Below are 71,752 nucleotides of genomic sequence, written 5' to 3'. Positions count from 1 at the left end.
AATGACGGGGTGGTCAACGACGTCCGAGCTGACCAGGTATCTTCTCCTTGACTTGCCTACATACACAGCATGAAGCTCCTTGGAGCCCTTGCTGACATGATCTGATTGGTCATCACTTGCGGCTGCAGCAATAGAGCTTGTGGTGCGAGTGAGCTTGGTGAACGAAGGCCATCTCTTTATTGCTGACTTGAGCTTCCTTAGCTTCCCGGCTTTTGCCATAATATTTTCTGAAACACTTAAGTCTAGATGAGAAAGAGAGGTTTGTGAAAAATTGAGTGCTGCGAGGAAAGTGTGACGGAACGTTCATATATAAAACTGTGGAGTACAGAGGGAGAGAGAAACTAGAGAGAGAGAACCCTACTTGCATGGCCCACTGTTTGATTCCAGCTAAGAATGAGATATTTGGGTGCAAAACCAGTTGCGCCTTGTTTGGCAATTGGCGTGCCTTACACTTAGCTTGACTTGACAGATGACCTTTCTTTGCTTATGGATTTTCTGTTTTATTTATTATGTTTAATTTTCTGCATATTTCCATTGTGGGGATATATAATACATAATTACCTTTTGCCAACCAGTTATTAATTTTTACAGGGTAGCAAGCTTGAAACTCAATGTTGAAAAATATTTATTTATTTGGTTTTTTAAATGGGCCATGGCAGGTGCATAAATAATTTCATTTTAGTTGTTAGACTTATATTTAATTTGCAAGCTAATCCAGCTTTAATAAATAAGAATTTGCATGGACCCTTTCTTGTTTCTGTAGAAATATTGTATGAAACAATCTTAGTTTAACAGCATTCATATTTTTTTTTTTTTTTTTGGATTATTTAGTATCTATTGAAAAATTCTCAACCACTTTGGTGTTAGAGTATTAGGAATGAATGGCCGTGTTATTTTTATTTTTATTTTTATTTTTTTAAATATGTAGCAGAATATATTAGCAAGCAAGACAACGTACTCGATTCAATTGTATAACTTGCCTAGTAATTAACCAAGTTATAATTAATGGCATAGGGCTCCATCTAATTAGCACCAAGTATATATGCATGCAAGAGTAATTATATATATACAGTGCGTATATTATTTTGATTAAGCTTTAAGATTACGAGGGTAATCATGTAACAAGATGCATTGGTAGCTAGCTCGGTTAACGTTGTTGGTTGTTGTTCTTGTTCATGATATTTAATAATTACCAACAACAACAATTTAAGCTGTTTGTTGGTAAGCAGCCTGCTATTTTCCAAACCGTGGGTGTTTGTGTTTCCGGAAAAGAAAGGATAAAAACAAGAAGAGATAGCAAGGCATCTTTTCTATTTCATCGTTTTTTCCTAACCACTAGTACCTACTTTTGTCTTAACATATATTCTTGCATGCGTTATACTACCAGCTTTTTGTACCAACAAACCTCCGCGCGCAAGATGTCATTCATGCATGGAATCATGAACTGTAAAGAAGCCTCTGATGAGCGCTCGCGTATGGACCTTGATGAAATTGTCCAACAGTTCAACTTGTACCAACCTCCTTCCCTTTATCCACTATTAGATTCCATATTAATTTGGATATAAAATTAAAAAATACTAAGGTTTGCTATATATTATATATACTCATCCTCCATGCTCATTCAAACGCTAAAATGGATTGATGCGGGAGGCAGACCTTGAAGAAAACAATTTGAAGACCACTAGTATGCATTGGAATAATAGGCTATGTATTTTAATGACATAGGAACTTGTTAAGTCATTTTTAGATAGTTTCTTAGGAAGTTGTAGTATATTTATGTTCCTTTATCTTGAGTTCCTTTAAATATTGATGTATCAAAGGCCCTTGGGCTAGACTTGAATGAATTAAAATTGTATTTGCCTTGTGCATTTGAAGAGAGTGATTTCTCTTTCTAAAATCAAGCATTTGTCTTGGTCGTGTGAGTGAATCCACGATTAGCGACATGAGCCAGCTCCGTTGCCCCTGGTTGAGCGAATCCCAGATTATCTATTCCCCTCTCCTCGATACTCTTGGTTCTGTCCTGCATCAATGGATAGTCTTTAAAATCACCACTAAAAAAAACATTATATATCTACGATTAATCATTCAATTGCATTTCTAAGTTCATTTTACGATTACGCATGTCGATATTTTTTACCATACTTAAAATGGCGCTTATTAGAAGATTAATGACATGTAATTTAAACTGTGAGTGTTTCATAGGTTGACAATTACAATGTCCAGTGATTGAGTGGCCAAAAAATAGGTACAATATAATTGAGCTTGTACACGGGGAGAAAGGAAGCAAACAAAAAAACCAAAATAAAGTTTGATTGGGTACATTAATTAATTGTTTGTTTGTGGTCCAATATGGTATACAAGGGGCGCCATAACAAGAGACAAGGCAAAAGGGCCAGTATTCTAAACCACTTGTTATGTCTCAATCTTGTTAGGCGGAGCTAATCCAGTTGTATACCAACTCTATTTGTCCCTCTTAGAATATTGAATAAGAATCATAATTAGTGAATTCGGGTATATTGGATAAGAACCTTAGTAAATTTGTATATAATATACAGATAAATACGTATGTATATACTTTTCAAAATATTTCTATTTCTCGTACAAGTTTTAATGATTCGTTAAATTGCATATTTTTTAAAACTCCAAGTACCATACACATATTATATTTGTACATACGTACTTTTCAAGTTAATACACATTATTTTCATACATTTTCAATAACACATAAAATTCACATTTTCTATACATAATTTTGAGGTAAATTATATTTTAGTACTTCAACTTTGGTTCATATAACAAAGTCATACCTCATCTTTTAAACATTGCAATGTTATACATCAACTTACTAATTCATTGCAATGTTAGACCTAAGTTAGTCTATCTGTCAAATTTACCGTTAAGTCATAATGTGGCAAATGTAGTGCCCATATTTTTACTGACATGGCAGTCAACTTGTGCCGCATGGTAAAAAAAAAAAATTAATAATAATAATTAATTACTAAAATTATTTCAATTCATTTAGTATCTTATTTATTTAAATAATTAACCCACATTTTTAAATTGTACATACGTATTTTCCTATTAAAATAAAACATTATCTGAATTTTTCAATGTATTTTTTAAGCAAAGTTGTCGAATAATACACGTACTTATTTTTTATGTATATATCTATTTCATATTTTACTCACTATGATAAGGGCTAAGAAGTATATCCTATTAAATTAATATATACTAAGTAATAGCTTTATTATTTGTATAAAACGTATGCCTAATAGTGCACACATTAAGATAGATGTAAGTTTGATTATTAGTTTTGTTATAACATTGTTGCTACGGTGATGTGAGTTTGCTACAATAGTGTGAGTTTGATAGATGAGTCTTACCTATTAATTGGGGGACCTATCAAATTTTTCTCATTTTATAATTAGTTATCATTCTCTCTCTCTCTCTCTCTCTCTCTCTCTCTCTCTCTCTCTCTCTCTCTCTCTCTCTCACAAATAGCTGGTAATTTATTGTAATCAAACTCATGAGTTTCTTATATTGAACTTAAAATTGGAACCTCTCCCATAAAACTCAAATTTTTCTGTATATTGAAAGTATTTGATTTCTAAAATTGAAATCACACTCACATTTCTGACGCACCTTTAAAAGCCTAATAATTGCTAATATTAGTTAAAAACATTTCACTACAAAAATTGTGGGCACTATGCACAAAAAGTTATACGTGCCTATAAGGCCTAAGGGCACCAACATATGTGCCTTTAGAACAATAGCAACAATTAGCAACTAAAATCTTATGTGTGCCCTCTATACGTGTCACATTCCGGCCCGGGCGGCACCACTTCCCAGGCCCGCTCCACCACCATAGCACGATATTGTCCGCTTTGGGCCCCGACCACGCCCTCACGGTTTTGTTTTTGGGAACTCACACGAGAACTTCCCGATGGGTCACCCATCCTGGGAATGTTCTCGCACGCTACTCGCATAACTTCGGAGTTCCCATGGAACCCGAAGCCAGTGAGCTCCCAAAAGGCCTCGTGCTAGGTAAGGATAGGAATATACATTTAAGGATCACTCCCCTGGGCGATGTGGGATGTCACAATACGCGTGCCCTTTGATCAAAGGGCACAATACTATGTTTAGTGCCCAATGATGTCAGCACAAATAAAGGGTTTTTTGCGCCTCCGTTCTGATAAGTTGTTAGATTAATTTCCCATCCATGTTAACACAATTTTTATTATTGTGCCCAATACGAAAATTTCAAGAGTATTTGAAGCTTACCTTCACTGGAAATGGCGAGTTCGAAAGTGTAGGAGACAAGGTGCCAAGGGGCAAGAGATGAGAGGAGAGTTTAGGTGTGGGCCTCATGGGCCACAAAAATCTCACCAAATAAAATATTAAATAATAATATAATAATTATGAGAAATATATAAAATAGTGTTGCAATCCTATCGGATTAGGAATGTGATTGTGTAAATCCTAGTATATCTAGGGTATCTTGTAGTTACCTATTAGGAGTTGATTACCTATTAAGAGATGTAATCCTAAAAGAGTAAGGATTCTACCATTCCTACTACTATAAATAAAGGCATAAGGGGGTGATACAACACACACACCTTAGAATTAAATCTCTCTCTTCTCTTTTGTTGCCACCGGCCCCTTTCCCTCTCTGTACTTATACAGTTCAGTCAAATAGGCTTACAACACATTATCAGCACGCTTTTACCAGAAGCTAAGGAACTAAAGGATCGTAGGAGGAGGCTATCTTCGACAAATTCAAAGGCTTTCAATCATTTTTTGCCAATCAGGTTCTTTTAAAATAAATTAAGATATTTGAAAAAAAAACCTTGAAGCATGAAAACATTCCCCATGATGCATGAAACCCCTATATTTATATTTTCCTTCCAATTATATATATCATATATATGTTCATATATTTTGTCAATATATATAATTCTTCATGCATTACGAATTTATGCTATGTTGAATTGTGAGTCAAAGAATCGAAATTAATTTAGAAGCAATTAGGGTTTTAACCCAAAAATTTAAAAAAAAAAAAAAAAACAAACAAACAAACAAAAATTAAGATTTTTGCAACATCGCCACAGCACCACGGTGCTGGCCTGAAGCCCTAGTCCAAACCCGACCCAAGCCGCATGCCAGAAGCATGCTAGGCATGTCCCTAACACGAGCCTGAAGCCCCGACCCGTCTACAGCATCCTTCCAGGCTTGTTAGACCAGTTCCCTATCTCGGCCAACGCCAGTAGCTTGCTGTTGGGCTCTGCCTTAAGCCACAGCTTGCAATCAAATAGCCAGCCCAAACGGCTGGGCTTATTTCCCTAGGCACAAATCTGAAACCAGCGTATTGCTGGGTTTTCGCGTGCACACCAACACGTCATTTCGGTTTGCCATGTGCATTTAACTTGGCCCAACATTGCGCCTTTACGGCTGGGCTTACCCCAAATCGGACCAGTGGCCTACAACCATGATTTGGGCTGCTCCTAGTAGACACCCAAGCCCAATAAACCCTATAGGGCATTTTCCTACTCATGGCACCCATGCCCACTGTGTTTGGGCTACGGTTTTTCTAATCTAAATTTTTGGCATTCTCAATCATTTTAAACCACTTGTTATAATTATTTTAGCTTCATCAATCGACCCTAAATGGTCTCAATCTATTGAATTAATTAAAGTGACCAGCAGTCCACTAATCAAACAATTAATCCAAAATTATTGGCCCGAAGCTCATTTTTTGGCAATTAACGATTCAATAAAGTATTTCGTCTCTTTGAACCATTGACTATCTTTTGTAGTTCCGAAGCACTCACACTTGGGTTCCTAAAGCAATCCACAAATCCACTACACTTTATTGTATATTGTATTTTGTGTTCTTGCATGTACCCCTATATATGAACTAAAAGTTCATAACTAAATCGAACCTGTAGTTTCGAATTTAGTGCCTTTGAAACCCAAAGTTTTCATTCAAAACTTACCACATGAAACCTGTAGCTTTCATGCATAAATTAAACCAATACATGTTTAAAGAACCCAAATGTTCTACGATGTATGTCTATGGCTTTCTATATGACTAACCACATTTTGTTGTACCTTATGTTTAGGGACATGTCAAACTTGAACAAGCTCGATTTTACCACTTTGGAAGTCTCCGGAAGAAACTACCTAAAGTGGGTTCAAGATGTGAAGCTCCACCTTACTACAAAGAGTCTTAGAGCTACCATCGAGGAACCAACCGATGATGCACCCGTCGACAAAGCTCAGAAAGCTACTACTATCACATCCATGATGCACTACAGACCGAGTACCTCACGGAGGAAGATCCCCATACCCTCTGGCTTACTCTGGCGAATCGCTTTGATCACCAGAAAGACATTTTCTTGTCTGAAAGAAGACACGACTGGTAGCATTTATGCTTCCAAGTCTTTAAGTCTGTGAATGAGTACAACTTTGAAGTTTGTAGAATCTGATCACTACTTAAGTTCTGTAACAAAGACTTAACCGAACAAGATCTCCTGGAAAAGACCTATTCGACCTTCAATACCACCAATATTGTCATGCAACAACAATATTAGACATAGAAGTTCACCAAATTTTCAGATTTGATAAATGTTCTACTTCTCGATGAAAAGCAAAACCAGCTTTTGATGAGGAATCATCAAGCTTGACCTCTTGACTTGCACGCCTTGCCAGAAGCGCACGCGATAACTTTTAGCAACCATAACCGATGAAGATCATGTCCTAGCCGTGGGAAATGGTGGCAAGCCCCACCACAGGCCCAAGGTCCACCAAACAGAGGCATATCCAAGGGAGGAAACTCGACCCATAAACGCCAATATCTTGCCCCGAAGGCCCCAAACTTCAAGAACAAAGGAAAAACTACCGTTGAATCAAATTCCACTAAAATGGACATGTGCCACCACTGTGGATCAAAAGATCATTAGTCACATGTATGCCGAGCTACCCACGAGGCCATTGCAAAATATCATTCTCGTCATGACACTAACTTTGTGCATGTAGAACTTCCCGAAGATACTACTACATCCATGGAGGTTTTAGATTTTCAGGAGGCATTTGCTCTTATGGAAGAATAAATTTTAGACATGTTTTAGGGTGTTTAACCCCTAGTGGCTTCGGACACTAGGAGTGGCCGAACCTCCCCTAAATTTTCTAGGTTTATGGTTTAATTTCGGACAATTTTTTTTAAGTCTTTGGAATTATTTGTTTGGTTTTGGTTTGTTTTGAACTTTGGATATTATTTCTCGAATTAATTAATTGAATGAATTGAATTATATTTATGCATGTGATCGATTCAATTAATTTATTTCTAGGTATGACCAGTGGGGAAGTTAGTTGTATGGCTAATAGTGCAATTACGCACACCATATTGTGTGAGAAACACTATTTACTAACTTTGTACCTAAGAATGCACCTCTGACAACCCTCTCAGATCCATCCAACATGATAGAAGGATACAGAAAGGTCCGTATAATGTTGTCCAATGGTACTGAATTAACCATTAAAGAGGCACTCTATTTTCCACGTTCTGGAATAAGGTTGCTGAGTTTTAGAAACATTCGAGATAAGTAATATCATGTTGAAACCACTCAAGAGAATGGTTCTGAATTTCTTTGTATCGCTTCTTACGAATATGGCCAAAAGCATATTCATGAGAAGCTGGAACGTTTCCTGAGTGGGTTGTACATAACAACCATTCGAGCCGTCAAGACACACTATGTGGCCGGCCCTAGTCCTGGGTTCCAGGACACTTTGCTAATTTAACATGATCGAATGGGACATCCCGGACGAGATATGATGTGCCATATCCTCAAAGCATATCATAGGCATCACTTGAAATCTTATCCCGGCAATCCTCTTTGCAAAGCATGTTCCTTGGGGAAATAGAACATTCAATCCTCAATTACAAAGATTATTCATGACCCCCCTAAATTTCTTCAGAGGATTCAAGGGGATATTTGTGGACCTATCTAACCAACGTGCGGACCATTTAGATAATTTATGGTGTTGGGACGCATCGATATGATGGTCACATGTATGCTTATTGTCCACACGCAATGTTGCATTTTTGAAACTCCTAGCACAAATTATTAAGCTTAGGGCTAACCACCCTGATTATCCAGTCAAGTCGATTCGACTGGATAATGCTGGAGAGTTTACATCACAAACCCTTGACGATTATTGCATGTCTATTGGGATTGAAGTTGAACATCGTGTACCTCATGTTCACACATAAAACGGCTCGGCAAAAGCTTTCATAAAGCACCTTCAAACGATAGCTCGAACTTTTGTAATAATAACCAATTTTTCGGTATCTACCTGGGGTCACGCAATATTGTACGCATTTATATTAGTCTGCCTGAGGCCCACCGCTACCCAACCTTATTCACTATTACAGTTGGTTACTGGATACGAACTTAACGTCTCGCATTTACGTGTGTTTAGGTGCGTAGTCTTTGTGCCAATAGCGATGCCACTATGTACCAAAATAGGTCCTCAGAGAAAATTGGGAATCTAGGTCCTCAAAGAAAAATGGGAATCTATGTCGGTTATGATTCGTCATCAATTATCCGCCACTTAGAACCCTTGATAGGAGATCTCTTTACCGCACGTTTTGCAGATTGTCACTTCGATGAGACAGTCTTCCCGTCGTTAGGAGGAGATAAGATCACTAACATTCATGTAGAACGCCCTGAATTTTCATGGATTACTCCCACTATGTCTTATTTAGATCCCCACAACGCATTCTAGATCTTCAGAGCATTACTCAAAGCATGCTAGATGCTTTACTAATCTAGCAAAGATGATGAGATTATATATACTCACTGCAAATGCACCTGTAAGGATGGACGTACTGATCGTATGCCGTAACATCACTGTGGAAGGCCGAACCTTCTCCGAGGTAGGGCAACCACACCTTCCACATGGCAAAGTACAATGACAACTAACCAATCACCTACTCCTACCCTGAAGCATGGCAAGCCTCCTGGTTCAAAGGATTCACAAACCTGGAAGAGGAAAACGGCACAAACTAGTAAACCTAAGTTGAATCCGACCATTGCTTACCCATCTGTTCCAGTGCATGAGGTTATTCTAAATTACGGTGATGTTTTAGATGAGACATACCGACCTTCTGAGAATCGTGAGATTCCGATCGATTACGTAGTTTTGGATGAGATTTGGAATTGGAGTAAGATGCTAGTCTATGATGCATTCACGTATACTGTTGCTTCTGATATCATGTTTATCGATGACATTAAACCACGCTTCATTGATGAATGTCGACGTAGAATGGATTGGTCAAACTGGAAACAAGCAATCCAGGTCGAACTCGATTCGCTTGCGAAATGTAAGGTGTTTGGGCCTGCAGCTCATACTTCACCATATCTGAAGCCCGTGGGCTACAAGTGGGTTTTCATGAGGAAGCGTAATGAGAAGAATGAAATAGTGCGGTACAAAGCATGCCTCATAGCACAAGGCTTCTCTCAACACCTTGGGATTGATTACAAGGAGACGTATTCCCCCGTAATGGACGTCATAACGTTTCACTACCTTATCAGTTTAGTAGTTTTCCAAAAAAACTGAATATGCATCTTATGGACGTGGTAACCAAGTATCTTTATGGGGATCTAAATACAGAAATGTACATGAAAGTTCCAGAAGGACTTCCATTGACTGGTTCAAATAGTTATAGATGACGGAACACACTCTCTCAATTAGGTTGAGGAGGTCACTCTATGGATTGAAACAATCTAGGCGGATATGGTATAATCGTTTGAGTGAATTTTTACAAGTCAGAGTTATGTGAATAACGAACTATGTCTATACGTGTTCATTAAGAAGTCACATTTCGGATTTGTAATCATTGCAGTTTATGTCAACGACATTAACCTCATTAGAACTCTTACAGAGCTTGAGGAAATTGCATCGCATTTGAAATTGGAATTTGAGATGAAAAATCTTGGGAAAACTAGATATTGTCTCAGCCTGGAGATCGAGCATTGTTCGGATGGAATCCTAGTACATCAATCAAACTACACCTAGAAGGTGTTGCGACATTTTAATGAGGATAAAGCGAAGCCTTTGAGTGCTCCTATGGTCGTTTGGACTTTAGATGCTAAACGAGATCCTTTCCATCCAAAGGAGAAGGAGGATGGGGAAGAGATTTTAGAGCCTGAAGTTCCATACCTAAGTGCAATTAGTGCTTTGTTGCACTTGGCTTAATGCACTAAACCTGACATCTCCTTCGCTGTTAATCTTTTGCCTAGATATAGCAACACGCCTACATGCAGACACTGGAATGGTGTTAAAGACATTTTTCACAACCTCAAGGGTACGACAGATTTGGGCTTATTCTACACCCACAAATCCTCAAGAAGAGCCGCCGCCCTTTTGGGTCCTCGAATTGATTTTCGCCTTGTTGGTTATGTAGATGTTGGTTATCTATCTTATCCACATAGGGCATGTTCTCATTACATTTGGAGACACCGTTATATCTTGGAGGTCTACTAAGCAAACACGTTGCGACTTCTTCGAACCATGCTGAAATTCTCACCCTGCATGAAGTTTCTCGAGAGTTCTTTTGGTAGAGAATAGTTATGGAACATATTTGAAGCACTAGTGGTCTTTCTTCCAACATTGACTTTCCTACGACGATCTTTGATGACCATTCAATATGTATCAAGCAGTTAAATAAGGGATACATCAAAGGAGACAACACCAAGCACATAACACCAAAATTCTTTTACTCTCACCAATAATAAGAACATCAGAACATTGAAGTTAAGCAAATCCATTCCCAGGACAACCTGGCCAACCTCTTCACGAAGTCACTGCCCAAGTCTACTTATCAGAAGCTCGTCCAAGGAATCGGTATGCGTAAATTATCTGAATTGAATCGCTTGTAGTCTTATGTGTAAGTTATGTCTAACTTAGAGGGAGTATCCAGAAGCATACTCACTTGATCTTAATGTACTATATTTCCTACGATTAGGAGCATTTCTCCCACTGAGTTTTTGCTACCTAACGAGGTTTTAACGAGGCACCCATCCTAGGATGATCATACTTCGTTGAGTTCATTATTTTTCGTCCTGTTTAACTTTTGTTTTAGACATTATGAATACTTCTCACTTTTCTCCTTAGTCTATGGGTTTTCCCCATGCCTTAGGTTTCACCATAGAGAGGTTTTGTCAGTTTTAGTATCAATGTATACTTATTCTACTTGTGTTTGAGACTCACATTCACCCTTTATGTCGACGACTTCATCAATGTTCTACCTCATATGTTGAAGATCTGATGCGACATTTTGTTTGAGTATTTACACACTCAAGGGGGAGTGTTGCAGTCCTATCGGATTAGGAATGTGATTGTGTAAATCCTAGTATATCTAGGAGTATCTTGTAGTTATTAGGAGTTGATTACCTATTAAGAGATGTAATCATAAAAGGGTAAGGATTCTACCCTCTCTACTACTATAAATAAAGACATAAGGGGGTGATACAACACACACCTCAAAATTAAATCTCTTTCTTCTCTCTTGTTGCCGCCGGTCTCCTCTCCCTCTCTGTCCTTATACAGTTCAATCAAATAGGCCTACAACAAATAGTAATTTTTACAAAACTATTTTTCAGATTCATAGTTCCGTAAAACCTCTATCGTAACTCCGATTTCGATTATGCTTGCACCTACACATTCATACAGTCGAGTACATTGAGAATACAACAAAATAATAGCTCATACGTGTCACGAAATAACGGTCAACAAAAGTCAACAATCTCGCCTCTAGGGGCATTTTTATTAATTCAATCTTTTAAAATTATCAAAATCGTAAGATTAGAGACGGGTTGTTACAATCCCTATCATGGGTAATAAAGATTCTAAAAATATTGACGCAACCAGATATATGAAGTCAAATCGAACAATAATTCTTCACTAGAAAACAATTAACAAATCCTACAAGTCACTAGCTAGGAAGAAAGATAGAAAACTCATGATTATTGAATAATAAGAAAGAGTACAAATTTAAAGCCAAGATGACCTATTTGTAATGTTCTTAACCCTAGAAACCCTAGTTATCTAAACGAGAAAGGAAATAGACAAATAAACACATTATTAAAACATCCTAAAATATTAAAATCCGAATTAACTATAGTAAACGACCTATGTCGTTCATATTCCGTATGAACTCATTGTTCCATCTTGTATATCTTGTCGTTCTCCTCAAACCTATACTTTAGGAGCTCAAAACAAACATACCAAACCATAGTTGTGTCAATGCTAACATCACGAAAAGTCCAAAACATTCATTTTTGAGATATAGCATCAACAAATAACCTATAACACGTAAACTACCAATTTTCCAACCGTTTTTTTAATTGCTCTCTGCTTTTTATTTTTATTTTATGTGATAACCTAATTTTTGTCCTACATCAAATCTTGTGATTATAATAAGCTAAGTCATAAGACTCATAAAGTGAGTCTCCAAAGATTAAGACATGTGCTTAAGGAAATCATAAAAGATTTTGAGTCATGTGCTTCAGAAGAAAACGTATTAATTGATTAATGAAGATTTGGAGGATGTGGTGTGGGTACAATATATTCGTCAGATCGAACACTGCTCATCAATTTAATTGAACGGGGAACTGAAACAGGGCAATATGCCGTCTAAGAACTGCTTTGTACTAATTAGCAGACATAATATGAGATTAAGAGATCATGTAGCAAACCAAGAGATCTGCATGATCAATTTTCTCATTGAAGTGCACAATATCACAATAACTTAACACACCTCGTTCTTTATAAATCATAGATATATGGCTCACCATCTGGAGAAATTTTTCAAAGTACCACCTTGAACGAGTTGTAGAACATTGATTTCGGGTTTTTATCTTCCAATTAAATGGGTGTAAAGACAAATTTATATTGAAGTGGGTTTGTGAGTGTAGTTTAGGTAGTAAACTTAGATTTAAAGTGATATTAATAGTTTAGTTAAAAGTAATATGGGCGTTGTTTCAAAAGAAAGGTAATATGGGTGTAGAAAGAGGTTATATGGTTTTGAATAAAATTTCCATTATTTGAAAGTGAAACACATTTGTTGCCCTTTTTGAGCCAAAATAACCATATATCAAAGAGAAAACCCTCTAATACAACCGTTCCCAAAAAAAAATCAAAACGAAGAGCATCTAAAGCAAAAGGAAGAACATGATGCTCCCACAAATGATAACCAGTTATTAGAAGACTCTGACGAGCAATGGCATCAGTAACAAAGTTTGCCTCCCTAAGACCATCTCCAATGGTGACCTAAAACCTAAAAATATTTAGCCCAGAAAATTTAGGTTTTAGCCCAGAAACAGCTTTTCTACTCCAACCCTTCTGGTTTAAAATTTTAGCCCCAGATTATCAAAGAATGAATTAAGGCTATTTTTTTTTAAATTAACTTTAAAAAAAAAATTTATGTAGACTATCCTAAATTAATTTTATGAACATTTTAACCTAAAAATATTTTAATTCCGATAAATTTTGAAAAATCACTAAATCAATACATGAAAATCAAGATAAACCACATAAACTTAATACCAACGACATTTAATAAACCACATAAACTTAAAAAATAAAAAAGACAATTAATAAACCACATAAACTTAAAAAATAAAAATAAAACAATTAATAAACTACATAAACTTAATACAATCGAAAACTCATAGACTACATAAACTTAATAATGATATTCACCATCTTGACTTGGTGATGGACTTGGGTGATAGTCTTGAGATGAATCATCATCTTGAAATATACTCCTTGTGGCATTCCTTCGTAAAATTTCATTTTGCTTACCACGTAAGTATCTCTTCCTCTCTGGAGTGTATTTGTCGAGGTCCTCCATTATCAAATTAGTTTCGTACATTTCTTGCTCCCTATCCCCTTCTTCCTTCATGGCCAAAAGCATTTGGGCCGATTCTTCTTGCCGACGGCACTGGATTTCGTTCATTATTGCCATTTCGCTAGCAAATTGGGCACGTGTCGGATCTTGGAACTTCCCTTTTCTCTTTGCTTCCTTTTGCTTATCTCTACCCGAGGGCCTTGCAAAAGAAGAAGTTGGGGTCATTTGTTCGACACCTTCATTGTCGGCAAAATTCACACCTTCATTAACATCATTTGGGGGTGGAGCTTCACTATGAAATAATCTTCCACATTGTTGGTTCGCATCGGTTCCCCACCTCGGACAATCCTTGAGAATGTTCCAAGCATGATGCAACTTAAAAGCTTGATTTTTTGGTGTAGTTCTTGTCTTGTAAATTGCCATTGCTTTGTCACCCTATGCAACAAATACATAAAAATAATTAGTTGCAAAATACTATTATGTACATGACAACTAAAATATCAACAAATAACTCACAATTTCTGAGGCGCCCCTTCCACTAGGCATGTCAACCGTGGCTCTCTCCAAGCTTCCCTTCCACAAAGTGCACGCTTTGTTGATAATCTTCCACCGATCATAAACACCACCAACTTCCCTTCGACCGGCGTTGGAGTTTTCATGGAACTTATCAACGATTTTACCCCACAAAACCTTTCTATTTTGGTTCGTGCCAACGGCACCATCTTCGTCAACAGAAATTCATGCCAAACATAAAGTAATATCTTCGTCAAAGGTCCAATTACGACCTCTAACATGCTCTTTTGCCATCTTGAAAAATTTGGAAATGAGAAGAAATGGTAGAAAGAAAAATTGGAAGAATTGTAGGAGAAAAGTGAGTTTTGTGTTGATGTTTGAACACATAGATAGGTATTTATAGAGTTTTTGGTTGAATTTTAAGTTAAATAATTGTTTTAAATTATTTTAGCCGTTGGATTTAAATTTGGACCGTTAGATCTTTTTTTTTTTACCGTTAGATTTGATTATATTCGATCTAAGCCGTTGGATTCAATAAATATATAAATATAAAACTAAAAAAAATAATAATTTGAACATGGACCGTTGGATTAACCAACGGCCCATTTAAATCCAGCCGTTGGATAGAAAAAAGTAGCCGTTGGGCTACATAGTCAGCTGACACCCGGGGGACAACCCCACGTGGGTGGGCCCGGCTTGTGTCATTCTCTGGTGCGTGCAGGCATGATCTCTCTGTCTGGGGCGAGTGGAAGCTGGGCAGTGGGCTTCACAGCCCTTGTTTCAGTCTCAGTTGGTGGGGACCCATTTTGCTTTGTGGCCTAAAATTGGGCTGGTATTTGGCCTCAGAATAAGTTTTAGGTTTTAGGTTAATTTTAGGTCATGGGTTGGAGTAGATTTTTTTTTTGGGGGGGGGTTTGGGGGGGGGGGGGGGGTGGGGAAGGGAAATTTTAGATTTTAGGTCATTGTTGGAGATGGTCTAAGATCCACTCCAACCCTAGGCTAAAACCTATAATTCCCCTCCCCACACCCCCTCCCTCAACCCAAAAAACTCAACCCAACCCACCCAACCCATGGCCTAAAACTAACCTAAAACCTAAAACCTAAAACCTAAAACTCATCCCAGGGCCAAATACCAGCCCAAGTTTAAGCCAAAAATTGGAGTGGACCCCAGCCGGTGCCAGTGCACCACGGGATTTGAAGCCCATACGCCAACCCGACTTGCCCCAACGCACCAGACGCCAACCCAGCAAAACCCCACCCATGTAGGCGTGTCCCCTGGCTGTCACATCATGTCGGTAGTCGTTGGGCTACTGTTTTTGATCCAACGGTTGATTTTAAAAGGGTCGTTGGTTAATCCAACAGTCCACATTCAAATTTTTTTTGTTTTATATTTATATAATTATTGAATCCAATGGCTTAAATCGAATATAATCAAATCTAACGGTAAAAATAAAAATTAAAAAAAAAGATCTAACAGTCCAAATTTAAATCCAACAGCTAAAATAATTTTAAAAAAATTATTGAACTCAAAATTCACCAAAAAACTCTATAAATACCTATGTATTTGTTCAAATATCCACCCAAAACTCACTTTTCTCCTACAATTCTTCCAATTTTTCTTTCTACCATTTCTTCTCATTTCTAATTTTTTTAAGATGGCAAAAGAGCATATTGCATAAGCGAGTTTGCAAGTTCAGCTTATGCGTTGATCATTTATGTATCCTCAATGTTAAGGCTTGCTTGGTATTGTGTCATCTGCATTGTCGTGCTATGCCTTCTTCTATCACATATTGATGAGATTTTGAGGACGTTTAGGAAACAAAAACACTTTGAAAGTTGAAAAATTGTGCGATCAACTGATATTCAACCTGTATTTATATAGAGGATGATTGATGAAAGTTGAAAGATTAGTGAAAGTTGAAAGTTTGTTGAAAGTTGAACGATTGGTAAAAGTTGAAAGTTTGGTGAGTTTCATGTGTCAATTTAGTGATTTTTCAATATTTATCGGAATTTAAATATTTTTCGATTAAAATGTTCATAAAATTAAATTAGATAGTCTACATAATTTTGTTAATTTAAGAAAAAAATTAGCCTAAGTTCATTCTTTAATAATCCCAAACTAAAATTTTAGGCCATAAGGGTTAGAGCAGAAAAATTGTTTCTGGGTTAAAACCTAAATTTTCTGGGATAAAAGTTTTAAGTTTTAGACCAATGGTTGGAGATGGTCTAAAGATAATACACGTTTGTTGTTGATGGCTGGTTCTTTTAGCTGAGCCTTATTTTTGGGTGGCCATAATAACAATCTGTGTTTAGTTGTATTTTTTTTTCATGTCAGTTAGTGGTTAATTGGTTATGTTTTAACCTTGTTTATTGGTCTTATTGTAACCTCACATTTGTGCTGGAGAACAGTTGGTTCGGCTCCTCCTTCCTTTCGGGAGTGAACTTCCTTGGTGTATCTGCTTTGCCCTTGGAAAGAAATTTCATTGACCAAAAAAACCATTTCTGCTGGGTAGTCTGGGCGTCGTCATGTACAACCGTTTCACTCTTTGAAGAAAAGTTCCAGAAGACATTACTTGTCACCAGTCTAAACATTTTTTGGTTAATAGAAACAGAAATCAGGTTAAAATACAGTAGAAGTAAGGGAAACAGAAAAAAACTAAGCAAACCTTCAACTATGTATACTGTTTGAGGCATGTCACTTACACAGCGTATTTCTGTCACAAGTTTCGAAACGAAAAGCTGTACAAAAAAAAAAAAAAAAAAAAAACTACATTTTGGTAGACTGCAGACCCTTTTAAATAAACCTAAAATTCTCAAATTAATCCTCATCAAGCATATCACCATTGGGATTAATTATTGGGAGACTTTGGATGCGGTCCCTAACTATGAATATTCTTTGACTGAAACCTTCTTGGTTTTCAATTTTTGATCCAAGTTTCTAAAATTAATGTGGTAATTTATTTCTATGTACATTACTATATTTTTTAAATATAAAATTGAAATTTATAGTTTTTTATATTAATGAGATTTTAAATAAAAAACCATAATTTGTGGGATTAAAAATATTAAAATATAAATATACTATTTTGTGTGTGTGTGTGTGTGTGTGTGTGTGTGTGTGTATAAACATGGGTACATTCATAAAAATTAACCAAAAAATTATTGTATCAAAACATGGGTACATTCTTCAAAATCACACACAAAAAAACAAAAGATATTAGGTGTCACATCCTGGCTCGGGCCCCCACCACATCTCGGGCTCGACTCCACCGTAGCACGATATTATCCGCTTTGTACCCCGACCATGCCCTCACGATTTTGTTTATGGGAACTCACACGAAAACTTCCTAGTGGGTCACCCATCTTGGGATTGCTCTCGCAAGAACTCGCTTAACTTCGGAGTTTCGATGGAACCCAAAGCCAGTGAGCTCCCGAAAGGCGTCATGCTAGGTAGAGATGGGAATATACATATAAGGCTTCCAGGATCCTCACTCCTGAGCAATGTGGGATCTTACAATCCTCACTCCTGGGCGATGTGGGATCTTACAATCCACCCCCTTAAGGGCCCAACGTCCTCTTCGACACACTTACAGCCAAGGATTGACTATGATACCAAATTGTCACATCCCGGCCCGGGCCCCCACCACATCCCAGGCTTGACTCCGCAGTAGCACGATATTGTCCGTTTTGGGTCCTAACCATACCATCACGGTTTTGTTTATGGGAACTCACACGAAAACTTCCCAGTGGGTCACCCATCCTGGGATTGGTCTCGCGCAAACTAGCTTAACTTCGGAGTTCCGATGGAACTCGAAGCTAGTGAGCCCCCAAAAGGCCTCATGTTAGGTAGAGATGGGAATATACATATAAGGCTTACAGGATCCTCACTCTTGAGTGATGTGAGATCTTACTTTAGGCTTAATAAAATTAGTAAATTTCTTCTATTAAACTTAACATGGATACATTCTCAAATCAAAGAAAAAAGAATGTACCCATATAAGTTTAAAAATGGATTAGAAAAAAAAATTGAATAGATTTTATATATACATATAACAAATTGATATATTTAAGAATGAGTACATTTTCAGATTAAAAATTTGAAAAAAAATTACATGAATGGTACATATACTTAGCATGGGTACATTTAGCAAAATTAAAAATGGGTACATATAAATAAAAAAATATGGGTACAAATACAAATAAAACTTTATAAAATATGGGCACAAAAAGAAATTAATATATGGGTACAAATTAAAACTGAAAAGAAAATTGGTACAAATTAAAAAAGGATTGCAAATTAAAAATGGGTACAAACTAAAAATAAAAATATATGATAAAAAATTTAGCCATAAATATAAATATACTAATTGTAACATTTTTAACATTAAATGAATATATTTAGAAATAAAATTTTATTATTGAAATATTTAATGATGTTATTAATACCAAGGACCTTGATCAAAAATTAAAAATGAATAAGGTTTTAATCAATAAAGTAGCAAAATGAATAATAAGAACCTAATTTCTCTTTAATTATTTCTCTCATCGTCTACCTTTTGTTCCGAAAAATGGTGAACCCCGCCCTGATCAGAGCTATTGTTGGCATTATTGGTCAGTAATTCTAATTGGCATTTGGGCTTACTTTCTATTTTATTTTATTATCCCCGTTTTTTCATTAATTCGAGCTTTCTAGCATCTGGTTTTCTTGCCTTTTTTTCTAATGCTTGCGGGTTTTAATACACTATTAGTCATCATCAAATTTCAAAAAAAAAGTACTCGGAATGCAAGTGCATGGAGGAGAGTCTTCTGAAGGGACTGTCATGTGTGACATCAATTCATGCAACAGTCCCTCACAATAAGGGAATTTTTATATGTGGATTTCACTTCCTGTCACATGAGAAAGATTTCCTATTCAAATTCGAACATGTCCTCTTATCGTCCTCTCTCTAGTTATGCATATGGGGAGAACTAAAAAGTTTTGCAACTTCAAAAACATACATAAATACGAGCTATTCGAATGGTTAATGAGATATATATCTAGCTAACCTACATTTTCTCTTGTTCCTTCCTGCACAGGAAATATCATCTCTTTTGGATTATTTATCTCCCCAGTGTAAATCTCTCTCTCTCTCTCTCTCTCTCTCTCTCTCTCTCTCTCTCTCTCTCATGTCCACGTACTTAATTATAAATATAGTTGTGTTAAATGATGAATTCGTTTCTTTACCCTAAATGATGAATGGAAATATTGCAGCCCAACATTTGCGAAAATCATCAAGCAAAAATCAGTTGGTGAATTCAAGCCGGATCCTTGAATAGCAACTTTGCTTAATTGTGCTTTGTGGTCCTTCTATGGCTGCCCAAACGTCCATCCAGACAGCCTTCTTGTCCTCACAATCAATGGCACTGGTTTGGTCATCGAATTAATCGATATTGCTATCTTCTTAGCATACTCTCCTGGGGAAAAAAAGGGGTAAGTAACACCATAAATAATAATGTTAGAGTTGTCAAATTTGATTTATAAATTAATTTACTTAACGTCCACATCTTATTAATTTATTTGTCTTATTTTCTTTCAGCGAAACATTATCATTGCTCTTCTAGTTGAAGCTGCCTTATTTGCCATTGTGGTTTTCGTTACTCTACACTTTCTTGAAGCTCCCTCAAATCCGCTCTATGATAATTGGGATCTTATGTATTGTCTTGAACATCATTATGTATGCCTCATCCTTGACAGTCATGGTACGTACGAATCACCAATTTTCATAAATTATTCCACGTTTTGAGTGTTTAGACAATGTTTGGATGATGAAAAAGATTTCATTACTTTAATTATTTGGTTGGCAGAAAATGGTGATCAAGAGAAAGAGCGTCAAGTACATGCCGTTTTCGCTTTCGTTCGCCAACTTCTGCAATGGAATTGTCTGGTCCATCTATGCAGCATTCCTTAAAGTACTGGATCCATATATTCTGGTAATTAATTAAAACTGTAAACAAGAAGTTTTCAATTTATCCTCAAAGAACTAGAAAATACTTTTTATTTTGATTTCTTGTGATTAATTAACCTTTTTTTTTTTTTTTTTTTCTGAATAATTTGGTAGTTTCCAAATGCTTTGGGATCGCTTTCCGGCGAGGTACAGCTCATCTTGTATGCAACCTACTACAAGACCACTAATTGGGATGAGGATGATGAAAAGCCAAAATCTGATGTTCAAATCTCTAATGTTTAGAGAGAGACATAAAAAATAAAGTGTCTTGTAATATAAAAATCTTCAGTCATGTAATCACATTCAATTTGAACACTTTATAAGCACATATTCCGCAGGAAATGGGGCAGTTTGGGCAAAACAAAAAGAAAAAAACATTTTATGAAGAGACGATTGTTTACCACCATCTTCGGTTTATATACGTACAAAAATACTACTCTTACCATATTTTTATACTACATTTGCACCACCTCTTTAATAGAGATGAGAACCACGTGAGTTGGTGAACCCTACCTTTATTAGAGAAGTGGTACAAATGTGATATGAAACATATAATAAGTGTAACATTACTCATATATGTATGGTACTATTACTAAATATAAAGGTAATGTTTGGGAGACAATCTAATTTGAAGCCTCAATCTAAACCATCTGATGTAGCAGCCGACATATACATGTCACGTCACTTAATTAATAACTTTGCAAATTTTTAATCAAAATTGATGATTCTAGAATGGAAAATAACTTCTAGATTTTTCAGATCTCTATTCTCCGTCTCTCTCTCAGAGGATAGAGATGAGGAATCTGAAAAGGTTAAAATAATTTTTTTTGTTTTTTGTTTTGAAATAATCGATTTTGATTAAAAGAAATGAAAAGTTAATTAATTAAGTGACATGGTATGTATATGTCAGTTACCACATCAGATGGCTTAGAGAAATAGTTCAAATTAGATATTTTCACTGACATTACCCTAATAAAACACTATATGACTCAATAGGTTTTCTTACGAAGTGAGAAAACTAAACCCCTTATACAGAAAACTCAACCATATTAATAGATATGCAAAAAAAAATTTCTATTTCTATTTTCTGTGGTTTCATTTGGAAGAGGGTCTTGAGTGTAGCGTACGGAATGAAGTGGTGGGAGAGGGGATGGAATCTAAATGTGAGGTAGTGGTGGGCCTCAAGTCAGAGAGCAGAGGGCCCATGAGGGATTTTTTGAGTCTAGGCCAAACGAATGAGATGGTCCGAATATCGAATCTAAGATTTTCTCTTCATTTTGGGCCATCATATCGAATCTTTCATAAACAAGGTCCGACGAATATTATCTTTACAAATTAGCATCTTTTTTTATGGTAAAATTTACAAATTAGCATCTTGATAAGTGGTAGTAAACAACTTAAGTAGTTGTAAACATCTTGATTTTCATTTAGGTTAAGCACATACAACTACTGAATCCATTGAAAAATAGTAGTAAATCCTATGAAGCAACGGAGAAGAAACATATGAAAAGATCTCCAATATTGATTGACGTTCATTGGTGGTGATTAGGGGTGGAAAAAATTCCCAAAAATCCCGAACCGAACCGAAAAAATCCCGATCCCAAACCAAAAATTTCCCAAACCGAAATTCCCAAAATTTTCGGGATGCTATCCCGAACCGATCCCAAAATTTCGGTATGGGATTTGGGATTGGCTTCTCGATATTTTGGGAATCCCATACCGAACCGAAAATATATAATATTAATTATTATATATATTATTCTTTTATAATTAATGCTAGTAGTTTCTAATTCATGCTCTGCAACCTGGAATGCCCTACACCTTGCATATTTTTCATGTTTTGTTTGATATTCATGTGGATTTTATTATTGCTGCTGCCATGGCTGATGATTTTAGAAGGCTTGATTCTTTTGTTTCTCAACATATTGCAAAAAGGGTTTAATTAATTTGAATTTTGACTATGATAAAAACAGTCAGGCATGCCAGTGTTCAATTAAATGGTAGTGTGAATGAAATGAAATTCCTAGTTCATGAATGTGTTCTTGAATTATATATTTGAAGAACAATTCATAATTTCATATTTCAATTTGGGATTCCCGATTTGTCCCAAAATACCGAAAATATTTTGGGATTCCCGAAATTTGGAATTCCCGAAAATTTGGTTTGGGATTGGTCTTCAAATTCCCGTCCCGAAAAATTTTGGTTTGGGATTCGGGGTACTAGTTTCGGTATGGTATCCCATACCGAACCACCCCTAGTGGTGATTCATATTTAATAATGCTTATTTGCCGACAATTGCAAGATCATTACTAAGGTTGTGCATAATTTTCCTAGGGATGTGTTTTACAGTAATTCTACAGCTTGCAAGTAAATTGTATTGGCGACCCCTTTTGTTTGCTTTTCCTGTTTGCTACCTAATAAGCAATTTACTCTCTGTTTGCGGATAAACGATCCTATTGGTCCGCTCCTTTTAATGGACATGGTAATTCACATTCTATTAGCCGAGAAGGGCTAAGGGCGAGGAGAGAATCTCAAATGATATGGGGAACCGTTTGTCTCTTGGAGTTCGAGTTACTCTGTTCCTATTTCAAAATTTGGCTAATTGATCAATTAACCAAAATTTTGACCGGATATGAAATAACTAGTGCTCGGTGGAATTGTCCACACCATAGGAGCAGAATGAGAAAAAAAAGCCTATGGTAATCTCATCCTTAGTTGCTGAATCTAATGAGGGTTTCAATCCGATGGATCAACTCATCAAGAACGAGAAAGCCGCCCACCATAACCGACTCTTGTTGCCGAAAACGATTGCTAGAAGATTCGATCACTAAACCCTTGCATAATCATACCGTACAACCTGCTTATCACATCTCTCTTGATCAGCTACTCCTTACTACCTGCCCGCGGTTTTTTTTTTGGGGGGGGGGGGGGGGGGGGGGGGTGAGTGGGGGATGGTTTGGTGTTGGAAGGTTGTTTACTTGCTGACTGATAAGTTAAGTAGCGAAGCCTAACATTAGATGACCTAGATATAGAACAAGAGCCAGCTGAAGGTGAATTCCTGGCCTTATGCCCCGGATTGAAGGGAAAATAGTGTTGTAACCCTCAGGTCCGAGGGGATCCAGTGCCCAACTACAGACCGTTCCTGTATTCTTGCTGAGTTTATGACGACAAAATTGTGGTATTTCTGTGAGTTAAAGAAACACGTGTAAGGTCACGATCCTCCGATTCCCGCGGTCTATATGCTGAAAACCCCGCGATTGTTCAAGACGGTTCGTTGCTCTTCGCTCCATTTCTCTCGAACTTTCCACTCTCTGGTTGTTTATATCCCACAATTTCTCGCCAACCAAACAATCAGAATCAGTCGCTGCAATCTCTCGTTCTATCAAACGCTTTCCCGCGCGAATCAAACAACTCTCTTCATGTAAGAATCTTTTCCATGTCCCTCTTCGAAAACTAAACTTCATTTTTCTTCACTTGGTTCTGTTAATTTCTGCTCCCATTTTCGCCCTTTGCTTTCTCTGTAATTTTCCCAAGAAACAAACAGCTCAAATGCCCGTATTACTAAAAAATTCAAGCATACAAGCTTGTATCTCCAATGGGTCACCAAATCTTTCAACTTCACCCGTATTTCTCCATCAAATCTCTACTTTTGATCGCTTCATTGCTACTGGGTTGCTAAAGTAAACTTTCTCTTGAATATTTCACAGATTGTACTCTGCGGATTCTGAATCGTTGGTGAAAAATGATCCGAGATGCGGATTCGAGTGCGTTCGAAGCGGCGGTGAACCACCTGCTGAATTTCCCAGAGGCCATTGAGAAGTTCATGTTTCCTCGAGCTCACGAGACCGGTAACGAGAACAAAGGTGCGTCCAGCATTCCGGTTGACATTTTGGACGCTCCCAGGGAGTACATATTTTTCTTGGACGTGCCTGGCATGTCCAAATCTGACATTCAGGTAGATTAATTAAATCCAAATGTGCACGCTTAATCGGATGTTTTGGTAAATAATGAATGTCGTGCACTTGTTTTATCGTTTGTGCTGATGCATCTGTGAGTGAACAAATTTGATTTCGCGATTCAGGTGACGGTTGAAGATGACAACACTCTGGTGATCCGAAGCAAGGGGAAGAGAAAGCGCGACGACGGGGAGGAGGAAGGGTGCAAGTATATAAGGCTGGAGAGGAAAGCGGTCCAGAAGCTGCTGAGGAAGTTCAGGTTGCCCGGAAATGCCAATGTAGCAGCAATTACCGCTAAATGTGAGAACGGGGTTCTGACTCTGGTTGTCGAGAAGCTTCCTCCGCCTCCCAAGCCCAAAACAGTTGAAGTCTCCATCTCTTGAAGCAGGTGAAAGGCAGCTGGATTCATGTGCTTTGTGTACATTTAGGCTTCTAGTTCCAGGGTTTAGGGTTTATGTGTTAAGGCAATGGAATTGGAACTTGAGTGGAAGGGCAACAATTTGTCCGGACCTACATCTCTGTCTCTATTGTAATCTTGAATTCTAATTTTTCATAAAAAGTAAAAGCCAACGGCAAAAAATTCTATGGGCAGAATCGGATACGAGTTCGAAACAAAATTTCCTGATGGTTTTTTGGACGAGTCCGACCAAGAGAGGGAGGTTTCAGTCGGACGACTTTCTCTTCTTTCGTGATTTCGGCTTCTTTTTTCTAGTTTCCTTATCAGCAGGAACATCGTCGTTCAACAGATGCTCATATTCTTCAAGACTAGCAAACGGGGATGCTCCAGACTTCCCTCGCTTCCGTTTACTTGTGCTTATAACATTCTTCCCCTCATCCCCGTCAATGCCGTCATCTGCATCACCTATGTCAATGTCGTCGTCGTCTGCATCACCTATGTCAATGTCGTTGTCGTCTGCATCTCCTAAGTCAATGTCGTCGTCGTCTGCATCTCCTATATCGATGTCGTTGTCGTCACTCTGGCCATCGTCCGCAATGGCATCAAAGTCTTCTCCCTCCCCACTGTCTGAGGCCAGGTCCAGCTCAGTATCACTGACATTAGCAACCAAGTCTTCATCATCTTCATTGGCAACTTGGTCCAGATCATCGTAATCATAGTCACCATCTGCTTCAATAGAAACACCAGCGGAATCCAGCATATTGTCAATCTCTTCGTTATCGCTGTCATCACCGCCACCACCATCCACGTCGAACAAATCTGCAGCGCCTTCATCTTCTGTTGCCTTCTTCTTTTTCTTCTTTGGTTTCTTTGAAGAATTCATCTTGTTCGTATAGAACTTGTGGAAGACAAGATCTTCTGGGGCTACATCTTCCTCACCCAATGAGAGAATAGCTGATCCGATTAATTGGTTGGTCATGTCAAGCTGGAACGAGAAAAATCAGTCAGCATTGCAGATTTAAGGGGCCTGTGTTTCGGCACTGACCATAACTATGGTACTCAAATCATTCAAATCATTTAAGGGGCAATTCTACAAGTTCAGGAAACAAGCAGACCTTTTTCGCAGGTTCAATTTGTGAACCACCATGCCATGTGCTTTGCTTTGGTTTCTTCTCCATAAACTTGTCCAGAAAAGCAGTAAGTGATAGGTCATTCAGCGGGTTTCCATTGTAGACAATGTTTGCCCCAGAGAGTAGGGTCTTTGCCATGGTTGAAACCGAAGGGTGCACATGTGAAGCAAGTACTGTCAGCTCCCACCAGCTCACACGATCTGCATTACTGTTTGCTCATATAGAAATGGGAATTTGGAAGTTAATAGAAAATATAGACAAAAATAAAGGGTGCAAAGCATTAGAAATCCTGCAGTGGGTTGTTTGACAAGAAATTTGGTTTGACCTTTACTTTTTCTCTCTTCATTCTTTTTTTACTAACAAAGTATTACATGTTGCACTTATTCAATATTCTGCCACACGAATATGGATGCTAGCCTGTTAAAGACAACTAACCAATAAGAGGGTTCTCGGCGTCGTGGATCATAGTCTCCAGGCAAGCGAGGCTTCTCGGATGATGCTTGTGGTGGTTGCACATTACTAGCAGGGGTTGGTTTGGAATCATTTCGATCTTTTGTCACAAAAAACTCCTCTGCTTCATCAGAACCTTCACCTTCAGAATAGGAGGCGGTGGATTCATTATCATCTTCTGAAGAATCATGGTCAGAATTGGCAGCATCATTGCTGTGTGCAAGCTCAACATCGAGTTCCTGTTTCTCTGGGAGAGGGGTGGGGTTATCATCAGTTTCTTCTCGAACATCTTTAAAATGCTCAAGTTCATCATCAACTGACTCATTCTGGAGCACCATGTTCCTGCGTGGGGATGGCGAATTAGAAACATGTTTAATTGACATGTTGAGTAAAATCTAGGGCACAGATCTCCGAAATAGCACTAGCGTACCATAATGGGGGTCTTGCCTTGAGAACTTCTGAAAGGAGGAAGAGGCATCCACATGCATATTGAGGTGGCTGCTGAAGCGCAACCTGTTCAAATTACATCATCCACATAAGTGCAGCATAACAATCATCGACCTCTATTTCACAATGCATGGTTTCCTCAAAGAAGCTTACACTAAGATCCGAAACTCCAAAAATCTCCAATCATGGTAACACAACAGATGCAAATTCTACTTTGTGGGTTTTATTAATAAGGTAATTAACAGAAATGAGATACATGTAGAGCTGTCTAGGAGGAACTGTGGTACGTGTGGCAAACTCATAAGACCATAACTAAGTACATACCTGCAATACACGCTTTGCGAAAGCAGCTGCACGCTTCAAGTTCAGATCATTTTTCATTGCCCTCAGAATAAGTCCGATAAACATTTCTGCCTAAAAAGAAAGTCATATAAAGACGGTAAGATATATAATTGAATGAAAGGAGTCAAATTTGTTGCATGCTACCCAGCTCCTGCTGAAGCTAATAGTAAAGTGAAATTTATTGATCTAAAAAGAAGCTTCTCAAAGACTATAAGAAAGTGCGAGAGACGAGTCTTAAGAAAGAGCGTAGCAAAAGTACTAAAAAAAGCGTAAACAAATCCAGCTCCACTTACCTTAGAAGTATTCATGGCAGCTGGAAGTAGTAGTTTTGAGTACAAGGCCCTGTAAAACCTATCACTGACGATTTGATTCTTAGATGAGATCTTATCGAGAAGCATCAATGCTTGAACTCCTACATTAAAATTCTTAGAATGAACCTGCACAAGTGTCCAGATTAATTTCCATGCACAGAATCAAAGATATAGCTAATCTTCCAAGTAATGACTAGCAAAGCTTTGAGCTTACCAGCTGGAAAAGCATTGGTGTTTGGACCTCAACAATGTCATCAGCCTCATTGCTAGAGACAAAGGGAAATGCTCTATTGACTCCCTGTAAAAGAGACGCAGAAGTGGTCAGTAAGTTCCTTGGAAAATGTTTTTCTAAGCCTAAATTTATGCCTAGCCTTTTGCACTCTTTCTTGTATTCTTTTTCTCTATGAGTAACTAAAAGCTTGTAAACACACCAAGATGTTCCTATGAGATGGTGAGATGACATAGCTACACTGTTATGAAAGCTGAGGATGCATCCTATATATACTGTAGACCCAACAAGTATTTGTACTAACCACCAGTAGAGCTGACAGAAGGCGTGAATCCAATTCAACATGAGAATCCGATGAACTCTTATCCTCATTAGAACTGAGTGGCTTTTTAGACCATGCTTTCCCTTTTTTATCCATCTTTTCACCAGCAGCAGCCTCATTAATAAGTACCTGAAATTTTACTTTGTGACTGTTCATTTTCTATTTCCATAATTTAGGCCTTGTGTACTCCAACAAAAACATCATGATGCAGGGATGTAGAGAATGTGGATTAGGGGGGCAGAAATCATAAGTGTTATGGATGATAAACATTCAAAAGATAATGTAGTTCATCATTACCTTGAAAAGTGAAAAATAAACATCGATTAAACGTTTTGCCACCTTTGGTCCATCTCCTTTATGAGTTAGACGCATTTGGCTCAGAAAGTTAACCTGCATATGTAAAATTTTTGTTCAACAGTTTGTAAGTTGCACCAATTTAAACTGAATGTAGGTAGTATACATTGACTTTGAGTTCAAATCCATGGCTCCTCAATTACTAAGAATTAAATACAAAAACAAGCAAAGTGGGCATGATCAAGAACAAGAAGAAAATTGCTATTTGCTATATGAAAATTCAGACTAATAGCTCCTCAACATGTAAATATGCGTCAGACAGTATGTCAATGAGCAGAATCATTAAATACTGATGCACTTTGGTCATAGCATAGGATCTCCGACAAAGACATGCATGCTCATATGTAATTATGTTAAGAGGAAACATATCAGTGTCTCATGATCTCATCTAGAGATGTTTCTATGCTTCATGATTTTATTGTCGGAGGAAGCCTATTCCTCTCACTGTCTAATTACTTTGGCAAGACAGCTTCAGCCCTTGCATATAGTTTAAAGATCCACCATCATAAACACTAAAACTTTAATATTTCAATAACATTTATGGGCAAACAATCAAACAAAATGTTATGTGGCAGCTGAAACAAGTAGTAATGATACTAGCTTAGTCCAGATTATGGTAGCGATTAAATTAATAGTAGTGTTTATAATGGGACATACTGCATGATATTTTGCTTGTGGAGTCAAACGTGGGCGAAAGAGAAAAGAGTCCACCTCGTTGATCACCACTGCCTGTTCAAAGGAGTTCTTAGTATAAGATGGGACTGGGAGGACTACTCAGATCCACAAATTAGATTTAGCTAAGCTCAATAGATATACCTTCATGTTTGGATGATCAGACAAAAGGTTTGATAAGTGAAAATCAGCATCAGATGCCCCCTTATTTTTAGGATCTCCCAGCTGTAAGCAACCAAAAGGAAGAAAGCAGACAATGAAGCGAGTTGACAATTGTAAGGGGACAAAAAGGTATATGAAGGTAAGTGAGGCAAAAACCAGGTTAAACTTACTTTGTTAACTAGCGCAGACAGTAATCTACGCTCCTGCTCTGATTTATTCTTTAGCAGCACATATATAGTCTGGAAGCATTTATTTGTATAGGAGAGTATGGATCAAAATTCTCACATCAGCATATTATAGATGTTACAGACAACTTCACGTGCATTATAGCTAAAAAAAAAATGATATTTAAAAAAGATATGAGTTACACCTTGGAAAATCATATGAGTTACATCATGCATTTTTTCAGTTTGTGGTAACTTCAATTTTGAATATTTTTTTCAACAAAAAAAAAAAAAAAAAAAAAACTAAAACAAAGATAGGAAAGTGTGGTTTAATCTTTTCACTTTGTGGTCACTTCAACGTTGTTTTAAGCAAAATGTGAAACTTCAGAAAATCACATGAGTTACACCATGCATTTCCACCCAATGGTTGTTTTTATATCAATAACAATGAGCAAACAGAGAACAGAAAATACTAATCTCTTATGTGTAAATTCTTACAACAATCAACCTACATAACAGTTGTCATCCAAGCCTTAAACTTTACTTACAGCAAATCAATATCTGAAATAGTAACATGCTTACAAATGAAAATCTAAGCGAACTTCTAACAAACATGCTCCTCAAATTCCAATTGGACTGTTGGTTTAAAGAGGAGGCTTGAACTTTATTAAAAAAAAAAAAAAAAAAAACCTGTTTCACTGGAGAAAATGAATATTGGAACTTTGTAGCTTCAGGAACAATCGAAAATTAGTAGTCATAATGGGAGGTTTTAAACAGGCAGCAAATTAACAATAAGAGAAAAATCGAGAGAACCCAACCTTCAATGCCTTGTTTTTAAGTTCAGGTAACATATCTTTTGATGCTTCCTCAAGAGCAAAAACATAGCGTTCATACCTGAGAGAGACATTATATGTGTCGTGTTAAAAATAGATGCACACAATAAGGTTGTGGAGAAAAAGGAACAAAGACTAAAACCAAATACCTTTGTTTCAAGCACTCCTCCCAATACCATAGAAGAAGAAGAGAATAACCATCTTTTGTCTCTGGAACATGATTTAATGGCTGCTGTATGAGGTTCTTAAGCTTGCGATCAGGTAATAAACTGGAAATAGAAACATATATGCAGATCAGAGCAAAGTAAGGAGCAAAAAATCACAAAATATGAAGTCAAAGTTCTAAAACAAACTCAAGTGGACAAACCAATGCCGTCGATCATTATTAATCATAAGGAAAATGGCTTCTTACTAAACCCAACAGGAGCATCAAATTTCTGTAGAAGTGTTAGACCATTCATCATGAAACACGCCAAAATAGAAAACCAACAATTCACTTACTTCATGGAGCAAAGGGCAATAAATTTAGTATATCATAAAACATGATCATTTCTATAATGAGGCATTGGACTATTTTCAATTTTTGCAGCAAGGTCATAGATTGATAGTAGTTTCAGACGGGCTTGTTTAGTATTACAAACTTTTCTTTCTGGTTTGGTGAGATTCATGAGCTTTCTTGTCTTGTTTGTCAGTGGAGTTCTGTCGTTCTTTTAAATAAAAGTAGTTCTGTAGCAGACCTCACACCTTTAATCCCCCATGGCTTGAGTGACCGTGGAGGGATCAAAGACTGGTTAGTCATTTCCAAGGTTTCAGGACTAATAATGTGTGCACACACACATGGATTGAGGGAGGGATAGAGGAGAGAGATAACCTTGTAAGAAACAATTCTCTCAATGCTTCAAAACCTGCAAATGCATATCGCTTTCCCACTTTGGATGTCACCATTCCTACAACAAATACAAGTCCCAACAAAAGCAAGATTCAAAAAAATAAGGCCAATCAAGGTTCAAATAGAAAGATCGAATCCACACCCAGCTTCCAACAGAACCAAAGCCCATGGTCAGATTGATAATTTGATATGAATAATTTCTTTTATCCCAAAAATCTATCAAAGTTCATCAAGAACTGTGTATACACAGCGACATGAATAAAATTTAGACATTCTATATTGATTCTAGTACATTAGCCTCGGATCAAATGGAACATAGGTATAGGTATAAAATAACTTGGAAACATTCATTGAATCATTATTAGCATTTCTTTTCTTGCTGAAACAAACAGTCACGAAACGAACAATCTAAAATTCTAAGATTCAAAAAATATTTTCCGGCATATGTCAACAAAACAATTCAAGTTGGGAGATGCTTGATTTAAAGCAGTCATTAACTTTCACCCTCTTTTTTTCAAACACCTTCTTCTAAATGCAAACTGAAATATTACCTATAAGTGCGTCAAGGGACCTCATGTTGGCAATGGGATTATCCCCAACCAACACCGAAAATGCTGATATCTTATCCGATGCAGTTCCGGACCTCTGTGTGGTAAGCAAAAGCTTAATATCCCCACTCTTCCCTTTCGATGACTCGTAGTCCGCTACGTACTGCGCCATTAACCTCTCTCCAAGCTCTTTCTTCTTTGCCACCACACCCTTCCACTCCTCCGCATTCTTCACCTCCATTTTCTTCCCACCCACAAGCACCTTGCCTTCCAATTCCTCAGCTTCCTCATACCACACCCCCAAGTTGTTCGCCGACATCAATGGCAGCTTCGGGAGGTTCTTGAACTTCTCAAAGTTTCTCGCTTTGTCCTTGCTGCTGTTTTCCTCCAGTGAAGAAAGTGTGAGTTTCGGCTTCTGGTTTTCATTGGGTTTGAAATTCGGCTTGTTTGGCTTCTGGTTTTTGGTGGGGTTTGGGATTGGAGCTGGTTTGGACTTCCTTTGGGGTTTTTTGGGACCGGGATTGCGAAAATCGACATCGTTGAAGCCGGAGGAAGGGAGAGAGGTTGCGAGACCGAGAGAGGAAGCGAAGGAGGCTACGTCGGACCGGAGGTGATCTATGTCTTCTGGGTTGCTAGCGGATTTCTTTGATTTAGAATCCGCCATGACTGGCTGTGGAATGAAGCTTTACCAGAAAATACAGACGAAGGGGCGGGGATGGTTGTAGGGTTTAAGAAAATGGGCTTTTGATTTGGATCCGGGTAAATTTAAAAGTCGACCACAATCTGATGGGCTAGGCCATTGTGGGCCTAGGACTGAGTTTTCTAGCTTCACGGATGCCAGATGCGACTTTTTTAATACGTTGAGTATTTATTTAAAATGTTTAAAAATATTAAGATCAATTTAAAACGATATTGAAAATTTGAGGAGTTTTAGATACTTAGTTATATGTTTGGTGAATTATTGAGGAAGGAAAAGTGAACGATTCTTATTATAGTGCATAAACACGATTATTTTTCATAAATGGTGTAGTCTATTTACAATAATATGTTTTTTTTTTAGTACAGAGATATTTTTACATTAAAAAGAGAGAGCTTAGCTAAGCTGTATAATTGGCAGCCTAATTTGGTATCGAATTTTTCATCCACGATATTCGAACCTAAAACTTCTCACTTCCAGATGAAGAGGAATATCACTAGATCATAGTACTGATTGGTTAATATGTTTCGAAGCATCACCAATTCTTTAAATTAAAAAAAAAAATTGAAAAAAAAACTCTAAACCGGCATATCATTGACTTCTACAAATCTATCTCACTTCCACTTCCAAATGAAAATGAATATCACCGAACTTATGTTTAAAAGCATCACCAATTCTTTAAATTAAATTAAAAATAAAAAATAAAAAAAATAAAAATAAAAAAGTGAAAAACTCTAAACCGGCAGATCATTGACTTCTACAAATCTAGCCGTTGGTGTTATCCAACGGCTGAGATAGTACGGAAGTAGAAATCTTAGTTCTCCTCCTAGGGTTTTTCGCTCGCAGCCTCCCGATAAAGCGAGCAAACCCGCAGCCCCCCACTCTCGCAGCCTCGCCTCACTCTCGCATAGAAAATCGGCCGGAGGCTCATCTTCCCCCTCTATCTGTTGAAGTCTCGACGATGGCTACCACCGCCGCAGCACCGCGTCAGCTCTCTCAGAAGGAGGCTGACATTCAGATGATGTTGGCCGCCGAAGTCCATCTGGGCACCAAAAACTGCGACTTTCAGATGGAAAGATACGTCTTCAAGAGACGCAACGATGGTATGCATCATATCTCCTCCTTAATCTTCCTCATTTTTACTTATATTTATGCTAATTTTTTGGTAATATAATATGAAATTTCAGATTTTTGAATATGTTTTGTTTGTTTTGCGGTGTCAGAAATGGGGGGTATTTTCTAATTTATGCTGAATATGTTTGTGCTAGATCTGGTATATGGGTATTATTATAGCTATGGTGTTATTTGTTCTTGTTGGTATATTTTGTTGCGCTTCTTTTACTTTGAATTAGAATTCATTTTTCCCTATTTAAGCAGCTTCATTGTGTTCACTGTAGTAGTTGATTTTAGAAAATGGCTGTGTATGTTATGTCGATTCGTTGCTGTCAAGGTTATGTTTTTATTTTTCGATTGCACGGGTTTGTTGTCAAGCTGCACGAGCAAGGAACTGTATGATTTGGGTTGTGTGGTCATGATTTAGTTGTGAAGTGCGATGATACGCCATATGTGTTTTTAAGCAGCTGATTGTTATACGAACATAGCGTTTTATTTTCATGATTTAGTTCTCAATCACTTATTTGGTCATTTTCAGGAATCTATATCATTAATCTTGGGAAAACATGGGACAAGCTGCAGCTGGCAGCGAGAGTGATTGTTGCGATTGAAAACCCAAAGGACATCATTGTGCAGTCCGCAAGGCCATACGGTCAGAGGGCTGTACTGAAATTTGCTCAGCACACTGGTGCCAATGCAATTGCTGGCAGGCACACTCCCGGTACTTTTACCAATCAGCTCCAGACATCATTCAATGAACCCCGTCTTCTCATTTTGACCGATCCACGAACTGACAGCCAGGTGATGATCTTCTTTCATTTCTCGTGGTTTTGCGTGTTTTGTATATGTTCATTTGTAGACAGTTGCAACCGTAAATTAGTTTGAATTGTAATTTATTTGTGATCATGTATGTGATACTATGTAGTTCTATTATTCCCCACTTCTGTTCTGCTTTTTTTCTTTCAATGTGTACTAATATTCTCTATGTATCGGCAGCCTATTAAGGAAGCTGCTCTCGGAAACATTCCCACCATTGCTTTCTGTGACACTGATTCTCCTATGCGTTATGTTGATATTGGCATCCCAGCCAATAACAAGGGCAAGCACAGCATAGGATGCCTTTTCTGGCTCCTAGCAAGGATGGTCTTGCAAATGCGTGGTTCACTCCTTCCTGGTCACAAGTGGGATGTTATGGTAAGCATAGAATACTAATGTTGAACAATATTTGAGCATTATTTTGTAATTGAGCATATTTAGAATTGTCTCTAAGCTTCATTTTCGCCCAAACTTCTTTTTGCAGGTTGATCTATTCTTCTATAGAGATCCTGAGGAGGCCAAGGAAAAAGAAGAAGAAACTGCAGCAATTGAGTACGGAAACGATTTCTCTGCCCCTGTTGGCGGTGATTGGTCTGCCCAAATATCTGATGCTCAGTGGCCAACGGATGCATCTGCACCCATCCCTGCAGCTCCTGGCTGGACCGTAGAAGCAGGTTTCACTTCCCAAACCATTTTATTATTAAAAGTTTGTGCTTGAATTGTTGCGCTTGAGTTTGTATTATCTACCCCTGTTTTTGCTGCTTATTTTTTCTAAACTGTTATTGTTTTGCCACGCTCTATGCAAATTATCCATTTGCTGTGGTTAGCTCATTTCCCTGCAGACTTTGCTGGATGTTAGAAATATTTATGCTTGCTACCTGGGATATCCTTGAACTTCTTTGTTCGCCCGTGTACCTATTCTGACTTATCCCGTTTATGTTTTGCAGCACCAGTAGTAGCAGATGGATGGGATTCGGCTGTTCCACCACCACAGGCTCTGGCTACTGCCCCCATTGTTGAAGGTGGAGTTCCCGCTCCAACCGGCTGGGAATAAAGGAAATTTTGGTCACCACAATGTGTCGAATCATTTGTAATCGGCTAGATTTTCTTCCTCTTTGGGTTTCGAAAAGGGATTATGATTCCATTTCTGAAAAATGGATTGGTTTTTAAACTGTTAAGCTGTAGAATTGAGTTTTCTTGGAGATGTTGACAATGTTATCCTTATTAATATATATGCTTTCTTAACCATCTTATATTGTTGCAAATAATAATCAACAGTGCTTTCTGCGCCAACCTTGTTTACGCAGTTTATGTGATTTTTGGACAGTCACTCCCCTGCTATTGCACCACCACTGCACCCACTACTGTCGCCGTTTGCCTGCATAAACGTCTCTATGAAAGTACGCTCAAAACTGTGGATTGTATGACGATGCTCAAAGTTTTTGTCGAGGGCATGAATGCCATGTCGGAAAAACAAAGGACTTTGCATGCATTTTAAGTGTGGATTGATGTTGAACATCTTTGTATTGCCAATCAATTTTATGGTGAAAAACTCTTCATTTGTATTGTTTGATTGATACGAGACTTGGGTAATATTTAGCGATGTGTCAGGTTGCAGGACTTCGTGAATTATTCAATTTTTTTCTTACTACAACGTGTTTATGAGCAGCAATTTGGGTTAGGTTGCAGGACTCTTTTATCTTTTCTTTTCTTTTTTTTTTGGCGTTCCTTTTTTCTCAATTGCAACTCTTCAAGGTAGTGACTTATCATTTTATAACATGTTCAGTTTGTGAAGGTTTCCTTAAAAGTGCTTTTAAAATTACTGAAATAGTTTTTAAAGAAAATATTTTTGAGTTTCAAAAGCACTTCAAGTGTTCATCCAAAATCATTTTCATCAAAAACACTTTTAACCATTTTAATATAATTCCAAACGAGCGCTTAGTTTTGGATGAGCCATCCTTTTTGGATGGATTTAACCCCAATTATCACGATTGTGTTGAATCCATTTATTATCCACCTTGTGATAAAATTGGACAACCCCAAGTTTAACCCAAGTTCACCCACAGGTTGGGTTGAGTTTAACCCGACCCCATATTGTAAATGATGACTAGGGTCGGGTTGACCTTGTAACATGCCCAGCCCGTACGAGTGAACGTAATGCAGCAGGGTCATGAAACGACCATCCCTTTCTAACCACCAAAAAAAAAAAAAAAAAAGAAAAGAAAGAAAGAAAGAAGCACTCTCAAATGTTGCAGACTACTCGGAAATGGGGTTCAACCGGGACACAATCTGCTGGTGTGCCAACTTAGCAAACCAATGCCTTGAACCACACAGCTATACACCTCCAAGTTGTTGGTCGGAATTTGATGCGCGGGAGTAGGTCGACAAAGAGCTATCCAATCCGATCAACGTTTCAGCTTCACCTCGCTTGCTTCGAAACTCTATTTGCTTTTCTTAACATTTCCAACTGATACCCAGTAACTTTACTTGACATTCGCATACAAGCGGAGATGCAGTCCAATAGCATTTTACTTTTCAAGGAGATAAATATTGGAAAATGATTTTCAGACATCCATTTCTCCTTCTACGCACCTTCCTTTTCCGTCGCCTTTAGAATGAATAAATTGAGCGGAATTAAAGAAAGTGTGTAGGGAGAAAATGGGGTGTGTGAAAATCACTTCCCTGACACTACATGATATGAACATCAGCGCTGACGTGCACAGATGGGTAATACAAAGTTTGCTCGATAAATAAACATGAGAAAGAAAATGAAATGAAACAAAATCTGAACCTGCATATTGAATTGAGAGGAGGAAATCTGTTGCTATCTAATAAAATTCACAAGTAAATAATTTTTAGAGATATTAGAACCTCCAAGAAGCGGTGGAGTTGAGAACTATACGGGTTGCTTATTGCTACTTCCCCTATCATGACAATGGACCATATGACAAGGTAAACTGTAAAGTCTACCAAAGAATTAGTTTTCACCTTGAAGAATCAATTTCTCAGCAAATCCCAGTACTATGCTCTTTTGGTTGGTGACATTCTTAACATTTATTTTCTGTACAAGAACCCAAATCCTTCGGACGGGTTGAGTTAAAGTTACGAGGCAAAACCTTTGAGTTAGCTTCAAAGAAACAGCAACTCCCCGTTAGCTACCCAGTCCATGAAGCTCTCTGAATATGTGGGTGTCACATTATCACGACTGACCTCTGATTCGTATTGCTCTTTTCCCTAATAATCACGACAAATAAAAGACGTTAACAATTTGGTTCACTGCTCTAACACATGGAGTACAAAGATGACAAGTCTAACAGGATATGGAAGTCTATAAAACATCTTATGGAGGCAACAGTTCTGCAGCGATAGAAACCAATTAATACTAAAATTTGAATAATACACAACGTCAATGGATAAAGTCCAAGGTCCAACTCTTTTCCTCCAACTTTATTAAGCAAACTAGCCATCACCACTTGGTCACTACTGAAAAAAGGATGCTACGACAGAGTTCTACTTACGTAAGGGCAGTAGAATGGTATAACCAACTAATCTTCCGTCTTTTCATCTGGAAATCTGTTAATCTTTTCTAAATTAATGCAAATGGTACACTTTTTCACTATTTCAATATTTCGTGCCAATCCCAGCAAGATGATGATAATAGTTTACCTTTCTCGTGGATCCAGATTCACTTGCAGAAGTGCTCGTTTCAATCTTTGGTCCATTCACAAGATTCTCCGAGGAAAGGCTGGTCATAGACCTATTGCCAATCAATTGTCAGTCCTCATAACTAGAAAGTTTTCATGATATATTGCCAAGTCTAATCTGCATGCATTTTTTAGAGGGTAGGAATAAGTACCTTCCACATTCTTCTTCACAGGAGTTTCCTGATGTGGACAACCAGTCTGCATCCAGAAAATTTGACAAGTTGCAATCATCATCGTGTTCATCGTAAATGATATGATCACTCTGGTGGCATTCGTGTTCTTGCAACACACCAAAAAGCTGCTTGCAAGGCATTGAGGGGGTAAACCTACAACAGCAATTATTAGACCGGAAGAAAGGAATTATTGTAGGCTTAAAGATAGAACAACCATCAAATTTATTGGCTTAGAAAAACTAGAATGTTTTTGTTTGGCCATTAGAAACCTGATATTGTTACAACAGCTGGTAAACGAGTATATGAATTGCAACGCAAGCATACCTGCTATAGGATATCTCACTTTCGCAAGTTGAGATTGCTGGTGCAGACTCTGAAATTGCTCTGTTACTTCCTTGTGCGATTTCAGACAAAGGTTGATTGTGCCCAACATCTGTGCTTGCCATAGGTGAATCACTTTCACCGAGAATATGGCCCTCAGATAGTGACCTTTTGATAAACGACCTAAATACATAGAAATTCATCTTGAATGTCATATGTAGAGCAAGTCATAGGCTATTTATTCCTCGTGATAATATCAAACAAACAGAAACCGCAATATTGATTTTTTTTTCTTTTTCTTTTTCTTTTCTGCTAATAAGAAACCATAGTATTAATCTACTCATCTTTCTAATAGAGTCATAAGCTGAGAATTATTGTCACCCTAAATATCATCCACCGAGATATCAGATATCTTGAACTTAAAATTGAAAAACGTTTTAGACCCATCATAACCCACCACCAAAATACCAATATTGCCCCAACTAACCACTATCTCCCACCCACGTGGGACACTATTCTCCAACAAAAATAAAAACATTGACATATGGATACGTGTGTGCATATATTTTCTTTTTACAATGGTGGTCTCCCTATTTCGACTGCAAAGAACGAACACATAGCATTGTTATTAGCAAAATTACGGTCATACCTCCCAACATTGTAGTGCTGATCCGAATTCAATTCCCACAGTTGTGGTTTACCCGGTTGTGGTTGAAAGTACCCTAGGAATCTGCAGAATTATACAGTGAAATAGTGCACCTGTTAGCTTACATTACTCAACTTGACACGCCCGGATCCCGATGTCCGAGGGACATCGGGATGGTCACGTGCTAGCCGACACCCAAGGGTGACGCAAGCCATTAAGCGAAATTTATATGCATGTTCACATGTTCTCAGCATTTGCATTAATTAAATGGCTTTTGTCACCCTCGGGTGTCAGCTAGCATGTGGTCATCCAGATGTCCCATGGACATCGGGATCGGGGTGTGTCACAAATGCAGATGGACCAAGTATAAGAGTGGCATCTTTTGACTTACACATTAATAGCATCTTGTTTCACACCATCCACGTAAGCATTACTGTAGAACCGCTGTATAGTTCTAAAGAACTCCTGGGACTGCGTTGCTGCCTTCCACTGGCCTCTAGTCTCAGAGAATATCTGTTTCAGATCAACAAAAAACATAAAAATCAACCGACACAATAAGACCATTTATAGGGCCAAGGTATTGGGAAAAGGCAGAGCAACCTTAAAACCCTGGAACGTGTAACCAGAATATCACAGGGGAGGATCCACCAATAAACAAATATAAGACACATAAATGATTTCAAGGTAACTTAGTTAAAATTACTACTTCCATCTTCCCAGTTTTAATCCATCACGTTACTTTTATTTACCGGATACCAGCAGTGGAAGTTGAGATCTAGAATCATGTATTTTAAGTTACCTTATTATGCGCTGGAGAGCCGCCATATTGTAGTGCAAGTATGTCACCCATTGACTCATAAACTCTCATCAAGTCCTCAGCCAGAGGGTTATCCAGATCAATATCGGGAGATTCTATAAATCCTAAAGCATGCAGCTGATGTCCAAGAGCAACTAGCCCATAAGAATATTGGGCGACATTTGTGCGATCTAAACAGTCTATGCAATTGGTCCTCAGGACTCCTTTCTGAAACATCATGCTTGTGATATTGCAATTCATGCTTGCACCATCACCATCACTACCATTGCTAATTTCTGCTTCTCGGCTATCAGCATCCTCATCTTTACTTGAACAGCTATGGGACAAGCAGTCATCGGCATCATCATTTTTCCTGCATCTCATCAAAATTGTCAGCATTGTAAATAGCTTGCAAGTGCTTTTGTGCACACAATACTTCCAAATGCCTGCTATTGTATATATTGATATATAAAACTACTGGACAACAAAGCATATAACAAGGAATACCAAGCTGAAAAAGCAATATCTTGAGTCTTGATAAGAACTTACTCAAAGCCAGATAATCCCTCAGGCCTAAAAATGGGGTTTACTTGACAATAGAAGATTCCGGTCAATCCCAATGCATATGTAGCAACTTTTCCGAGATGTGCCAATACATTGGTAGCTTTGCTGTAAATGATACAGTTCAATTAATCCCAACCATAATTTTAACTAAAGACGTTCTTTCTACCTATCATAGGAAAAGGGAAAGTCAAATACCTTCTGGCATGTTTGTGCAGATCCCAATGGAGAAACCTCAGGCGACTCTCTTTTGGTAAACTCCTATTGATAAATCTGATGGCATGTGAAAACTCTGCACGGAGAATTGTTTCTCGAGGTTTCTTCTCATTTGTCTGAAAAGAACGATCAATTATAGGAGAAAAGATGAGAAGAGAGTTGGAAGGACGATCAGATTTAGTTTAAAATTTATATACAAGGATAGCAAAACGAGAAGCATTGATGCCTGTAAAATAAACTAGTGCTACCTTAATCAGATTCAAAATAATTATTGGGTCTCCATATCTCTGGACAAGATTTTCAAAATGAAGTCTTGTGGCCTCGTAGTTATGATCCTTCCTTGATACTGGCAAAAGATAAAATATCAGTGGAATGTATGAGAACCACCACAGAAAATAAAACAAGTGGGTTTGCCGGAGTCATACGTATTATGTCAGGTTTGATATTTAGTCGAGAGGTTTCCTGGGACCAGAAAAGGGGAATTGATCCTCGGTGCTGCACAACAGAACTTATTCGTACTGGGTGTCCTTCAGGAGCATCTTCAATAACAAGCTGTTCTGTCTCAACATCATTAGCTACTTTACCTTTCTCATTTACACCTCGCTTTAGATATCTGCACACACGGGAATGCAAATGTATATTTGTAAGGAACTTAGCAGTAACCATTAATTAATACAGAAAACAGGCAGTAGCAGTGTCCAAACCTGGTGCCAGCAAAGTGACGTGAACGTCTGGCAATGAGGGTCAACTTGAAATCCCTGCCAGATACAGAAAGATTCACCTGGATACCAAAGCACGAAGCCATTGAAAATATTACCCAAAAATGTACCAAACAATGCGCACAAAGTTTCTTCAAGAAAAACTTTTAAGGAAGAAATTTTGCATTAATCACTATATATCATAACAGCAACCAAGATTACTTTGAATAATTAGAAAAGACTCATCACATAAAGGAATAATAAGCTTAGAACTAAATGCAAAACAAAATTCCAGGAAGCAATCAATAAATTTCTAGTTTGAAGTAGTGCCAATGATGGATTTGGCGTTCTTACCTGTTTAAAGAATCCATACACTAAAGCAACTGTCCAGAGAGTATTCTTCAGATAATATCGGATTCCATGTGTCAAATACTCATTCCAAACAAACATTGTTTCATAAAGGGATGATCCCGTCTTCCTATCACATATATTCTTTTGAAGACTAGACATAATATTGTATGAATAGCTGAAAAAGAAGTCCTTTGTGAGGTCCAACGTGCATAGGAGCTTCTTGTATCTATTTCAACAAGAAAAGGAAAATGAGGAATAATGTATATCGATAATTAACTTTATAATTAAAAAATAAAAAAATAAAAAATAGAAAGCGACAATATACTGATGAAACAACTATTTGAAGTAAAGATATTAACCAGAAGGGGAAAAAAAGGAGAAAAGGAAAGAAAGTGGTTTTCCCCGTGAAAAACCTGATGATACCTTGCCTCATTACATTTACATCACAATGGCAATGAAGTTTGCCCCTGCATATTTGCAGGATTTGGACTGGAAAGGCAAGTGGCAATAGCCCCTAAAAAGCAGTATTAACAATGAAGGATCTAACAACAAAGATTTCGTATATGCCAAATTAATAGTCCACAAGATTCATTATTTGCCTTATCTTAGCAAAGACATACTAAGGTAGAAGAAGAACAAGAACCAAGTCTGAATTGAGAAGGTCCACATCATTAATATCACATTGAAGGGTGTATTAACTATTAACAATGGAGTACAGAGATTACCTCCACAGTGAAGAACTTTTTACTACTATACTAGCCAAGTTAATTGAAACCTAAATAACATAACACCATGGCACGGTTCTTATAGAAATACAAATTGGCAATTTAAAACTCTGAATACTACTCCCTTAAATCGCTTTAAAAGTACCAAGTACATATTACATTTACATGCAAAATGGACAAAAGACCTGTTCTCATCATTCTTAGAATTGGCCAATTTTGACCGCACGGCAGGATTTGGAACCGGAATCATCTCGCTCTTGGAAATTGCATAGATCGTATGGCCACAAATAGTGCCAATTTTCCTTCTTTTTGTAATAATTATCATGTAATAAGGTCCCAGAAATTTCACGAACCCTAAAATCAGAAGAAAATATCTTCAGATTTAAATTAAGACCAAAAGATGTGCAAAGGTATAAAACCATGCAAAGAAGTCCTACCAACAATTCCATAACAATTGGTGATAAGTTTAAGTCCACCCATTGACTTGTTTCCTTCATCTATCCGTTTCAGGAGGTCGTAGCACTCATTATCCGAGTATGTTGCAGGATCTTCAAGAATGTCTAACTCAGATGGATCCAATCTGTTAATCTTTAGAACCCTCCAAAAGGTTCTGCATTTGTCTCTTCCTATCAAATAAAAATTCTGTTGCATACAAAATGTCATTAATAATCGGTAGTCTCAACAATTGGCACAACAAAGAGGTGAAACAAAGAAACGAAGCAACGAATTTACACTATTTTTTCTATATTCCTAAAATGAGAGCAACAAAACAGACAGCTTTCAACAACCAAACCCATCAACATCCAGTTTCTATCCGAAAGATTTGAAAATACATGAGATTTCCAAATCAAACAGGAATGGAAAGATATCATAGCAATATATTCAAGCTTCAATGCCGGAATTTTCAATAACGAATCAAATTAAATTGACAGCGGGTCAAGTTTTGCAAAGACTCCTGAAGCAGCACAAAAAAAGATTCAATACCAAAACATCAAGAAATCCGCATCAACAAAATTCAATGTATACGAACTCAAACTAAATAATACTCAAAAACTCAAATCATAAAGTTGACTAAAATTAAGTTCTGAACAATCAAAATCAAAACTTGAAAACTGTTCACATCTCACATATTTGTCCTTCAAGTCAAATCCAGCTTCACAAGACTAACATTAGCAATTTAGCAGGATTCATGTTATGCATTCCTTAAAATCAAAAGCAGATCAAACCTTAAAAAACAAGACACATTCAATTCAAAGCATATACAGAAAACATTATATTTAGCAAAAATCTAGTACCGAGCGGGTTTCGTAGAGCTTGAACTTCTGCAAAAAGCAGGAACTGGGTTGTTCCGGGTTGACCCGATTACGAGGGAGTTGCCCTGTCCCCGAGTTCATGATTTCGGATCAACCCGAGCCTCAAAAAGCCCGGGCAAAAAAGCTTATTGCTTTCCAAACCTGTTTAGCACTTGAATTTCAAAACCCAACACCCTTCACTGCTCAAAAGCTCCAAAAACCTCAAATTTGTACACACAGCACATATACAAACATATACATATATATAAAAACGTACACAATGAGAGACGGAGAGTCAATAATTATATATATGTATGTACATATATGTTTCTGAAATTCAGAGTACAACAAAGTTTTGAAAGAGCAAAAGGGAAACTAAAATTACAAACAAAAAAGCTAAGAGCCTGGAAGAACAAAGAAACTATCTTTCTCCTCTCTCTCTCTCTCTCTCTCTCTCTCTCTCTCTCTCTCTCTCTGAAAGTCTCTGACTTTGTGTTTTGCTTATCAAGCAAAGCAGACAGAGGGAGAAAGCGTCTCCCTCAGATCCTCAGGAAACACAGAGAAAGGCAATGACAGCTTCCGCTTCTGTATCCACACAAAAAAAAAACAATATTAACAATAATTGATAATAATGCCTCATATATACACATTTATTTTATAATTAAATAAAGAAAATTTGATTTCCCTTGCTGATTTTGAAATTTCTCTTCTTTTTTTATTTTTTGTTTTAATTTTCTCAAAAAATTCGTGACCCGCCGAGTCAACACATGATTTACCAATTTTATTTATTTTTATTTTGGAATTTTGATATGGTAATTATTGTGAATAAAAAAAAGGGGAAGAAATTATTTAATTTCCATTGTTTGAGGAATTTTGTCTTTTTGGCCTATGGTTTGCATTTTTTTATTTTTACTTGGGTGGGGGTGGAGGGGACTTATATTTCCATTAATTATTCAATTTTAAAAGGAAAATAATATTAAATTAGGAAAAAAAGGAAAAATATTAAGATGATATATCATGGGTGTGACTTGTGAGAATATGCTAATAATAATATGATGTCTTTTCTCAAGTTGATCTCCTCTTGTGAATGGGGAATTACATATCAATTTGTACTGAAATACTTACTTTTCATATTTTTTTTAATTTTTCGTAAATCTCTAATTTTTGTACTTTGTTTTTGTAAGAGCTCAAATTAAAAATGTCCAAACTTACGAGAGTGAGAAGATATTAACAAAAGCTTTTTTAATGAAATATTTAAGTTTGTGTATTTTATGTTTGTAAAAGAACATATGCTCAGGGCGACATTGAAGGAGAGATATGCTTTGTTTTGCTCAACTAGTCTTTTTCTCTACAAATTACGGAATGGAATTGTTATTGGCACTCCAAAAATCTCATTCTACACTTCAAACTTTCTATATTTGGAAAGAAAAATACATTTGTGAGGAGTGTATAATGAAATTTTTGGAGTGCCAAGAACACTTCCTATTACGGAATTATATATACTAAAACAATTTATACTTTGTTGTTATTTTTAGTCCATTATATCCTGTGAGTGTGATTCAGTTTGGATCGATGAGTTTTCATTATGCATCTAGAGTATGTAATAAAACGGCTCATGCAATCTCGGCGTATGTTTCTAGGCACCGTAAAAAATTAGTGCGCGTTTAAACCTGAACGAGTTTTTAATATTTTAGTTTCGAATGTAAATGTTTATGTTCAAATATGAATGAATTATTTACTTTTGACAAAATATCCATACCCAATCAAAAAGAAAAGTACTCAAATTTATTAAACTCAGGATGTTCAAATTTAGGGTTCATTTTTGGCCTTCATTTTGGGGGTCTGCCGACAAATAAGCAAATTACATTCTCTTGAATCTCTTGATCATCTTAGTACGTGATGCGGAGCCCGAGCCGCACAATTAATACACTTCTAAGGAAAAGGATTATCTCCAGATCTCTTCCACCAAATTCATCAATCCGAGCCATTGAAATTTGATCTAACGGCTAAAAATATGAGCCCCTTTTAAAAGTTATAATAACTTTAACCGTTTGATCAAATTTCAAGGATCCGGATTGATGGACTTGGTGGAAGGGATATAGAGAGGATCTCTTTTCCACTTCTAAAACTCAAAACCAAAAGTATACTTCTACACAATACGGCGTGATGCCTTATTACTTTACTTCTTAGAGCATTTTTAAGGAAGATATTAAATTTAAAAATAATAATTATTATTTAACAGTTTATTTTGTAATTTTGCTTTTTTTTTAATTTTTTATCTTTTGGATATGTCAAATTAAATTATTATTTATTCCATTAACTTATTATAAAAACAAAAATAATAATCAATTAATATAATCAATTAAAAAAGATTTGAAGATGTTGTCTATTTTCGCAGCAAGGTTGAGTGATGTCAATCCATGTCATGCCACATCAAATTTGACTTTTTGGTTAGAAAACATAGTTGCTACTTTTTTTAACTATAGTACTTATTTGAACATTTTGACATCTCTTTTGAAGATGCTCTTAGTTGTTTTTTCTTCTTTTTTTCAAACAAAGAAAAATGTTGTGACATGTTATCATTTTCACGTATATAAAACTATGTTATCTTTTCACGTACATAAAGCTCTCTTACAATGTGATTTAGAGTAGGCATTAATCCGACAGAACTAGTCGATTCAAACCGTAGTGGCCTTTCCCCAACAAAAAAAAAAAAGAACCATAATGGTCGGGCTAGTTGCCATAATAAAACTACCACGACCACTAGATCGAACTCATCATAAATAAATATCATCATAGGCCATTTATATGAATTGAACATAATATATCTTCCAACTAAGTAGAGGCAAATATTTCTAAATCAAAAACTAGTTGGTGTAAAACTCAACCTATTTGCCACCTATTAGTAATGTTGAAAAATATTAATAATTAGGTTTATTTTTTTGTTTGGGTTTCGGGCTTTGCCAATAGAATTAAAGTTAGTTTACTATAAATAGGGTGTTTTGTTATTCATTTGAAAATAAGTCAGTCAAGATGTAGTCTCTCCGAGTTATGTAGCTTTCTAACAATTTTTTTTTTTATTAATAAAGTTTTGTATTTCTTTTGTTTATCGCTTACTTTGATTTTGAACTAATGATAGATCTTATATTCGAAACTCATAAATAACAAATTCGATACAAATATATTTCTTCACCCTTTCGTGTAAAGATATCGTTATATTAAAAGAAAACCTATAACACAAGCACCGTCACATCCCGGCCCGGGCCCCCACCACATTCCGGATTCGACTCCGCCGTAACACAATATTGTCCGTTTTAGGCTCCGACCACGCTCTCACGATTTTGTTTCTGGGAATTCACACGAGAACTTTCCTAGTGGGTCACCCATCAAAGGAATGCTCTCGCGCGAACTCGCTTAACTTCGAAGTTCCTACGGAACTCGAAGCCAGTGAGCTCCCAAAAAGCCTCGTGCTAGGTAAAGATGAGAATATACATATAAGGCTTACAAGATCAACTCCCCTGGGCAATGTGAGATGTAACAATCCACCCCGCTTAGGGGTCCGACGTCCTCGTCGGCACACATCCGGGCAGGGATTGGCTCTGATACCAAATTGTCACATCCCGGCTCGAGCCCCCACCACATCCCGGGCTCGACTTCGCCGTAGCATGGTATTGTCCGTTTTGGGCCCTAACCACGCCCTCACGGTTTTGTTTCTGGGAACTTACACGAGAACTTCCCAGTAGGTCACCCATCATGGGAATGCTCTTGCGCGAACTCGCTTAACTTCGGAGTTCCTACGGAACCCGAAGCCAGTGAGTTCCCAAAATGTTTCGTGCTAGGTAGAGATATGAATATACATATAAGGCCTATATGATCCACTCCCCTGAACGATATGGAATGTAACAAGCACTCTCCTCCCAAAATCAACTTGTTTGAAAGAAAGAAATGTTTGAATTAAGCAAAAAAATTGATAATAATTGCAATCTAGAGAAGTTTTACATAAACAATTAGTTTCAATTGACCAATTTGATTGCCCCCCTCCCAAGTCACTGCCACTTGCATCTCCAGAGATCTTTACTTTGGTTAATTATTTGGTTAAGTAATTGGCCTAACAAATATCTTGGAGGGTAAAAAACCAAATAATGATAAGTGATTGAAGCACCCATGCATAGTTGACCCCCAAGGAAATACATAATTGTTATTTATATGATTGGGCAAAGTGGTCGGAGAGGTGAGAACACTCGCTCCATGTTCCCATCAATGGAAGGCAAATGCAACAAGAGAAATTAAGACTCTGGTAGTTATTCCGACCCATTGCTGCTGCATGCAACTGCCACGTTAACATCATGTTTAGTCATTCATTTCAAGATAATTAACTTATTAATATTTAATTTTCTTTTTTATGATCGTCACTTTGTTCTAATGCTTCTTCATCGATCATTAATTCATCCAGAAACAATGTGTTGGTGTCAAAACTCAGATAGAGTTTGACTGGGTTCAACATCTAATTTGTCCTGAGTGTTGTTTTCAATCTCAATGCCACAAAATGACTCGAGAGAAAAAGAGAATAGACTTGCTATTATTGAAGGCTGTCAATAGATGTGTTTGGACTTGTGTTAAGGTTTTGCGCTTTGTTCTAACTTCTCAATCAAAACAATTGTACCCTATGGCAAAAATTCGTGTGAAATGGCTAAAGGATGGTGATCGTAACATTGAGTACTTTTTATGGCAAAAGTTCAACCTACACGTGTCACTTGGTACAACGGTCTAGTGGTAATCCTCTTCACTTGTAAGTGAAAGGTTTTAAGTTCAATTTTCACCAAAGGCGAAGTTGAATCACATTATTATGGCAAATCCATTGTAAGACTTAGTTCACTCCCTCATCCCCTTATTGTAGATTTTCTTTCTAAAAATTGGGACGGATTTTGTTAGTAATGTTGAAACTCTTCGATCCCATGTGGTTGATTATTTCTCAAGTATCTTTCGTGATGACGGGTTTACTACTGACACAGGTTTGGTGTCACGTTAAATTCCTCACTTGGTGAATGATGATCATAATGCTTCGCTTTTAGCTATTCCTTCTTTTGATGAGGTTCGACTTACTGTTTTCTCTATCGATCCCAGATGCTGCTCCTAGTCCTGATGGTTATTGGGCATGATGTTTGTCGGACAGTCCAATCTTGCTTGGGACAAGGGTTTGCACTTTTATGAATTGAATTCTTCTCTTGTAGTTCATTTTCTTTCGACTCGACTTGATGATGTGCCTTAGCCAATTATGGAATTGATCATCAAGGTAATTTTTGGTGGGACTTTTGTTTTATTTGTATGTAACTCGACTCGCCTAATCCATTATCATATTTTTAAAGAAATCACATTCTTTCTCTCTTATGTTTACGTCTTTCTTTATGCATAACTTATACCTTATTTTAAGTAAGAAAACATATCGCCACGTATATTAAAATTTTTTATCATTTGTTTAATAAAAAAGTGTAAATAAATAATAGGACAAGCAATAAATGGGGTAATTGGTGAAGGAAAATTAAGGGAAAAGATTAAAATCTTCTCTTTGCTAAATAAATACAAACTTACAACCCTTCTCAAGCAAACCCATTCCTTACAACTAAGCTACCCTATAGGACGAGTGGAAGACTAGTAGGAAGAATCGTATATTTTATGACTCAATCAACTTCGTCAAAGCATTCGATATTTCATTTGTTTCTTTATTAATTAACATTCTTGAGCTCAACTTGCTGCATGTACAAAATTCAAATATAATTAACTCCAACAATTTTTAAGTCTTCATAATACTATATCGAAGACATTGTCAATAAACTTTTGTTTAACATAAAACGTGTGAATGAAATGATTAAATGACTATTTGATCTACTTTGTCGTAGGAATTCATGAGTGTACACTTAATGAACATTATCATTTAACAAATAAATGAGATGATCAAAGAATAGACTAAAAAGAAAAAGAAATATTAGAACTCCCTTCTTTCTTTTATTTTCTCTTTTCTTCTTCGTTTAAGTTTCGCGCTCCTCGTAATGAATAATATTATTCATTATGATGATTTTATTTGAGCTAGACCTGACAAATGAGTTGTGTTTGTCATGTTCATTGTTTTCGTGTCATATTCATTGTTTTCGTGTCATATTCATTATTTTAACTAATTGTGTGTGTCATTTCAAATCTCTTATCTTAACAAGTTCTTGACAAGTGACCACTAGTGGTGGCAAGGTGGGGGGAATGCATGCCTCAGGCTCCAACAACATGCCTTTGTTATCACTAAATTTTAGTATCTGGCCCAAGGAATTCATACATAGATAATAAAGCTCATGTGTATTTGATACTATTTTTTGCAAATAATTAAGGACAAACATGATATACACTAAGACCAGTATAAATTAACGTGCATTGATTAGAGTATTTGATATGTAACTACAATAAAATAAACATACATGTTTAGTTATATTTGGCTTAGAAAGAAGACTATGGAGCACAAAGAACTTTGTTATCGACCATTGAGGCTGGGATTCGAATTCGAGAACTTTTTCAACATTAGACAGGATTCGAATTTGACATTAAAGTTATATCTATGATAGATATGCGCATGACCTAAAGTATGTGTGAACAACCAATATTTGAACTTCTTTGTCACACTCATTGTTATGAAATTCTAGCTCCGCCACTTCAGGTGACTCATAATGACCCCACTCATTAACAATTCGTGTCGGATTAATAGGCATGCAAGAAATTGACATGACTAATGTCTAGACCTGACAAACAGGTCATGTTTGTATCGTTTACGTGTCATACCCCTTATCCTAACGGGCTCTCAACGTGTGATCCGATAACAATCCAAACTGTTAACGGATGACTCGATAACAGCCCGATTCGTTAATGGGTTGAACCAAAACCTATTATCTTTGTATCATTCCGTGTCCAGTTAACAAATTGTGTAACAAATCACCTGCTCTTATTTGAGCCGTGATCATATCTGAGTACCCTATATATCACTATTTTTCTATTCCTCCCTTATTCCAATTCTACTCCCAATTCCTATCTCATTGATTTTCTATTTTCTCTAAACTTCGATCTTCCTTTTGAATGGCTTTGCTATGACATACTCATGTTTTTGGCATTCTTTTTAAAAAATGACTATTAATTTTTTTTTATGTGCAGTTAGATCATTGGAGTTCGGATCTATAGATCTGTCAATTAATCGACAGGTTCTTCATGGACTTATATGATATATTCAATGGTAGTGCATCTTCGATCTTTGGTGGCAGTCACAGTTTAGAATGATAGGTTAATTTAGGGTTTTTGAATTTTTATGGGTTGTATGAGCTTGGCTATTAGTTATGCTCAACATTGGTGATATGAGCTACGTGGTTATCAGTGTGATGTCCTCCATAGTTATGCGGTTTGGCCACATTCTAGTTCTCTTTTTTGGGTAGTTTTAACTACCGATAAGTTTGATGTTTTATAGTCATTTTTTTATGTATGATTGAATTTTATCTATGAATATTATTTTACATATATAAAGAAGAAATAGAAGGAAATTATTTTTTTTGGTCAATTACGTGGAGCAATGATGGTTTGATATATGGGATGTGCATAGAAATATTGATTAGATGTATAATTCAACCTACCAAACATAAGAAATGACTCAATTGAGTTGAAGTGGGCAACCTATTCAACATGGTTAGCTGTATCCTCCATCCACACGTCAATTTATATTTCCTCACCGATTCACCGTCCCATCTTTCATTATTTCTTGCTTGAGCTGTCTATTACGATTTAGTGATATTCCTTTTTACTTGTAAAAAAAATTTTAGGTTCGATTTTCGTCAAATACGAATATGAACTATGAAATTACTAACCGATTGTAAGACTAAACCTACATCTTTCCTTTTAGTGTACATAATATCGTTTGTTAAGAAAAAAAAAAAAAAAAAAGGAATTATTTTAATTAAATATGAGTACGGTTGTGAGGAAATATGGTAAGATCGAGTGGGAAATACTTTTCCACGTCGGCCCATCTATACCGTCTGGATGACGTGGCATAACGTGGAGCTTTCATATCCTCCACGTGAATTTTATTTTGTTTCGGCGGCGACACGACGTGTCTAGCGCGTCAAGCCAATCATTCGCAGATTGGCGGATCGGAGAGAGTATTTTGTCAATACCCGCAGACACTTCAACCCTTTTTTCGTTCTCGCTTTTGCCACCTTCCACAAACTAATGTAAATAATATTTTAACATTTTAAACATGAGTTTTTGTTGTTAGGAACCCCTTAAGATGTTTACATGGTGATTTCTTACATACCCAGTTCAAGATGCATGGGACCAAATATTAAACAAATTAAAATTACCGCATGAATTAGTATACAAATTCTTAGGTTGTTTTGGTGTAGGTAAAAATAAAATTGGATGAATATGCTTGGAGGGTTTACATTTATTCTTCTTACAACAATATTATTATCCTAAGCTAATAAGAGAATTGTTTGAATCTGAAACACAGTAAATTAAAAAAAAAACCCGAATTACTTGGATAATCCACAAAATTTGACATTTATTTTTAAAGAAAGATATGACAAGTTTTGTTCTACTTACCATACAAAGATTTGATAGGGAATTGAGATTTAAAAGTTATCTAAAGGACACTCATCTGTTCTCTAATTAGGCAGGGAGTTGTTTTCTTAAGTGAGACTAGGATATGCACGTGGTGGGTCTGTGCCCGTCCCTTGGAAAAAGACCTCAGAGAGAGAGATTAGAGAGAGAGAGAGAGATAACAATAATTGAGAGAGAGAGAGAGAGAGTGATCAGTGAAAAATGGAAAGGTGGTTTGCTTAAATTGTGAGATAAGCCTTTCTTTCTAATGGTTCTGATCAATCTGGAATTTGTGATGTGGAATTGAGTTGTTTGGATTAATCTCCACCTATGCATTTTGGCACCTTACTTTTTCTGCACAAACACAAACATGTTGAAAACATGGAGATGGTTTTCTGACTGTATTTTCCAAAAAGTGAAATATATATATATATATATATATATATATGTGTCTTTACCTTCTAAAACTCTCTCTCTCTCTCTCTCTCTCTCTCTCTCTCTCTCTCTCTCTATATGATCAATCTTTTTATCTTTTTCCATTTGTGGCATAACACTTTTGCCAATTCATTTTCCCATCTACATCTTCTCCAGTCTTTTATTTATTTATTTTATATATGCATACAGACAAAATAACTCTTTCATGTAGGATGTGTAAGGTTCAAGCCTTCAGAGGTTGTGGAGCAATTAATCAACACCATACCTTATGATTAACTGCTTTTATAATACTACTATATATTTACACAAATCAGTAAAATTAGTCAAAGTCACACAATAGACTAGCTATAATAATTTGATATTTAACTTACCATCCACAAGAGTCGAATTTAAAATCTCTCATTTACAAAAAAAGAAAAAATTTCAAAGCCATAGAACCACGTGACTATCTAATTTTTTCTTTTTAATTAGGAAAATTCTACTGTATCATTTGAACAAAGGTATTAGAATTGACCATTATCGTTGTTACTTTTGGGTGCCATACTTTCATGTTTAATGGTGCAACGTGTGATGTTAATATTCAATATTCCAATTACGAGAAATGAAATTATCGCTAAAGTTTACAGTCTAGAGTCATATATTAATAATAATTAAAAGTTATAGCTAATAATAAAAATTAAGCATTATTATTACAGCAATAAGTTGATGTTTTTGTTGTGGATGTTATATTACATTGTCGAGGTATTTTTAAAGAAATAGAACTAAAATCGTTTTTAAAATAACAACAAAAAATCATTTTAGACATATTTTAGTTTTGAATTTAAATTTATACATTTTTAATTTCTTTCCGGCCTTAAAAAATGTTTTATATGCAACCGAGTGTATAAATTCTCATCTCACGATAAACAAATCATATGACCGAATAAGTTGTTATTGAAACTTCATAAAAAATCCTCCCTCTTAATTTTCTTTAAGTTGTTACTGACACTTCAAAAAAGTTATCATACACCCCAAGTTTATAAAAATAAAAGAAAAAAAATTGTTTTGAGAGGAGTGTGTGATGACAGTTGTGAAATGCCAATAACCAAACCCAATTTTTATGAATAAAAAAAAAAAAATTAGAGGCAAAAACCTCTTACACAACCACTCCCAACACAATTGTAAGAGTATCTACAAATGAGATTTCAAAAAGTTCACATCAACAATAACAGTTAATTCATATGTGACATGACATGAAATGACAACAAAGATGGTTGCTATCAAATTTGACAGCGAAGATGGTTGCTATCAAATTTGATAGCTTCTTCAAATAATTTTTAATTAACTATTAAATACTTTTTATTATTTTTTTAGGGAAGTGTTATTGGCACTCCAAAAATCTCATTTTACACTCCTCACAAGTGTATTTTTCTTTCATAATATAGAAAGTTTGGAGTGTAGAATGAGATTTTTGGAGTGCTAATAACAATTCTTTTCTTTTATTGATTTAAAACATTGTCTTTTCATTTCCTTTCATTACAAATGCAATTCAATTCCTCCTATTACCAATACAAAGAAAATAAATATGAGATGCCTTCCCCCTCGTGGTGCCTGTATCATGTATGTTAATACTCCAGCTTGTAAGATTGTCGCCTAAATGTAATCTTTCATGTTAATTGGATGTGGACTGCAAAGTCAAAGTTTTTGGGATCATGGCATGCATCCCTGTTACTATGTTAGTGGGACATGATTGCTCATAATTCCGAAATGTAGAACCTATCAATAGACGTTGAAGGCTCGGTGATTTTTTTTTTAATTTTTAATTTTTATTTTTCAGTTTAGGAAGGCCAAATATGTGTAAAGTTTGAACTCAGTACAACGGAGGAGAATGATTTTCTATTAGATGATTTTCCCTTACACTTTGATCAGGTATTTGGACACAAGTAAGAGAAGTCTTTCGGAGAAAATGGCACTGTATGGTATCCTTACTGGATATGGGTGCTGATGGTCGTCCAATTTGAAAGACCAATTGCTTAAAGTAACTGTGATTATTAGTTAATGACCTTACACTAAACATTTGTCAATCTTCAAGGAGTGCATCCTGGTATATATCCTGAGACTCCTCAAACTAACAAGACTCAAAAAATGAAGATAAAGGCCGATTTTGGCCAATCTTTGCGCCACCTTATAATTGGTAGATCTACCAACATGACATACTTGAGATGTAACGAACCATTGTAGCCCAGTTTTGATATCATCAGCAGCCAAGTCCAGCTAGGATGAGCCACCACGCAGGCTGCCAGCAGCCTGAAGAACCTGGACGGCATCACTCTCGAGCGCGACCTGAGTCCGCTGTCATTCTAGATCACCAACTGGACCCTCTCCCCATCAGCTAAGACCTCTACCGCATCGGGACCTGTCACATGAGATACTTTGTGAACAAAACCTCCCGCATAGCTACTGGCTTTGTTGCGAAATACTACACCAGTACCCCCAATGTCAGTGGCAGCACAGAACGCTTCGTCAACATTAATCTTCAACCACCGCGGAGGAGAAGGTTGCTCTTCTTTTCTTGGTGGTGTATTTTCGTATTTGCCTCTTTACTCAACAATCGCATAGTAATTTAGTAAAGAAGGGAGCTTAGCTGGCTCTCAAAACGTTGAAAACCATTACAACAAAAGCTTTTATTACCAAAAAAAAAAAAAAAAAAGGACTCATGAATTAATGTCAAAGGAATCTCAAATTGTTCAAAGATGCACACGATTCACGAACGGTAGCTAATCCAATTCAAATAGCTGTTGGACATTATAAGGCCCTGTGACATTTGGTGTTCCACTCCATATTAGGTCTGCTAATTGGAGGTTTAACCTTTCAGTCGTATGCACGCCATCAAACCACACATAATCTCCAGGGTTGCTGCACAGTTCATATGTTTCCGTTCCATTTTCTCCGCCGCAATTTGATCCCCGATATGCTCCAGTACCACAACAGGCATCCGTACTATTGTAGAAGCCTTTCACAATAATGAAACAAAGAGCAATTCCAATCAATATATATGTTTTGGCCTAGGTTAAATCATTCTTGTATGTATATTGTAATGGTCAGAGCCAGTTGATAGGCGACGTACCATATTTTGAAGGATTATTTACCCTGTCATCAATTGCATCATAATATTCAAATATTGAATATTTGAATCCTGGTTTCTGGCTCTCCAAATTTTTGAGGATATTAGCTAGAGCTTTATTATGTAACCTGGCCAGAGCTGAGAGTCCTCCAACACACCCACCATCAGCTTGAGGGTAGCCTTGCTTATCTGCAGGTCTGCAGCCTAGAGGTCCTACATTCTGAAATGCAATTTTCCTTCCTCCTAAATTATATAGTTCCTACAAAATAGAGAAATTACGTGATTAAACACAACAGTCTAATAACATAATATGTCAAATATTGGTCTAAAAGTACTATTTCGTACTTGGAGCACACTTGTCAAGTTTCCGATCACAGTTGCTACGAAATCCTGCCGGTGAGACTCAGTGGCATTTGGATTAGTATTGTAGAAGGTAGAATAATCATTCGTTCCCATGTTGATCAAGTAAACAGATCTTTTCAACAAACTCTTGGCTTCTACATTACCCAGTTGCTGTTCCAGCAACTTCGTCGCCTTCTTAAAATAGCTCAACTGCTTTGGAAAACTTAGCTGAGAAACAAATAGTACATCATAATTAAAGAGAAAAATCAAAGAAACAGAAAATGACCCGTTAATACGTCGAAGTTTCTGACGTGGGATTCCAATATTCTTTATCATTCCCAATTTCATTCATAAAATGCTCGATTAATTTGCAGATAAAGATGAGTACTAACAGTTCTTGGACCAGTTTCAACAAGAACTCCAGATCCAGCTGAAGCAAAGTTGGCGCCATCAGTAAATACACGCGGACCAGATTGCAGGTATGGTGGAAGCATAGCCAATTTTGCAAAATTAGCTGCAAAGCAACATTAGGTGACACTAAATTTGTAACTTCTGCTAGAATTTGTATCAATATACGCTTGAATATGTCAATATTGTTACAAATCTACTAACACAGCTAACATCTTAGTGACAAGGAGACTGAAGAACTGAATCAGGATAAGTCAAAATTCGATCCTGCCAATGCAACAAAATAAAATAAAATAAATCCTCTTACCAATGAAATCCGGGACTAAGCGTCCATCGGAAAATCTTCCAGTGGGATGGCGGAAGAAGGTTTCCCCATATGGCCAGTTCATTGCAGCGACGCTCAAATTAAGGTATTGATTGTTGCCGGGATCAAATAGTGAGGCCCCAAACACAAACAAGGCCTTTTGTTGTGACTCATATGCAGGCTTGGAGTTTGAATGATCATAATTAAGAAGGCAGCTAATTGGGTTGAAAAGGCTCATGGCTAACACGTATACGATGCATCTAAGACTTGCCATGATGAATCGAGCTTATGGAAAGTTGGTTCCCTCCAAATATATGCAGAGCATGAGAGGTCTGAACTCTGAGACTCGGTCAAACCCAACAGGATCATCTCCGGATCTTTTTGATGAGGATCCTGAGAATCTGTGAATCGTGCGGTTAGTTTTTGTCAGATACTGTTTGTATTTAATTTTATATAAAAACATTTAAAATAATTTTTGACCGCATGATGTATAATGAACAGATACAATTCATGGAACGGCGAGGATCTGGATTCCAATCACACAACTTGATTATCTCTAATTAGAAAGTTATAAGTCAATTTTGGTGTCTCAAGGCTTCACAAAAAAAAATAATTGGACTAAAATATTCCTAAAACAAAAAAAAATCTAAAAATGAACATTTTTTTTTTCAACAATAAAAATTTCATTAAATACGAATGAAAACATTTACATCAGCTGCCAAAGTATTGAATAACCACTCTAACTCAAACCTAAACCAAACATGAGAGCCACCGTCCTTAGACACAAATGACGCCACTAAATGGGCTGCTTTATTACAATCACGAGAAACATAACGAAACTCAATAAACCTCAATTGTTGCTGCAGAATTCGAATATCGAAAAGGATGCCTTCTATCATTACCTCACTCTGCAAATTACTATTTATCATCGCAATAAGATTTTTAGAATCCGACTCTATATGCACGTCTCGGAAGCCATGCTCCACGCACACCCCTACCGCGGCTCTAACTTCCTCTGCCTCCGCCACTAAGCTGGACACACATGGGTACTTGCCGACACCACCTGCTGCCTTAAGAATCCCAGTGAAGTCCCTTGCAACCCATCCAAAACCTCCCATCCCCTTACTTCAAGCGCCATCGCAGTTAAACTTCACCACACGAAAAGGAGGGCGTTCCCATGTCCTTTTCACAGCAGGTGGCTTTGAAAGCTTCCGCTGCTCATCCACCTTTGCCGCAGCCCACTGCTCCATCTCCCTTAACTCCAATTCTTGTTGGTGAAGCAAATTTAGTGCTTCCATTGGATGTATCAACCGTTTCTCAAAAACCATACAATTCCTACATTTCCATAATCTCGACAAACCAAACACCAACCACCGAATAATCTCCTCAGACTAATTAACCAATTCCAACACTCCAAAATATCACACCCCTAGATCATGGTAGAGTCAAGATTAATGGGACTAAATACATAAAAAAACACAAGGGTAATTTTGTAAAAAAAAAAATCCAATTTAAAATTCGTTTTATTCTCTAATATCAGAAAGCCAGAAGTCAGTTTGGGTGTCTCAAAGCTTCACACACAAAATAATTGAACTAAAATATTCCTAATGCAAAAAAAATCTAAAACTGACCATATCTAATACATAAAAAAAAAAAAAAATACAAAAATACAATAACAAAAAGCTGGATGATTTTGTAAAAAATCATTTTATTGGAAAAAAAAATGAAAAGAAAAACAAATAAAAAAGAGACGTGCTAAAACCCTCAAATAAAAAAGAGAACGTGAAAAATTGAAAAACTACACCCATGTTCATCAAAATGTAGTTTCTATCAAACTGAATTGCCAATATGACACACTCTGACCCGGAATGTCCACTTGGACTTTGAATCGAGTTGTGCTGGCCGACACTTGGAGGGTGACGATGCTATAAAGTGTAATGTAGTGGAAAAAGGATGTGAATAAATTTAAACCTAAAAGTGCCTAGTCAAAAGAGTGCGCGGATGAGCGGGATTGAACTTATTTCACATGTGATGTCAGAGCATATAACAATATAGTAAATAGGATGAGGGTCATACCACTGAAGATAACCATCTCCTAAAATTTGCCAGAATCCTTGTTTACACGTAAGCACAGCTACTAAATCTGGAGGGGCGAAAAACAAAGTTGAGTGGGTCAGCAAAACAATGTTTGTAAGAAAACCTTTATTTTCAAACATAGTAACCCCTCGTTGTAAAACAAGTATAGTTTCCGTAAAACATACTACGTAATTATGTAACAAAAGTACAACAACAATATAACCAGAAATAGCCAAGTCATGATATATCAAATGCATCAATAATATAATCATGTGATAATCAAGTATAACTAAGTGCACATCCAACTAAACTAACACAATAGTTCCTATAGATAATTTCTTACACGAACATGACTGGGTGTAATCAATATGCTATAGTACTACAATCACGTAAAGGTTGGTGTCGAAGCACGGTCACATACGAGTCGAAATTGCCTAATGCAACATGTACGACATGACTGACACCTAACTTGGATCCAAGGTGAGCGAATGGTGCGGATGTGAACATACACGTGAAGGACTGGCCCTGGCGCTGGGGTGAGTACTAACACTGAGGTGCAGCAATGATGAGCATGTACAAATATGTATGAAAGTCATGACAGTAATATCCTAACCATATAGCAACATTTATCACATTTAATATCACAATAACGATGCTTGGTAATATAAGCATAAAAATGAAGTAAGTACGCATTTATGGAAACTATAACTACGTATAGGTATAAAAACAAACTGCCTACTCACAAATACGTCATCGGATCGTAACCGCCGAGCCTTGCCTGACCCCTCAAGTCCGCGGGATACGTTTCCCCTATATGTGAAATAATTATTTTAAATTAATTAATAACACATATACGGAAACTTAAATAAAACCCCCTATAGTTTGCTCAAACCTAGGGTTTAAATATATGAAATCGATCTACTCGACATCACAGACCTACACAAATTGACAGAAAGCAAATCAGAGGCCAAATGCGCCCTTATGCGCAGGCTAAGGCACGACCATATGCACCACCATGCGCAGGCAAACCCTTGATGTCCGTCAGGAATATTCCATTAAATAACTAACATAGTTTAGCAGTGTTACCTGATGCCATTAGAATACTCCATCGTCTTCTCCGGTGGTCCTCGCCTATCGTTGCCGTTCACCATCGTCTGAGCTTGTTGGATTCTGGGTAAAATTTCAAACCTTCATAACTTGCTCATTGCTCAACTATTTCCCACAAAATTTATATGGAAATGAAGCTTATGAAGAGCAGAATCGCGTTATACCTTTTTGGAGTCCAAAAAGTGGACGGAGGTGGCTTGAAAAAGCCTCGAAAGGTACGGCTAAAACTGGGACTTCTCGAAACCTTGTATTTCGAGGTTGTTTCTTCACCAAACCTTCACTAAAGGCCTCGGGGAGTTGTAAGAAAGCTTCCCCGACCTTCAAAACTCCTCCACTCGGTTTGAAAACATTGAACTCAAACTCCCTAAGTTCAGACTTTCCGAGTTCGACGTCCAAAACTCGGTCAACTTGTGATCCAGTGGTATGGTTGTGTTCGTGGATTCAAGGAGAATCCAATGGTGAGGTTTGTTTGTCACGTTTATGTGTTTTGGTGTGAAGTTAAGAGGGAGTTGCAGAGTGAGAGAGGTTTTGAGTTTGAGAGAGAGAAGGAGAAGAAAGAGAGAAAAAGGTGCTCTTTGATTGGGTGAAGGGTTTGATGGTGATGATTTGATTGGTTGCTTTCAAAAGAGGGAAAGCAATTGATTGGCTTGTGAGAAGGAATTCAAGGGAAAAACAAAAGTTTGATTGGTGGATGGTTGTGAAGGAAGGGGATCAGATCCACCAATTAGGGAAAGGATGGATTTTGCACAATTTTAAATGTACAAAATCTGTCCTCCTAACAGTGTTCTGACACTGCAAATTTGTACGCATGTGAGCAAATATACCCTATAGTTAACGTACTTTAACAGAGCATAACTTTTTCGTTACAAATTTGTTTTGGGTCTAACTTGCGTCCACGCGTTTGTGACGGCGAGTACAATTTAAGTACGAAACCAGGAAAAAGAAATTGAAAGCCGAAACCACGTCCACGTCAGATTCCACTTTTGTCCAAAAAGGGTAAAAACGTCAAAACACATCAATGAAAAAGAAATTCTAGTGAAAAGTAGGGATGGATCGTCACAATATATCCTTATACAAATCTCATTTAAATTCAAGAATCAGAAAAGAGAAGCGTGCATAGAGTCTCCATCTTACGAAATTCCAAATGTCTTCTCAACCAGGTTGGCAACATATTATTTGATTACACAAATATATTTTATAGCAAATTGTTTCTCCGTTCATTGAAAAAATCAAGGAGAAGAGAACGAGGGCGAGGCGGATGATGAAATAGAGAGCCAAATCAACAAAGAGTCTTCCTCAGTACAACTTCTCAACTCTCAATCTTAATCTTTTATTCTCAATTATCAATTTCAATCATTTCCTCCTATCAATCTTAATATTTTTAGTTTGTATCTCTTTAGATTAATTCAAAAGGTTGTTCTTCCTGTGCATTAATTAGTTTATTTTTAATTAGTTTTGCAGAAATTTGCATTTTTATGTTCCTTTTGCTAATGAGTTTATTTTAATTAATTTAATAAATTTTTCATTGTTGTTTTCTGGGTAATTGAATGTTTGAATTTTTTTTGCTATCATTTGGACATAAAGTTTCATTTTTTGTGGCATTGTATATGAGAGATTGATCAGGATCATCATGTTTAGCTTCATTTCGTTTATGTGCTTTTCTCTTTCAAGGTGAGAAGCTTGTGGTATGTTAATTAAAATCTAACGGTGCAAAAGTGTATACAAACTTTTAGCTAAACAAAATTAAAATGAAAGAATGTCTCTTGACAAGTACAAATATTAAAATTAAACATTGCACAATGCGCTTAGCGCATGGTAACTATAAGAATGTCTTTATGCGTGAACAAATGTAAAATGAAAAAATAACTCCACACACCGCGCGTAGCTTGCCGTGATGTAAAAAAAGCTTTTCGCATGCACATGAGCGCGTGTAGAAAGGCTAGTACATTACAACTACGCTAGCTTATCAAAGGACTGGAAGACTAGTAGAAAGAATCATATATTTTAAGGGTTTTTAGGCTTTAGGACTTAAATAAGATTCTTTTTAGATTTTAACCTGGAAAGGTTTTATAAATCTAATTTAATTCCATATTATTAAAACTTACCATATTTGCAAGTGGCCATTTACCACAGTGGTGGAAGAAGTTGAGCCCTTGCATGGTGACGTGAGTTCAGACCTCGTCGGTTGCTAATCTAACATTTTTTTTTTGACAAAAAAAAAAAAAACTTACCATATTTAAGTATTTGTAGCATATTTATTATTTATAAACTTACCATCCGAAATTCTTTACTGATCCATCATTAATGTGTATTTTTTGTGCTTCAATCATATTAATAGATAAAGCATTATTCAATTTCAATTTCTTAATAAAAAAATTCAACAACAATACAAAAATAATGTATTTAAAAAAAATAAAAAAAAAACTCGTAGGTACGGAAATATCAGTACGTAAGTTTTGATACGATTGCATCAGTACATAAGTTTGGGTACGATGTATAGGTACATAAATTTCGGTGCGAATGTATCAGTACATAAGTTTTGGTACAAAATGTCTCGGCTCATACCTATAGTACATACATAGGTATGTAATATGCATATGCATATATATAGAGAAATTCATGCACAATGAAGAATATGTTGTAGGCCTATTTGATTGAAGAATTATAGAGAGACTAAGAGAGAGGGTGCGGCAAAGCATAGAGAGAATTGCGTGAATTCTGAGGTGTGATTTCTCACCTCATTGTGCCTTTATTTATAGTAGAAGGGAAGATAAATCCCTTACCCTTTAGGTATTACAACTTAAATACTAACTAAAAGATACTATAGAATCCTCTAGGATTTACACAATCACATTTCTAACCTATTTAGGACCGCAACACTCCTCCTTTAGTGTGTAAATACTCAAATAAATGGCGCATCAGGTCTTCGGTGATGAAGAAGTTCAGTTGATGAAGTCGTCGGCACAATAAGCAAATGTGAGTCTCAAATCAATAGAAGAATGCATAAAAAGGTAAAACTCATAAAATCTTGCTATGGTAAAACCCAATGTGGGATAAAAACCCATTGACTAAGGAGAAACATGGGAAGTTGTTGTGGGACCATGATTTTCCGGGAGTGGAGTAAGACTGATCTGAATACAGTTACCTTAAAAGTTCAGTCATAGACTCACTAGCTTTGAGGAGAGCTGTATCAGAGAGAGTAGTGTTGCCACCATCACTCCACTCTAGGGCACTAGGTCAAGTCCTAGCTACTTCGCTGGATGACCATAATTGTTTCACAAGACAATTGATTTAATTTGGATATGGACATAATCAGGTCCTATAAGTCTTGGAATTCCTATAATCTAGGAAATGGCGTGTGCTGCAAGTAATCATAACTCCTAAGAAGATGCAATATCTACCTTTCGATATCCTCTAGGATTCTCTGGGCTTAGAGCTAGAATTCCATCCTAAAAAGGTCCATCTCCCCACGTTATAAATGCGCTCATCTAGAGTTTATCTCTGGTAACGCAATCTAAATACTTCAAATCTCTTGACCACTGCTAGAGTCTAATTACTCGCTAACTTGACAGTCAAAGAGCCTTTGGTTGACACACCCCTCTGGTCCTAGACTTGCTAACATTTGTTTACTGTTTTGTAAATTGCTCGAATTTGTGGTCAACCACCGTTCACAGAGGTGCGCAAATTTGGTTCTAACAATTGGTACTTTCATTGAGAGCGAACTTTTATTCTTCTCAACTAGATCACTCTGCCGACTCACATGTATGCCGAGGAAAGCTCGATCAACGCCAACGTTAACTCCACCGGTGGAGATAACCTGCCTTTTGATACGTTCGTTATTTCAAGAGTGAATAGCCCGCTGCCTTAGAACCAACTTCAGAGGCAAGTAACAACCCATAAGGAGTGACAACCATGCTTGAAAATGATGGAGACCCAGTCAACAGACCACCTTCCTCCATAGATCAATTATGAGAAACCTTGACGAAGATCAACATTTATGTCGAGAAGTTGCAAAAGAGCCAAATTGTATGTGCCGCTCAAGCAGAAAGCCACTCCAACTTTGTAGACATGGAGAAGCGAAGGAAAAACCTAAAGAATTTGAGTGGGATGACCCCTTCAACCTAGATTCTTGTTTATTGATATGGAAACATAAGTACCATACCCTTGAAGGGGACCCCATAATGTTTCCTACTGTTCCGGCGCTAGCAATTGCCATTAATCCAAGAAGAGCCCCAATAAGAAGTAAGTAAGTCACAAATGTGGTTACTGGAGAAGAACCAAAAAATCTACATAATCCTCCTCAAGGTACAACAAGAGCACTAAGGGCGAAACCTCCTCGTATGAGGTTTGACGAGCTTGAATTTTCTGGAGATCAAGAACGATGACACCTCCCGGATAGAGAAAATCATGTGAGCTTAGTCATGGACAACTAACCTCGCACCTTAGGCAGGGCAATGGTTCGAGTTTGAACACAACTTTCAATGGAAATCGAAGAAATACCCATATCGGAGAAGTTTCTTAATTGAGGTTCAAATAATTTCGCTTCGATTCTAACCGTGACTACCACATCATGCATTACCAGAATGCCATGGTGCTATACATCAACAACGATGCTTATATGTGCAAAATGTTCTCATCTACTATAGGGGGACTGGCCATGAGATAATATTTAGAGGTGCCAGCTAGATCCATCAACTGTTTTGAAACTTTGGCTGAGATATTCACAAACACCTACTCAGTGTATAGTGACATTTGCGTAGATGGTCCCTCAGTCTAAAGATGAAAGTTTGAGGACCTACCTAAAGTGCTTCCGAGCAGAGCTGGTAGAAGTGGAAAAACCAGATGATAATTTGGCTACCAAGGTGTTTAAGAGGTTTGTATGTCTATTCACCTCTTTCTTAGAAGCTGAACAAGATAAAGTATGACTATGCTACTTTGGCGGACTATTTTGATATTGAAGACAATTTAATGGATTGGGACAAAAGTAGGAGAACAGCAGCCAAACCATGTTACTCCAAGAAAACCGACTATAGTTATTGGTTAGTGACCTAAGACTAAAAATTGTTCTAGTTGGCAATTTTTATTTGGGTTTAATAGTATGCTTTTATTTTTATTTTATTTTTAACAATTTTAGTGTTCTTTGTGCTTGTTGTTTGGACATGTAAATGGAAACATACAACCTTCAAGAAGTGCATCCTGGAATATATCTAGAGGCTCCTCACACTAACAAGAGTCAAAATATGAACGTAAGGCCAACTTTGGCCAATCTATGCGCCACATTTTGGTGGATCTACCAATGACATATTTGAGATATAATGAAGCCTTGTAGCCCAATTTTGATATCATCGACAACTAAGTCCAGCGTGGATGAGCCACCACGCATGTTGCCAATAGCTTGAACTGTAAAGAAAGAAGTCTGTATTATTTCTTTCTTAATGTGTAAGGAATACAACTCAGTATTTATATATATATATATATATATATATATATATTTCTCTAATTAAGCTTAGTAACTAATTGTACTTAATTAAATCTCTAACACAGAGATTAGTTACAAAACTGTTACAACTATAAAAGACAGCTATACGGAGGGGACCTAGAGAAAGCTTGGACTGAAGATACTTGAACCATGTCTTGGATATCGACTTTGTATGAATATCTGCAATCTGGTTTTCAATGTTAACATACAAAACTTTAACTAAATCTGCAAGAACAAGCTCCTGGATATAGTAATAATCAACCTCAACATGCTTGGTACGCCCATCGAACATATGATTTGAAGCTAAATATATGGCAGAAACATTGTCACACCATAATGTAGGAATATAAAGAAGAGGAAAATTGATGTCTTTGAAAATCTTACAGATCCATGTGATTTTTGCAGCAATGAGAACAAAAGATTGATACTCAGCTTCGGTTGAAGACCTTGCAACAGTGGGCTTCTTTTTAGTACTCCAACTTATAAGATTGGGACCCAAGTAAACACAATAACTAGAGGTAGATCTTTTATCAATAACACACACAGCCCAATCAGCATCCGAGAAAGCTGTAAGTTACATATAACCATTTTTAAACCAGAGTCATTGATCAGCTGAACCTTTGAGAAACCGGAAAATACGTTTAATTGCCTAAAAGTGAGTATTTCAAGGACAGTGAAGAAATTGGCAAACTTGGTTCACAACAAAAGAAAGATATAGCCTTGTCCATGTTAAGTATTGAATAGCACCAACATGGACCTGTACTTATTTGGATTAGACAACAAAGCTCTAATGTGATCCAATTTAGCAGTGCCAAGAGGGGTGGCATAAGGTTTACATCCTTCCATTTTTGTCTTAACTAGAAGATCCATGGCATATTTGCCTTGTGACAAGAAGATACCTTCAAGGGATCGATGTACTTCAAGACCAAGGAAATAGTGGAGAGGCCCTAGATCTTTGACAAGAAATAAAGAACTGAGCTTGTGAATAAAAGCTTGACAATGAGAGGCATTTGGACCGGTGACTAGGATGTCATCAACGCACACCAATACTATTATAAGGGAAGGAAATGTATGCACAAATAAAGAGCAATCTGATTGAGAATTAGCAAAACCAAGAGAGAGTAAGGTATGACCAAGTTTGTCATACCAAGCCCGAGGGGCTTGCTTTAAGCCATAAAGAGACCAACTGAGTTGGCAATATCTCTGAAGTTTGGTCAGTTGAGGAGATTGAGGGCACATCTACTAGACTGGTATTTGCTGCTGCGATTTGGATCCTTTCTCCATCGAAAGAAATGGTATGATATTATCGTGGATACACCACATTAAAGATCATGCGGCCCCCTATTCTTATCGTGAAAGTGAGGAGAGCTTAGAAGCAGCATAGCCTCGAACCAGGATTTTGTTGCATAAACACCTATTCTTTCAGTGATCCATGAAGAAACACATTGCTAATATCCAATTGATTTAAGAACCTATCATTTTGGTCAACAAGAGTTAATAAGATGTGATTGGTCACTGGTTTGGCAACAGGACTGAAGGTTTCTTTAAAATCAATACCTTTTTGTTGGTGAAACCTTTTTGCCACAAGGTGAGACTTGTATCTGTCAATTGTACCATCGGGTTTTCGTTTAATCCGAAACACCCATTTATAGCCTACAATGTTTTGATGTGTAAAATATGGTACTAAGGTCCAAGTACCTGTGTTTTTTAGAGCTTGAAATTCTTTTAACATTGGTTGATTTTAATGAGCATGCTTGGATGTTTGCAGATAAGTGGTAGGCACAAAAGTATCAATATCAATGGGATGTTTTGTTGCAGAGAGAGCTTTTGGTTTAAATATACCTGCTTTGGACCTTGTAATCATAGGATGAAAATTAGTAGGAATAGGTGGTTGAATTTGAGATGAGAGTCTTGATTGTAAAGGTAATGAGTGACTGAGTTGTGAAAATGATGACTGCGATGGTACTTGTTGAAATGATGATTGCTGAGATGTTGCAGGGGATAGAGATGCTACTAGCTGTGATGAAGACACTATTGAAGATGCTGGAGTACACTGAAAGGTTGGAAATGGAAGAATAAATGCTGGAGTAGATGCAAACACTATGTACTGTGGCAGTGATGAGAAGTGAAGCTTCTGTTCATCGTGAAAAGGAAAATGCACTTCATTGAACAGAACATGCCTTGAAATATACAGTCTCTGAGATTGAAGATGTAAACAGCGATATCCTTTGTGCTGAAGGCTATAACCAAGAAAGGCATAATGCTTGCTTTTACCATCTAGTTTTGGTGAACATATGGTTTAAGCCAAGGGTAGTAGCAGCTGCATCCAAACACCTTTAATTTGGAATAATCTGGAGGTTTCCTGAACAGAAGTTCCCAGGGAGATTTGTCCAGTCTAGAAATTGGTAATCTGTTGATAAGATAAAAAGCAGTTGAAAAGGCTTCAACCCAGAACTTGTGAGGAACCCAAAAAGAAACCAAAAGAGTCCTTGTAATCTCTGTAAGATGCATGTGCTTCCTTTCATCACATCCATTTAGTTTTGGAATGTGAGGACAACTATATTGATGAGAGATTCCATTACTTGAAAGAAAAGAATTTAACATAGAACTAGTGAACTCACCCCTTGAATCTGATCTCAAGACTTTTATTTTATTTCCAATCATGTTTTCTACATAAGCTTTGAAGGATACAAATATAGAGAAAAGCTCAGACTTAGGTTTCATAGGAAATAACCAGGTGTATTTAGTAAACTCATCCACAATTAGCAATTAGAACTTGTAACCACTGACAGAAGTGACTGGAGATGGACCCTAAACATCACAATGTATCAACTCTAAACTAGTAGAAATAGAGCTAGTACAAGAGGCAAAAGACAACTTATGATTTTTACCTATGGCACAATCTGTGTAAAAGAAAGATACAAGCTTGTCACCACTGTGATCAAGACTATGCTTATTTAATATTGTCCTAAACATAGCAGAGGAAGAATGACCGAGCCTTTTATGCCATGTCTTTAACGATGCTTTAGTGCTAATAAGACCAGAATGTGAAGAAGGAACATTGGAGAGACCTTGAAAGGGATAAAATCCTTCTCTAATTGGCCCTCGAAAAAGTATCCTCCCCGAAGAATGATACTTGATTTCAGAACCATTAGAACCAAGGGTCAAAGAACAATAGTTATCTTTCAAGAATTGATATGCAGAGAGTGAATTGAATTTCATCTGTGCAACATGAAGAATATTACTCAATCTGAAAGAAGCATGTGGTGTTGAAATTGTAGAATTACCAATGTGATGGATAGCCATACCTTGTCCATCACCAACATACACATTTTCTTCGCCAAAGTATGGATATGGAGATTGAATGGCAGATATGCCATTAGTAATATGGGATGCGGCACCCAAGTCCATCAAACAAGTAAGAGAAGATTGCTTAGAACTGGTGTGAGCACACATAGCAGCTAACTTTGCAGGAGGGATTTTTCTAGCAAAAACATGATTCATTCGCTCATAACAATCAATAGCTTCATGATCAAAAGAGTTACAAATTTGGTAGGGAGTTTTTCCACCAAAATTGTTACGATTTCCACCAAAATTATTGCGATTTCTAGAATTGTTTCTATAGTTTCCATGAGTTCCACCACAATTGTGAGAATTACCACAAGAATTATTGAAATTCTTATGACAATTACCATAATTGTTGCGATGAAAGGATACTCGACCACGATTATTTTTGTGAAACTTTGGTGAAGCATTGTAGGGTGACTGGTGAGCAACATAAGCTTGAGGAAATTGTAATCGGAAGGAAAGGGGGTTGAGATTGCACAACAAAGGCCTGAAAAGGCTTAGAAGCGGAAAAGGCCACACCTTTATTCTTGCTATTCATGAAAACTTCATTGTTTATCAACAGTCCATGAAGTTTATCCAGTGTTATGGTAGAGATCTTGAACATGATATAGTCAATGAAAGACTTATACTCATCAGGTAATCCATTTAGAGTAACAGTAATCATATCATGATCAGAGACAGGAGCTCCAGCAGCCATTAATGAATCAGCAATGCCTTTAATTCTTTGCAAATAATCCGAGGTAGAAAGATTGCCTTTGTGCACATAATGGAGATGAGAATAGAGCTGATGAATGTGAGTTGTAGAAATGCCACCAAATCGATGCTCAAGATTTAACCAGAGATCTCGAGATGATGTGACACTAACGGTGAACGGAATAATGTCCTTAGTGAGAGGTGAATTTAACCAGATTAGTATATTTAGATCTTTTTCATACCAAATCTTGAAAGCAGGGTTTGGAATTCCAATAATTTGACCAGATTCATCAAGAACATAAGGTGGTGGGCAAACTTACGAGCCATCAACAATGTCGGTAAGTTTGTATCATTGGAAAATCAGAGCGAAGAGAGCTTTCCAGACGAGGTAATTGTCATGCTTGAGCTTCGTAGGAACCATACAATTGATATTCTGAACAGTTATGCAAGAAATTGACGAGATCGGAGAATTTGAAGAATTAGGGTTCATCGCTGCAAAATTGGGATAAGAAATTGCATGATTAGAGGTAACACCTTCAGGTTGCATAGGAGATGAAGTCGAAGACTCCATAACCAAAGATCAAAGGTTGGAGAAGTGAGGATCACAGAAGCAAAGATCGAAAAAGGAATCGCAAGAAAAGAAGGATCGAGAGGCGGTGAAGCAGAAAGGCGGTGATACCATGTAAAGAAAAAAGTTTGTATTATTTTTTTCTTAACGTGTAAGGAATACAACTTAGTATATATACATTTCTCTAATTAAGCTTAGTAACTAATTGTACTTAATTAAATCTCTAACACAGAGATTAGTTACAAAATTGTTACAACTGTAAAAGGCAACTGTAGAAGTTGTTAGCTATAAGTTATCCCTTTATGAACCACTTGGAGGGCATCACTCTCAAGCACAACCTAAGCCCATTGTTATTCTAGAACCAACTGGACCCTCGCCCTAGCAACTCAGATTATACCATATCGGGACCTATCACAAGAGATACTTTTGTGAACAAAACCTCCAGCATAGCTACCGGGTTTGTTATGAAATACCACACCAGTACTCCCAATTTCAGTGGCTGCACAGAAAGCTCCATCAACAGGAGAAACTTGTTTTTCTTTTTTAGTTGGTCTGCTTTAGTATTTTCCTGTTTACTCAATAATCGCTTCGTAAAGAATGGACGTTAACTAACTTTCAAAACATTGAAACCATTATTACAACTAGCTTTTATTACCTAAAACAAATGACTCATGAATTAATGTCAAAAGGAATCTCAACTTGTCCAAATACGCACACTAACAGTTACTAGTCCAAATAAAATAGCTATTGGACATTATAATGCCCTGTGACATTTGGTGTTCCACTCCATATTAGCTATGATAATTGAAGGTTTAACCTTTTAGTTGAATGAAGACTATCAAACCACATATAATCTCCAGGGTTGCTGCACAGTTCATATGTTTCTGTTCCAATTTCTCCATCACAGTTTGATCCCCGATGTGCTCCAGTACCACAACAGGCATCCGTGCTATTATAGAAGCCTTTCACAATAATGAAAAAAAATATAGCAATGGCAATCTATATATGTTTATGCCTAGGATAAATCATTCCTATATGTATATTGTAACGGTCAGAGCCAATTGATAGGCGACGCACCATATTTTAAAGGATTGTTCACCCTGACACCAATTGCATCATAATATTCAAATATTAAAAGTTTGAATCTTGGTTTCTGGCTCTCCAAAGTTTGAGGAGATTAGCTAGAGCTGAGAGTCCTTTAACACATCTACCATAAGCTTGAGGCAGTGACAGAGCTAGAATTTTTAAATAAGGGGGTCATGATTCGACCAACAAAACTCCATTGGACCGTTTCATTGAGCACTAGGTAAGTGCTAGGAACATATCAATTATTGCCAACATATGCTGAAGGCTTATGTCAATATATGTCAATAACTACAATGATATGTTGAGGTTTGTCAAGGGTGGCTACAGGAAACTATAAAGTAATGTTGAAGACTACTAGGGCTTGTCATCTGAGGCATTTCATCGAGCATTTAATGCAAATAATAGAGTCACAAGCAAGGAAAGAGAAAAAGAAGGCATGGATGGTTAAAAAAAAAAAGAAGAA

At 36.9% G+C, this 71,752-nt stretch overlaps 6 protein-coding genes and 1 pseudogene across 6 annotated transcripts in view; 3 read left to right on the top strand and 4 right to left on the bottom strand.

Annotated features, from left to right (window-relative positions):
- Nucleotides 1-433, bottom strand: part of LOC137741153 (auxin-responsive protein SAUR78) — a 776-nt gene extending 343 nt beyond the window's left edge. Inside the window, exon 1 of the mRNA XM_068480956.1 lies at nt 1-433. This exon is cut by the window's left edge and continues 343 nt beyond it. Within this exon, the coding sequence (XP_068337057.1) occupies nt 1-219 (219 nt within the window). The 5' untranslated portion in view covers nt 220-433.
- An 18,560-nt stretch (nt 434-18,993) lies between these two features.
- Nucleotides 18,994-20,652, top strand: LOC137738850 (bidirectional sugar transporter SWEET5-like; annotated as a pseudogene).
- Nucleotides 20,653-23,380: 2,728 nt separating this feature from the next.
- Nucleotides 23,381-24,748, top strand: LOC137740073 (17.4 kDa class III heat shock protein-like). Its single transcript, XM_068479870.1, has 3 exons — nt 23,381-23,830; nt 24,117-24,364; nt 24,491-24,748. The coding sequence occupies exons 2-3, from the start codon at nt 24,152-24,154 to the stop codon at nt 24,746-24,748; spliced, it is 471 nt and encodes a 156-aa protein (XP_068335971.1). The 5' UTR covers nt 23,381-23,830; nt 24,117-24,151.
- A 140-nt stretch (nt 24,749-24,888) lies between these two features.
- On the bottom strand, nt 24,889-32,356 carry LOC137740072 (protein SLOW WALKER 2-like). The gene is made up of 16 exons (XM_068479869.1): nt 31,619-32,356; nt 31,050-31,125; nt 30,328-30,447; nt 30,164-30,239; nt 29,352-29,420; nt 29,164-29,244; nt 29,005-29,076; nt 28,291-28,383; nt 27,976-28,122; nt 27,657-27,740; nt 27,425-27,568; nt 27,114-27,203; nt 26,773-26,855; nt 26,328-26,684; nt 25,878-26,100; nt 24,889-25,747 (listed from the first exon to the last, which is right to left on the bottom strand). Exons 1-16 carry the CDS (start codon nt 32,277-32,279, stop codon nt 25,028-25,030), a joined length of 3,096 nt encoding a protein of 1,031 aa, XP_068335970.1. The 5' UTR covers nt 32,280-32,356; the 3' UTR covers nt 24,889-25,027.
- Nucleotides 32,357-33,155: 799 nt separating this feature from the next.
- LOC137738824 (small ribosomal subunit protein uS2-like) lies at nt 33,156-35,489 on the top strand. Its single transcript, XM_068478297.1, has 5 exons — nt 33,156-33,415; nt 33,964-34,226; nt 34,422-34,619; nt 34,726-34,915; nt 35,189-35,489. Exons 1-5 carry the CDS (start codon nt 33,274-33,276, stop codon nt 35,293-35,295), a joined length of 900 nt encoding a protein of 299 aa, XP_068334398.1. The 5' UTR covers nt 33,156-33,273; the 3' UTR covers nt 35,296-35,489.
- A 1,528-nt stretch (nt 35,490-37,017) lies between these two features.
- On the bottom strand, nt 37,018-44,324 carry LOC137739230 (phosphoinositide phosphatase SAC2-like). The gene is made up of 16 exons (XM_068478781.1): nt 43,728-44,324; nt 42,870-43,074; nt 42,618-42,786; nt 41,711-41,933; nt 41,363-41,439; nt 41,084-41,271; nt 40,907-41,004; nt 40,641-40,774; nt 40,431-40,550; nt 39,885-40,254; nt 39,477-39,598; nt 39,089-39,169; nt 38,443-38,622; nt 38,098-38,271; nt 37,908-37,998; nt 37,018-37,475 (listed from the first exon to the last, which is right to left on the bottom strand). The coding sequence occupies exons 1-16, from the start codon at nt 43,824-43,826 to the stop codon at nt 37,371-37,373; spliced, it is 2,436 nt and encodes an 811-aa protein (XP_068334882.1). The 5' UTR covers nt 43,827-44,324; the 3' UTR covers nt 37,018-37,370.
- A 10,311-nt stretch (nt 44,325-54,635) lies between these two features.
- LOC137739867 (GDSL esterase/lipase 1-like) lies at nt 54,636-57,270 on the bottom strand. The gene is made up of 5 exons (XM_068479596.1): nt 56,936-57,270; nt 56,613-56,734; nt 56,224-56,448; nt 55,882-56,137; nt 54,636-55,767 (listed from the first exon to the last, which is right to left on the bottom strand). The coding sequence occupies exons 1-5, from the start codon at nt 57,204-57,206 to the stop codon at nt 55,532-55,534; spliced, it is 1,110 nt and encodes a 369-aa protein (XP_068335697.1). The 5' UTR covers nt 57,207-57,270; the 3' UTR covers nt 54,636-55,531.
- Between the last annotated feature and the right edge of the window lie 14,482 nt (nt 57,271-71,752).

The sequence above is a fragment of the Pyrus communis genome, chromosome 7, assembly GCF_963583255.1.
Source record: "Pyrus communis chromosome 7, drPyrComm1.1, whole genome shotgun sequence".
Classification (NCBI taxonomy): domain Eukaryota; kingdom Viridiplantae; phylum Streptophyta; class Magnoliopsida; order Rosales; family Rosaceae; genus Pyrus; species Pyrus communis.
The sequence above is the reverse complement of the archived record's forward strand: the minus strand, read 5'-3'. Positions and strand labels throughout refer to the sequence as shown.

Bases quoted from the DNA above. Each gene is read 5' to 3' on its own strand.
- LOC137740073 (XM_068479870.1), top strand. From the start codon at position 24,152: ATGATCCGAGATGCGGATTCGAGTGCGTTCGAAGCGGCGGTGAACCAC. The intron at 24,365-24,490 runs GTAGATTAATTA...TTCGCGATTCAG, and splicing joins TGTCCAAATCTGACATTCAG to GTGACGGTTGAAGATGACAA.
- LOC137740072 (XM_068479869.1), bottom strand. From the start codon at position 32,279: ATGGCGGATTCTAAATCAAAGAAATCCGCTAGCAACCCAGAAGACATA. The intron at 29,245-29,351 runs GTAAGTTTAACC...GGTTGCTTACAG, and splicing joins TGTCTGCGCTAGTTAACAAA to CTGGGAGATCCTAAAAATAA. The intron at 27,204-27,424 runs GTAAGTGGAGCT...CTTTCTTTTTAG, and splicing joins CTGCCATGAATACTTCTAAG to GCAGAAATGTTTATCGGACT.
- LOC137738824 (XM_068478297.1), top strand. From the start codon at position 33,274: ATGGCTACCACCGCCGCAGCACCGCGTCAGCTCTCTCAGAAGGAGGCT. The intron at 34,227-34,421 runs GTGATGATCTTC...ATGTATCGGCAG, and splicing joins ATCCACGAACTGACAGCCAG to CCTATTAAGGAAGCTGCTCT. The intron at 34,916-35,188 runs GTTTCACTTCCC...TATGTTTTGCAG, and splicing joins TGGCTGGACCGTAGAAGCAG to CACCAGTAGTAGCAGATGGA.
- LOC137739230 (XM_068478781.1), bottom strand. From the start codon at position 43,826: ATGAACTCGGGGACAGGGCAACTCCCTCGTAATCGGGTCAACCCGGAA. The intron at 41,005-41,083 runs GTATGACTCCGG...ATCTTTTGCCAG, and splicing joins TATCAAACCTGACATAATAC to TATCAAGGAAGGATCATAAC. The intron at 40,551-40,640 runs GTATTTGACTTT...TATCATTTACAG, and splicing joins CTGCACAAACATGCCAGAAG to CAAAGCTACCAATGTATTGG.
- LOC137739867 (XM_068479596.1), bottom strand. From the start codon at position 57,206: ATGGCAAGTCTTAGATGCATCGTATACGTGTTAGCCATGAGCCTTTTC. The intron at 56,138-56,223 runs GTACGAAATAGT...TCTATTTTGTAG, and splicing joins ACTTGACAAGTGTGCTCCAA to GAACTATATAATTTAGGAGG. The intron at 55,768-55,881 runs GTACGTCGCCTA...TTATTGTGAAAG, and splicing joins AAATAATCCTTCAAAATATG to GCTTCTACAATAGTACGGAT.